Genomic DNA, 71,782 nt, shown 5'->3' with positions numbered 1-71,782 from the left:
GGGGCGGTCGGAAGCAGGGGGCGGGGCTTCGTCATGTGCCCCGCCCCCCGTACCTCACCCCGGGGAACTGCGATCCCCCACGATCCCCCACGAAATGACCTCTGGCTAGATCCAAAAAGAAATTCCAGATTATGAATACCTTACCTTGGATAGACCAAGGTGGCTATCAGTGGTGACAGAAGGGGCCAGATAATATTTGATGTCCGCTGCCTAACCCAGCAGTGAAAGTGACAGCTTTAAAAATCTGTGGCAGCGGCTTGGGATGGGGAGGAGATAAACATGTCAGTCAGTCAGTCATAGTTTATTGTGTGAGGCCCTTGGCTTTTACAATATAAAATATGTACAAGCAATCCAAATTTAAAATTCCTAAAATTACAACTCTCTGTCTATCACATTATATACTATACATATTCAATAGCTTTCTTGGTGGTAACATTGACTCTAATTTTCCTCACGGCCAAAGGATACGGAGCCATCCTGTAAGAGATGAAAGGGTCAACATCTGAAAGCAAGAAAGCTAGTTTGTCAGAATCAGAGGTAAGCTGTGTGCAGTGCTCCCTCTAAGCTGAGTTAGTGTGAGCTAGCTCACAGCTTTTTAGCCCCCGGCTCACATTTTTTTCTCTCAGCTCAGGAAGGATGGCTCCAGAGCAAACTAATTTATGCAGTAGCCAAATCACTCGCTCACAACTTTAATGCCAGTAGCTTACAAAGTAGAATTTTTGCTCACAAGACTCCACAGCTTAGAGGGAACATTGGCTGTGTGTTAGCTAAAATTTGATTAAGGAATTTATTCCTGGGTCCCACATACAACGGGAAGGCAGATTAAAACATAATGGGCGAGATCTTCCACTGAACTCACCGGCCAGCGCTTTCTGATCCAGGCTTCTGGCAAATACATATAGCAAACACAAACCTGATTCTTTCTCCAGAGCTAAAATGACATTCAGCATTGGTTGAAACAATATTTTATACCAATTGATTCTCATTTTCCATTGTCACCCGCGGGCCTTCTTGCAGAATACTGCTCGCACACATCACCTGTTCCAAAGGTAACCATGCAGGACTTCAAAGCCGCGAGACCATCCTGTTTCCGTTACAACAAGGTAGGAAAAAAACCCCAGACATGGTCACAACTCTTTAAAGATGCAAATTGAGAATCAGCCATCATAACAAGAGAGTTCTGTTAATTCTCTTATGAGTATGCAGATTTCGGCACTGACTTTTGCTAGGCTTATTTGTTTTATTTAGCAATAAATTTAATACAGGCTCCCTGAAGCAAAGAGACAGATGGACTATAAACTTTGCATTTTTAGTAGCTTTAGTTACTAGGTTAGTGTAAAAAAATGTTTATCCCTGCTTAAATTATATCTATGCAAGTTTTTATTTGACTGAATTCTGGCTTTTTTTTTATTTTAAGGTAGCCTCCGGGGTTACTGTGTGCCTTTGCATTAGAATCTGCAGGAGTTTGTGTGATTATGTGCAAGGATTTATTATGATAGTCCATTTCCAGTTTTTCTTTTCTTTGCAGAAAAGATCCAAAGAGGTAACGACTTAGTGTGTTAGAGCGGCTCCTCAGTGGAACCGGCTTCCTCCTCTGGAGGTGTTGGGCTCTCCTTCTGTGGAGGTTTTTAAACAGAAGCTAGATGGCCATCTGACAGCAACGCTGATTCTATGACTCACTATTAGTTTAGGCAGATCGTGAGAGGGAGATCAGGAAGGGATGAGTCAGAGCTCAGCTCTTCTGGCTCTTTCTATATGCCCAGGGTAATGCTGATTGCCAGTCTGGGGTCAGGAAGGAATGTTCCCCCAGGCTACATTGGCCCAAGGGTCCTGAAGAGTTTTTGCCTTCGTCTGAGCATAGAGCGGGGGTCCCTGGCAGAGGTCATTTCGGGGGGGATCGCGGGGGATCGCAGTTCCCCCGGGTGAGGTACGGGGGGCGGGGCACATGACAAAGCCCCGCCCCCTGCTTCCGGCCGCCCCACTTCCGTCCCTCATTCAGCCAGGAGGAGGCAGGAGAAGAGGGAGGGTAAGTTGCTTCCTCCCTGCCTCTCCCCACCCCTGCCTGCCTGGGGCCAGGGAGGGCCTTCGCGGGGCTTCCTTGCACTCCCGCCGGCCTTGCAGGTCCACCGCCGGACCCCTCATGGGGCTCGGCAGTGGAGCTGCAAGGCCGGCGGCGGCCGGGACCGTTGGGGGCGGGGTGTGTGGCCTTATGACACATCCGGTGATGTCAGGGGGTGTGGCCTTATGACACACTTCCAGTGATGTCAGGGGGTGTGGCATATGCTAATGAGTTATGCTAATGAGTTCCCCTAGCTCTTTTTCTACGAAATGACCCCTGGGGGGAGTGGGGGGTTGAATTTCCTAAGCTGTGCAGGGGGTTGGGCTAGATGACCCTTGGGGTCCCTTCCAGCTCTATGTTACTATGTTCTGTGTTTCTATATCATTGCAACATTATGGAGTGCCTTGAAATGGTGATGCATTGCCCCAAACTGTGAGTATCAAAATACCTCAGCTCTGATCCTATGTACTCTTTTATGAAGGCCTACCTGTAGGATTGGGCTATAAATACCCATCTCCCATCATCTCCCATCATTTGGGGAAACATGATTCCCCCCCCATCTTTATCCAGATCTGATTCATAAGCTTTATTATAAAAATGGACTTATGAAACATTGCGAACACTTTCCAATAAGTGGGCATTAGCTACCGCTGAACTGCAATAGAATTACTATGGATTAACATATTACAGGCCTATTAAAATCTAATGAGTATGCCATGATTAATATCATTATGAGGAATACCAAAGGAACTAATGATGATTACCCACTTTACAGTTAAGTACGAGAGTTTCATTATCAATGACCGGATGGTTTCTCTTGGAACTCTCAGTGTGGATCTGACAACATTTGCCATGTGTGTGGGGGGCACGACGACATTGCTACTTACTCAGTTGCTCGTTGGAATATGTATTTCCTTTATCACAGCCTGTATGACCAAGAGAAAGAACGTTTGCAATCCAGCTGTGCTGAAGCTGATTGAGCTCTGCCAGACTGAAAAAAACAAACAACGGAGTTACTTACTCTCAAAAGTGTATTTATAAAAGCTGGAAAACAGCAACTCTGATAAGCTGTGTATGTAGCTGATGCAGTCGTATACATGTGAAGACCCTCCGGGCCATATTCAGTACACCTGCTTTTCCCTATCAGGGAACCTCAGAACTGGGATGAAAGGGGGTGCTTTATCTGGTCCCTTCTCTTCCTGGCTAGCACATCTTGGCAACCTAGAGAGATCTGAACTCCTTCATCCCTATCCCAGATGTCAGCCCCCCTTTATCCCTTCCCTTTCTACCTATGCACCCTCCATGCGTGGTCCAGAGGCCATCTGGCCAATGGGGTCTTCCGAGGATTTCTGCAAGCCCCTCCCACTCCTGGACTCGGCCTTCTCCTCCTCCATGTTTGTCCCCACCTCTCAGGGCCACACAGGAGGCTCTCCTGCTTCTCCATCCTACCTCCATGCTGCCAGCTGGTCAGCAAGATTTGCCCAGGCTCCCCATTATGATGGCAGCCATCCAATGGCCGTGTGGGGACCCTGTTTCCCACCTGCTGGCCATCCAGGGGCTGTCTGCTGTGCCCTCTCCATTAGCTGGGTCAGCCTGAGGGCTCTGCCCATTCCATTGGCTGCTGGAGCAGGCAGGAGTGGCCCAGACATCAACAAGGTTGGGGGTGCCTCCAAGACTGGCCTGGAAGCCAGTGTAAACAGTGGCCACGGGGGAACCAAATCCAGAGTGTCTGGAGCCAGACAATAACCTAGTTTATTTGTCACAAAATCTATTCCGTGTTTAGAACTCGCAAGGGGAACAATTACTTAGACGAAGAAACATACTAAATAAGAGCAGTAGTCCACTTTTTTAGGGGGAGGTCATGTCACAGTCGATATATGGCAACTCCATAGGGTTTTCAAGGGGAGGGACTTTCAGGGGTCACTTGCCTGGACTTCCTTGGTGGCCTCCTTAGCATCCTATCTCTGACAAGACCTGGCTACTCTGGGCTATTCAGGTCAAGGCAGATAGTCCGCCTAGCTAGATTATAATTGGATATCCACTGGTAAACTGAGATTTGCACCTTTCACCAGTTATGTGCTGCTATGCATTTTAAAAAAATTCAAAGGTGCATTCAGATCGATTCCTCTATTAAAGCTGCCTCTTCCGTGTGAAAAAAATGCACTTAAAAGAGCTTTGTGTATATAGTTGCTACACTAAGCAGCAGATTTATTTTTCTCATTGCGGTCACTCAGTCAAGACTCCAGAAGTGGTAGCTGGTGAATTCCAGTGCCGGTGGGCAGTCATGGGGCTACATTGTGCGCTTGTAGGCAATGCTCCCTCTAAGCTGTAGAGTCCTGTGAGCAAAAATTCTGCTATGTGAGCGACTGGCATTAAAGCTGTGAGCGAGCGATTTGGCTATTGCATAAAGTAGTTTGCTCTGGAGGCCTCCTTCCTGAGCGAAGACAAAAATGTGTGAGCTGGAGGCTAAAAAACTGTGAGCTGGGTAACACTAACTCAGCTTAGAGGGAACATTGCCTGTAGGTACAGGCCTGCATGTGCCAAGGCTTCACACAAAACAGTAATTGTGTATATCAGGAGGAATGTGGGTAGCATGATCTTGCCTTATGTTCAGTTTGAGCACCAAAGCCACAATCTTTCTCTCTGTTATGGGAGAACATAACCTTGTAAGCATAGCACAGGTTAGCCCAATCTCGTCAGATCTCAGAAGTTAACCAGGACTGGCCCTGGTCAGTATTTGGAAGGGAGACCAACCAAGTACTACCAGGGTCACTACGCAGAGGCAGGCAATGTCAAACCACCTCTGAACATCTCTTGCCTTGAAAACCCTACAGGGTCACCATAAGTCTGCTGCAACATGATGGCGTTTTCCACCACTAGAACCACACATTCTATTATATGACAGACAGTGCTATCCTATGGGTTTAAAAAGGTAAAGGTTCCCTTGCTCGAAAGCCAGTCGAATCCGACTCTAGGGTTGCGGTGCTCATCTCCGTTTCGAAGCCGAAGAGCCAGCGCTGTCCAAAGACATTTCCGTGGTCATGTGGCTGACATGACTAAACACCAAGGCGCACGGAAGGCTGTTACCTTCCCACTGAAGTGGTACCTATTTATCTACTTGCAATTTCTTGCTTTCGAACTGCTAGCTTGGCAGGAGCTGGAACTAGAGACGGGAGCTCACTCCGTCATGCGGCACCCGGGTCTTGAACTGCTGAGCTACCGAGCTTCCACAGCCTGCAGTTCAGCGTCTTAACCACTTGAGCCACCGCAGCTCCCCTATGGGTTTAGACTGGAGTAAATTTCCCTGGGATTGATTCAGGTGGGGTAGCCATGTTGGTCTGAAGCAGCAGAACAAAGTCTGAGTCCAGTGGCACCTTAAGACCAATAAAGTTCTATTCACAGTATAAGCTTTTGTCTGAGGAAGTGTGCTTGGAAACAAAAGCTTATACCATGAATAAAACTTTGTTGGTCTTAACGATGCCACTGGACTCAGACTTTGTTCTTCTGCCTGGGATTGTCCATGACTCAAAAAAGAGAATAATGGATCCAGTTGTACTACCTCTTACATATTTCCCCACAATGGAGAATTATTGCCTATGGGATATAAAGATGCTTCCAACGTTATTTATATCCTTAAACTTCAACAATTCACATTTTTTAAAGCTCTGCTTTGTAGGAGGATATCAAATCCACTAAACCATTTGAGAGGTTGCTATTGCAGTGGCGTTCTGCTCTTTCTAGAAAATATCAGATTTTTAAAAAAAACTTTAAAAATGCCTTCATATCTCATTTTATTATTTCTGAACCTTGCAGGATTTGTTCTGTTTGAAGTTTTACATCCTCATTTCCTGTCAGTTCTATTAAAATTGATTTCCGCCATGAGCAAGAGAAAGATAATACAAAATGGGTTCCTGCAAAGGGGTGGAAAAAAAACTTTATCCCCAAAGGAGTCATCAAAACCCCTTATTTTATTTGAACTTTCTTTTCTGTGTTGTTTTCCTCAGAAAAGGGCAACTTATTCTTTGGCTGATTATAGAACAAACATGTCTCTCAATAAACCTGGAGAAAACCACTTAGCTGTGCCTGTGACAGGCTGTTACTATCAACTGAGGGGATCCACACAGCCTCCTATGATTTGGGGGGGGGGGACCAGGTTTATTTTAAACTAGGAAAAAGGCCCATTGTGGAAATAAATACAACGGCCTCTAGAAAGAGGCTCTGGGCGGGTTCCCCGGCCTTGGACACTCAGTGTCAATTTGCTGTGGCAACCTCAGCAGGGTATAATGACACTGAGTCCATCATTTTCTCCAGAGGAACTGATCTCTGCTACCTAAAGAACAGTTGTAATTTTGAGTGATCTTCAGCCCTCACCTGGAGATTGGCAACGATGGTTCCCCAGAGGGAATGTTGGTTTGGAGGGTGGAGTCTATGGCTTTGTACCTGTCCGAGGTCCCACGCCTCCTGAAACCTCACCCTCTCCAGGCTCCATCCCTCACATCTCCAGGAATTTCCCACCTGGAGTTGGCAACCCTATCTCCTTCCCAGCCAATCATCAACGTACCTTTATTTCCCCCTCACTCTTCAGCTTTCCACCCCCCACACACCTACAGCCTCTCCCGTGCTCTGAAGCCCTGACTGCTACGTCACATTGGCTGTCATACGGGGGCCACCTCAGCAGCATATAAGGACACAGAGCCCACCATTTTCTCCAGGGGAACTGATCTCTGCCATCTGGAAAGCAGTTGTAGTTCTGAGTGATCTCCAGCCCTCACCTGGAGATTGGACACATTTTACCTCAGAAGAGCAAACTGTTTAGAATGTTAGAGGCAAAAGCCAATCAAGTCGCATATGCAAACGACCTCCGTGTTCCGAGGCAAAGGCCAATGAGGCTGGATATGCAAATAACCTCTGTGTTCTGACTGGCTATGGGGGGGAGAGGAACAGCAAAATGTTTAGAATGTAGGAGGCAGGACTCAGTCAAAACAGCCAGTGGATAGGGAGACCCTCTGAATGACAGATCAGAGAGTGAATTGATTTTGGAGCGTGTGGAATGTTCTAGAGAAGTGCCACCACCATTCGGCTTTTATTTATAAGGGAGATGATAAACCTTCCCCTTGGTTACTAGTTGTTCTAAAGGTATAGGCTTTGAGTTCATTGTCCTGAGGTAAGTTTGAAGGTGAAGGTGAAGGTTCCCTTGCTCGAAAGCCAGTCGAATCCGACTCTAGGGTTGCGGTGCTCATCTCCGAGCCAGTGCTGTCCGAAGACGTTTCCGTGGTCATGTGGCTGGCATGACTAAACACCAAGGCGCACGGAACGCTGTTACCTTCCCACCGAAGTGGTACCTATTTATCTACTTGCAATTTCTTGCTTTCGAACTGCTAGGTTGGCAGGAGCTGGAACTAGAGACAGGAGCTCACTCCATCATGCGGCACCCGGATCTCGAACTGCTAAACTACCTACCTTCCACAGCCTGCAGTTCAGCGTCTTAACCACTTGAGCCACCGCAGCTCCGAGGTAAGTTTAGTGGTGAGCAAATAGAATATAGAGATCACTGAAGCAGGAATTGTATAGTAACAACAAAGAAGATTTATTTATGTATGAGTTGGGTTCAAGAAATAGATAAGCAGCACAGGTCTCTAGGGAGGCAAACGAGAAACCTGACTGAGGCACATTAATTTAAACTAGTTATGGCTTCAGAGAATACTTTGAATTTTTTTAAATACTTTCTGGCACAAACGGGCTTTTATTGATAGCCATTAGGGTGGATCCTAACACATTCACAGGATTCCACCCACATCAGCCATTTCCATTGCAAAAAATAAATATGGTAGACTCCTTGGTCTGTCATAAGCTCCCTCTAAGCTGTGGAGTCCTATGAACAAAAATTCTACTTGGTGAGCTACTGGCATTAAAGTTGTGAGCGAGTTATTTGGCTACTCCATAAATTAGTTTGCTCTGAAGCCGTCCTTCCCAAGCTAAGACAAAAATGTGTGAGCTGGAGGCTAAAAACTGTGAGCTAGCTCACACTAACTCAGCTTAGAGGGAACACTGATTAACTCTGGCCCCAGTCACACGGGCCGGATATCGCGGGGGGGAGGCATGGCTAATTGCCCCAGAGGAAACTAACGCTCGGCTGCCCGAGCACACGTCCCGGTTGAGGTCCCATGGTTCGGGGAAAATGCCGATCAGACGGGTATCCTGCAGCGCGGCACAGAAGCCGCGCCACGCGATCGCACTAGCAATAGCTCTTTGTGCGCATGTGCTGTTGGGCACTGTTGCGCAACCTGCGGAGACGAACAGCCGCGGGCACCAGATGCCACATAAGTCCACCGGGAACGCGATCAGACGCCCGCCCTTGGCCCGTGGTTTCAGGAAACTAGTACCTCGTAGGTACTAGTTTTTAACTCCGCAACTTCAGCGGGGAGCCACGGGTTTGCCACGGGAGCACTGCGCTTCCCAGATGTTGGGGTGAGATCATGCCTGGAAAATCCACGGGACTCCCATGCCTCTCCCGCGGCAACTTTGCCGTGTGACCGGGGCCTCTGTTTACCTATCAGGTTTGAGCATTAGATCATCATGGGTTATTGTATCATTTGCCATTTTAAAATGCAAAGACCGTTATGGAATGGTACCATGTCTCTTACAGCAGCAATGGAACTGAGGTGACCTGTCTTACCATTTATGTTAGCTGGAACCATGATGTTCTAAGACAGGTGTCTCCAACCTTTTTGAGCCACGGGCACCTTTGGGATTCTGACACAGGGGGGTGGGTGCAACCACAAATTGGCAGCCGCAGGAGCAGAGCCCCACAAACACAGAGGAACCCCTGAGTGCAGAGGACAAGGAGTAATTTTTTAAAAAACACACTGAGAAAGAGGAGTGAGAGAGAATAAAATGAACACTGTAAGGGCAGCTGTCACAGAAACATTATTTTAGTCTGCATACCCAATCAGATTTCCAATGGCTAATCAGAGTTCCACCTGGCCCCAGCCACTTTCTACAAGCACTTGCGGGGCTCCAGGAAAGGTGTCAGCGGTTGCCATGGCACCCATGGGCACCATGTTAGGGACCCCTGTTCTAAGGTGCCTCCATTCACAAGAAGCATAAGGCTGCTCAATGAAGCAAGAACAGCGCAAAGAAGTGGACAAATGTATCTTCCAGGACAAACTATAGCGGCTTAAAAGTAATGGTAATGATTATTGCTTTTGGACTGTTATGGAGGGTGTCTGAGGACTTAGCTCTGCCACCCCAACCCCCGATTTATCTCAGAAATATTTCTATAAGAATCAACTCTACATTGGCCCCGGTCACACGGGAGACTTTGGCCTGGGAGAGGGACGGATCGGGGGCGCAGCAAACGGGCACGATCTCACCGCAACATCTGGGAAGCGGCGCGCACCCGTCCCCGATCCGTCCCTAAACCCGGAAATCTCGCTGCAAAAAAGAACCTCCTACAGAGGAGGACTTACCTGAAGCACCGCTGCAAGCGCGGCCATGGGATCGCCGCCGCACCCGTCGTCCAGATCAATCCAGGCTCCCCGCTGAACTGCGCATGTGCACACATGTGCAGTTTGGCTGTCGCACTCTTTCTTCAGTGGCTTCCCCCCAGCATCTGATCGTGCCGGGGAGGACGTGCGCGGTGGCTCAGGGGATCCATGTGATCCCGCCGCCGTGTCTCCCGCCGCCGTGTCTCCCGCCGCCGTGTCTCCCGTGCTATTCCTCCCCCTGTGTGGCAGGGGCCATTCTCTGGCATTGGTAAGATGGGAGAAATCAAATATAAGCCTTCTCAGCCCGACTCTAAATTAAACAATGTGCTACTTGCTTCAGCTAAACAGAAAAAGGCGGGAGAGTCGGTCCTCACAAATAACCCCAAAATGGCTGCCAGTCTGTCAGAAGAGTCACCGGTCACCAGAAGAGAATGCCATAACTCACTCCCTTGCCACTCAAAAACTGGAAATTCTAGAAAGTATATCTGAATTTCTCCGCCCCCTGAATGATAGACTTAATAAGATCCAACTAGCCTTACAGCTAGTTGATAAAACAGCAGAAGGTGCTATGGAAATAAGCATTACTAACCAAAATGAAATCTGCACACTGCAAGAGAGAGAGACTCAAATGGGGGAGCAGATTTTAAAGCTTGAGATGGCGGCCCACTGACTGACTCTCAGAGGCATTAAAGAGAAATCTGAGGGGGTCTACCTTATTGTCTTCATATATATCTGGCTGGTTAGCATCTATGATTACTCTAAAGGAGGGGGGCTGCCAGTGGTGGCTAATGCCTATTGGAGAGGTCCCATTAGAAAAAAACCTGCCTTGAGTACAAGAGACATTATAATCACATTTGTAGATCATAATACTCGCAAACAAATGTTAGAAGAGGTTTCTTACGTTATCAAGGGGACTGGATTTCAGTATTCCCAGATCTTCCCTAAGAAGCCCTGGCAATTCATAAAGAACTACTAGTTTTTTACTCCGTATCTTCGGCACGAAGCTACGGGTTAGCCACGGGTGCACTACACTTCCCAGATGTTGCAGTGTGATCGCGTCCGGAAAATCCGCCTATCATCCATATCTTTAGCGTGGCAAATGCTCCGTGTGAACGGGGCCTAAGATAAGCTTTTGAGAAACACAGCTCTCTTTGTCAGATGCAGAAAAGAGCTGTGTTTCTTGAAAGCTTATGCTACAATAAAGTTTAAAGGTGCTACTGGGCTTTTTGCTATTTTGCAGCAACGCACTAACATGGCTAACTCCTCTGGATCTATTACTTTGTAAGGGGACTCAAAATGCCTTTTAATGTTTGCTAGCACAACAATCTTTTGGAAATTTGACAATGAAGAAAAGAAGAAGAGGAAGAGATTGGATTTATACCCCGCCCTTCACTTGGAGTCTCAGAGCGGCTTACAAACTCCTTTCCCTTCCGCTCCCCACAACAGACACCCTATGAGGTAGGTGGGGCTGAGAGAGCTCTGACACAAACTGCTCTTTCAGGAACAGCTGTGCCAGAGCTTGTGACTGACCCAAGGTCACATCAGCAGGTGCAAGTGGAGGAGTGGGGAATCAAACCCAGTTCTCCCAGATTAGAGTCCGTGCACTTAACCACTACACCAAACTGGCAATGTGGGAACTGGCAGATGTATTTTGGAAAGGAAAAGACCGAAGGAACTTGTCCCTGAATATATAGGAAAAATAGAGAGGGATGGAATTTGTAAAAGATTAAAGGCTTCACTTGCAGGAAGGGGGACTCCGTCTTCCTTCCTCTCTGAATGTACTAGAGCCTTTCCCTTCAACTCTGAGCTTCCCAGACAGATGGCATAATGCAGAAAGATGTCTTCAGCTCTCTCTTTGAGAGAGGTCCCTGCCACCTAGTGGTGTCTTGTGGCCCCCAAGCTTTTGCCTGCCTTTTACAAGAGAATAATTTAACGCCACTTCTCACTTCCGCACCATATCTACAGGGCGTGAAATTAGTTCCAGCAAGCAGCTAATAAAAATATTTAGCAATTCGCTAGTCCTTAAATCAGCGGCAGAATGTATTTTTTTCATTTGCATCAGTGCTTGTTTCTTCTACTTCTAATATTTGATAATCAAGCCAAAACTGCTCTGCTAAATCTGTAAATCTCTAGGGTATATTTCTGTGCAAAATGTTAAGGATTGATTCCCACACCTGTCGTGTACTTCTTTTCCACACTGTAGGTACAGCACAGAGCTTTGGGTTCCAGAATACATACCTGGGAGTGCTTGTTTCCTTCTCGTTTCTAAGATGTGAGGGGGTTTTGTGAGCACATGTGCCCAAGTTATCACTATTTCAACAGACAGTATTTTTCTGGTACCCCCTCCCTGTAAATCACTGTTCCTAGTTTATCTTTTCAAAGTTGTCTTGTTAAGAGTGCAACTATGCACTCAAATGGTTGTTAGTGTGCAGACATGAGTTTGCCATCCTTCAAACTCCCTCCCTAAGTCCTCAAAGTTAAAATCCCAAGCCCAGTTTTGTACTTTTACAGAGCAACCCTAAACAGATCTTCTTGGAAGTAAGTCCCATTTTATTCAATGGAACTTAATCCCATGAAAGTGGTTTTAGGATTGCATCCTTAGCCATAGCAGCCCTGCAGTGATGTGTCAAAGGAGCAATGGGAAGCCTTCCTTTTGCATTGCACAAATAGCACGTTATATGCATGGATCTCTCCGTACAAATGGCTGACTGTGCAAATATTCTGTTTGCTAGAAGGGCACTTGTCACGGTTCAGGTGGGGTGTCACCTGACACTGCCACCACTCTGGATTTAGGTTCCCTTGAGAAGGCCCAGAGCACCCTCCCAAGACCTTCAGACCTCCCTTTTGGCAGAATAATAGGCGTGAGGACCAGACAGAGTACAACAAGGAAAATAGTTTATTTTATAAGAGGTCAAACAAACAAGGTGCAGAATAACAGTAAGTGGGTGAAAAGAAATCAAATGCCCTTACACATCTAAATATACTGTCCCTAGTTCACTATCTGCAGTGACCTTAGACTTAGGGCTGCCAAGTCCCCCTGGGGGGTGGAACTAGGGTTGCCAAATGTTAATTTCTTACCGGCGGGGGATCTTCTTCCCTGTCCGGGAGCCGTTCGCGGATGTTTTCCCCTCAAACGGCGTGGCCCCACCCCCAGCGTGCGACATCACTTCCGGGTGACGTGCACACGGGGGTGGGGTTTCCCCCGGGCCCCGATTCCGGCGCGCCGGGAATCGGGGCTCCAAAACGGGGGATTGCCCGCCCCCCGGCTGCATTTGGCAGCCCTAGGTGGAAACACACACCCCCCGCCCCAGAGGCCTGTTCCACGATGCTGGGGAATTGGGCCCCGGGGGGAACCCCGCCCCAGCGTGCACGTCACAGGGAAGTGACGTCATGACACCAGGCACGCTGGGGGCGGGGCCACGGCCATACAAGGGAAAACTCTATGGTTTTCCCTTGTATGGCCGTGGCCCCGCCCCCAGCGTGCCCGGCGTCATGACGTCACTTCCCTGTGATGTGCATGTGGCGCACGCGCCCCGGAATCCGAACGGGAGTCTCCCGCCGGCAAGGTAGGTGCCACTTGGGAACCCTACTTAGACTACTCACCCTTCCCTCAGGATGAAGGTTTCTTCCTTGCAGCAGCCTTCCTTCTGGCTCTGCCCTCTGGGAAGAAGAACAGCTTTTCTTGCTGCTCCAGATCTTTTATTCCAAGCCCTTCTCTTTTCCTATTGGTCAATTTTGGCTCCAAAACCTCTCAAGGGCTTCTGGGAGTTGTAGGCCCTTCCTCACCTACTGCTAGCCAGTCTCCCTGGGCCTAGTAGGCCTCTGGTGGCACAGCCCAGATCATGACAGCACTTTTCAAAGGGAGAAAATCTAATGAACTGAATCTCTGCCCTGCTTTGGAGGGTGGCGTCTATGGCATTATACCCAGATGAGCCCCCCCCAAAACTCTATCGCCAAATCTCCGGGAATTCCCCAGCTTTCAGTTGGCAACTCTAGCTTGTATTCACAGGGTGCGTTCAGACGGGGCGTTTCTGCCGGCATAAACTGCACCGGTTGGAACCGGTGCAGTTTATGCCGGCAGAAACGCGATCACACTTACCTCCATCTTCCGGATCCCTCCGTTGGACGCCCGCTCACACGCTGTGGGCGTCGGCGTTTTTTTTTTTTTAAAGCACAGTTTGAGCATGTGCATAGGCAGCCATTCAGAGAATGGCGATCTTTGCGCATGCTCAAACTCCCCATTACATTTAAACTTTAAAGGTAAGCACTTACCTTTAAAGTTTAAAGCCCAACCTGGCCTCCCTCCTCCGGGAAGTTAAACTAAGGGCTTTTTTTTTTTTTTTAAACAAACGTTCAGGGCGAAGCTTCGCCCGAGCGCATATTGCTTCCTTTTTTAAAAAAAATGGCGGGGGGAAGCCGGAAGCCTCAGGCTTCCGACGGAAGTGTCTCTGCAACGTTGGAGAGCGATCAGACGCCGGGATAAACCAGAAGCCACCGTTGCACTCAGTATACCACCACTTGTGACCTGGTGGCAGAGTGCAACGGTGTAGAGGGCTTTACACCGGTTAGGGAGAGGAGGCAGATGTGCCCCGTCTGAACGCCGGTGAGTACAACGGTTGGAACTGGCACCCTAACCGGTATAAAGCCCCCGTCTGAACGCACCCACAGCTTCCCCTCCATTCTACACCCTTATAACTGCTTGTCAGTGCTGTTGAACAAGTTTGAGTTGCTGCTGTTCTGTAAATAAGCTTAAGGGCCGGGGGATTGGAAACTGTCCTGGTTACCTGACTAATATAGTCCACCTATTACAGATAAGAGCTGAAGGAACCACCCGCAATCTTTGGGGAGGTGAGGAGAGTCACTTACACCTGGGTTCTCTGTCCCAACTTTGATGCTATTGAGAAGTGGATTTTTTTATTGCTTCCCCACAGCAATATGGTGCTTCCATCCACCTTTGTTGCAGAAATACATCACATAAACCTTCTTCCTTATCTCCAGCTCTGGGTTGGGAAATACTTGGATATTTGGGGGTGGAGCCTGGGAAGGTGGGGTTTGGAGAGGGGCGGGGCCTCAGCAGGGTATAATGGCATAGAGTCCACCCTCCAAAGCAGCCATATTCTCCAGGGAACTGATCTTGGTCGTCTGGAGATCAATTGTAATAGCCAAAGATCTCCAGGTGCTCCCTGGAGGGTGGCAATCCTAGCTGCAAGCATGATTCTTCCTCCCCTATTTTGTCTTCACAACAACCCTGTGAGGCAAGTTAGGGCTGCAGGAGAGCAAACAGTGCAAAGGGACCCAGTGAATTTTACAACAGAGCGAAAATTTGAACCCAGATCTTCCAGGTCTTAGTCAGGGCCGGCTCACTCACTAGGCGAACTAGGCAATTGCCTAGAGTGGGACAGCACTTAGGGGCACCAAACTGCACCCGGCCCCGTACTCTGGGAGTTTCTTGATCATTTGTGTTTTTCATTCTTCCTAAAATTCATTTATTTTTTTAAATCGGTGGGCGCAGGGGGGGGGGATCCTCGCCTAGGGTGCAAAATAAGCTGGAGCCGGCCCTGGTCTTAGTCTAACATCTGCTGTATCACGATGGCTTTTATAATGGTTCAAGCAATGATTTTTGGTGCGACTACAAGAGTGTTACAAGTATGAAAGCATTTTCCTGTTTCCATCAGTGAAATATTTCAGGTTATGTGTTGACAAACCACACATGCATTTCAGACTCTCTTCATTGCTATTGTACTTAGCTCTGCTGCTGAAATTAGATTTTCTGGGCTCAAGCTCCTGGGTTCGTATTTAGTCCTGCATTAGGGGCTGATTTACCCCATCATCTTCAGACCATAAGATTATTTCCAAACAGTCACCTTCTAGCAACCTGCTATGCGCAATCCGCTCCTGTGAAAGAATTCTGCACATGCCTTTTCTTTGCCATATTCCTAAGCCAAGCTCAGAGCAAGATTTACCAGTCGCCTTTGCAAAAAACATTGCAAAACTCTGTGCAAGGAATGATCTTGTAATGGTTCCCCCCCACACAACCATTTCACAAAGAAAAGATCCCTGTGGATGTATGGCATAAATTGTCTGCCTGTGTGAGAGAATGGAGCGTGTGTGCGTGTGAGTATGTGTAAATTTAATTGTTTTTCTTCACCGTAAATTACAAGGAAATCAGAAGCTTTCTGTTGGCACATGATACAAATCATCGTTCAAGAAGTATAGCCTCATTCTAAGGGAAGGAATTAGGTTATGTCTGCAAAAACATCTCTTTGCAGGTCCATGATAATGCTGTGTTTCAGGACATAGCAGTTTAACCTAGGTGGACCCTTTCAAATGGTGTGAGATCTGGTTGCTTGTGGCTTTTCTCCACATCACTGTTCAAACATTTAATATGTAGCAAGATAAAACAGAAATCCAGGAGCACCTTAAGCACTAACAAAAATAAATTCCAGCATGAGCATTTGTGAGTCAAAGAGCTCATTTCACCAGACGCCCATTTAGTATCAGGGCTATTTTTGGGCGGGAACGCACAGGAATGGAGTTCCGGCTGGCTCCCGAGTTGGCCACGCCCAGCAGGAACTCATTAGCATAATAGGCCACACCCAACAGCAGAAACTCATTAGGATTGGCTACATTAGGGGTGTGTGGCCTAACATGCAAAGGAGTTCCTGCTACAAAAAAAGCCCTGGGTTTGGACAACAAACAAGGTAAACAGAATAACAAGCAAAAGGTGGGTGTGGCTGGATAACCACACTTCTGGTAGCATGGGGGTGCGGCCTAATATGCTAATGAGCTGTGCTGTCAGGGGTGTGGCCCTATATGCTAATGAGTTCCTGCTGTTGGGTGTGGCCTGTTATGCTAATGAGTTCCTGCTGGGCTTTTTCTACAAAAAGAGCCCTGTTAGTATTATTACTGTTGTATGTGTACCTCACTTTTCTCCCCAAAGGGGGCTCAAAGCAGCTTAAAATATTGTTCCCCTCTCCTCCATTTTATCTTCACAACCCTGTGAGGTATGGTAGGCTAACACAAAGTGGCTGGCCCAATGTCCCTCAGTGAGCTTTCGTAGCAGAGTCGGGATTTGAACCTGGGTCTTCTAGTTCTTAGCCCAACACACTAACCGTTATACTATGTCGTTCCCCCCATCACCTTTCTGTTATTTGCAGCTTTTAGTATAAATGAATTGTGTATATATTCTGACTGGCCACAGCTCTCCAGAGTCTTTCTCAGCCCGATTTACCCAGGATATTTTTCACTGGCGGTTACTGAAAAAGGAGAGTCCTTCTGTTGGGTTTCCTGGCCAGCTGGCCCTTCCCAACCAGCCTCCATCAATGGTCAGCCACCCTCCAGAAAGGGGAGGAGAGAGAACATGGTCCTTTTTATCAGGTTGCAGACAGAGAAGCAGTTGAACCCTGTGGATCCTACCTTATCAGGTTTTTAAGGTGTAGCTTACTTCACTTGTTGCTGTGAGCTGCCTGGTCACCCTGGTGAGTTTTTCAAAAACTAGGATAGAGATCATCTTCAAAAAATAAATAATAAGCGAGCAATCATTGCTAGAGGTAAAGACAACCCAGAGCTTTCTAGGCCTGAATGGCAAAGTTGTCCATAGCTTCTGGACAGAAGTAAAACAAGGAAGCAGCCTAACTCTACAGTATGTTAAATGAAAGATCCCACTGGCTTATTTAGAAAATTTCTATGCTGCTTGTCCACAGAACTTGCTTAAGGCAACTTTGAAAAGTTGCATAACACCAAATATCGACGACAAGGTTACAGATCTTTTGATATTTAGCAACTAATCAACTAGTGCGTTGACACACATATCCATAAATGCATTGCCACATGGAATTTTTTCTTGCAGTTTCTGATGACCCTTAGTGCTTCTCAGAAATAATGAGGTTTGATCCGTCTCCTCAGCCACTTAATCTATGCTGCAGATGCTCACTTTTCCTCCTCTTCCCTCCAACTGTTAGGTTTTGTTTTGTTTTGTTTTCTTCAGTCTAGGCATAATTCTAAGCAGGTCTACACAGAAGCAAGTCCCATGTTATTAAGCTGGGTTTATTTCCAGAAAAGCGTCCTTAGGATTTCACTGTTAGTCTCTTCTGGATTGCCATATGTTAAAAATCATTTTAAAATATTTAACAACAAACAAACTGGAGATACTAAGCATTGAATGTTGGAACCTCCTGGAAGCCTGTGCTCCATCACTGACCTATGGAAGACAAAAGAAGTTCTGGAGGTGAGCCCAGGACATAACCCAAAAGAAACAAGCAGATACACAGAGACTGACTGTAGGTATCCATAACACTGACACAATTAGGTAAACAACCTATTGCATATTGAGGGTTAAATTTGTTGGAGGTATTCATGGGTTTTCTCCCATGCTTTTTATTGGGTAGCAGCCAATATTATATTTAGAGAGTCTGCTTTGTTAGATGCAAGGGCTATTTCATATGCTGTGAACTAATGCAGCTAAAAAAATAAAATGATTATTTGTGTTCTCTGAATTATTTCCCTGAATTATTTCATGGTATATAAAATCTGCAACTGAAAAACGTGGAACATGAAGAGCTTAAGGTACAATAATGTATTAGTCACTAAGGACCAAAATACACATTATCTTGGGGATCTGTGGTTGGTCCTCCAAATGTGTAATTTAGCTGTAAAATGCCGTCACAGGAGGATCCGATATGGATCGGGGGTGGGGGTGGGGCTAATGGAAACGACTGGGAAAGACTCTTCTTCCTGTGCTGTTTCCCAGATCAAAACTACTCCTCTTCCCAAAGGTGGCTTTGGGTGGGGGGGATAGAGACAGTATTACTGATAAGTAGTAGTATTATTGACTCGGGTCTAATTGTGCATATGATCGCAGCCCATGAGATTTTACTTTTGCCTCTAGAGACCCTGGAAAGGAATCAGAAACCCTTGAAACTTCAGGTCAGATCCTGAGAAGAGGCAACCCTTTGTCTTTAGGATGCTTGATCAATAGGATGCTTGGTTGGTCGTGTGTGTGTGTGTGTGTGTATAAACTTCAGGGAGGCTGCTAAAAACAAGGGGATTAGCAAGCTCCTGCAGCTGCTGTGGGACTTGTGGATGGCCTGGGGTTGCATATTATGCAGGTCTGACCATTCTTGGGGACTTAAATTATCCTGCCTCTCTGGGGGGGGGGGGAATGAACAGATCACCCGTATTATTTTATCCTTCTATGATAAATGGTTAATGTTTTCTCTTTCTTAAAGAAAAGGAATCGAGTATCCAACCTCAGATATGCAGACGATACCACTCTAATGGCAGAAAGTGAAGAGGACCTTAAGAGCCTCTTGCTCAGGGTAAAAGAGGAGAGCACAAAAGTGGGCTTGAAGCTCAACATCAAAAAAAACTAAGATCATGGCATCCGGTCCCATCACTCCTTGGCAAATAGAAGGGGAAGTCGTGGAAGTAGTGACAGACTTCACATTCCTGGGATCCCAGATCACCGCAGACTGTGACTGCAGCCATGAAATTAAAAGACGCCTGCTACTTGGGAGGAAAGCGATGGCGAACCTAAACAGCATGATAAAAAGTAGAGACATCACCCTGCCAACAAAAGTCCGCATGGTCAAAGCAGTGGTATTCCCAGTAGTCATGTATGGCTGCGAGAGTTGGACTATAAGGAAGGCCGAGCGCCGAAGAATAGATTCTTTTGAACTATGTTGCTGGAGAAGACTCTTGAGAGTCCCTTGGACTGCAAGAAGATCAAATCAGTCAATCCTAAAAGAAATCAACCCTGACTGTTCCCTGGAAGGCCAGATAATGAAACTGAAGCTCAAATACTTTGGCCACCAAATGAGAAGGGAGCACTCACTGGAGAAGACCCTGATGCTGGGAAAGATTGAAGGTCAAAGAAGACAGGGACGGCAAAGAATGAGATGGTTGGACAGTGTCATAGATGCAATGAATATGAAGTTGAGCAAACTTCAGAGGACAGCGGAAGACAGGAGGGCCTGGCGGGATCTGGTCCATGGGGTCGCGAAGAGTCGGACTCGACTGTGCGACTGAACAACAACAACAACATCTAAGAAATGGCAACACACTTTTTGGCTAGACTTTGAACTATCAAAACAAACCCCCTCCTCCAAAATTAAACAATATATATGTATATATTAAGTTTGTGGAGACTGGCCTGCTTTCATAAAAGCACAATAAGGGCCAGGGGAAGGCTCAAAGGTTTGATTTCCGGCCGTCCTGCCTCATTTTGTCAGCCCCACATCACAGACAAAAATCCTGCCTATGGGAAAACATCTAGTAAGTGGAAAGTAGCAAGAACAGAGCCTTCCAGCCTCACACAATGGCATTTCCCCCTCCCCCCCACACCTTCCTGTTGGGCATGAGAAGCCACTCTCCTGAATGCAGGCTGCTCAGACAGTAACAATGCAATTTGCTATTTTTGTCCAACCCACTTTCTTTCTATACAATTCTTGTTAATTAAAGCATCCTTCGCCGAGTGTCAAACCAGCACTCTGATCACCTTGCACTGATTGTGATTACATGTTTGTATGCTGTGGCAGATCTGGAGGCAGAAACAAAATGGAGGCAGGTGGGTGTTTGAGACTCAGCACCTGAGAGCTTCCCCGGCATCCCAAGACCTTCTGCTAGCCTTTGATATGTGGGAAGGTAAAATAATTCCTCCTTGTGTGGGTTGGATGCGGAAAGCAGCTCAATGTTCTCCCTTTCTTAGCATTCTCTGCCCCCTAATAGCATGGTTGCCAGGTTGCAACCCAGCAGTGGAAGGTGTTGCAACACCCACCATATTCTTCCACTGGTCCCTTTGCACATGGTGCCCTCCTACCTCCCCCAGCAAGTAAGAGCAGTGGTTCCGTGGCAAGCCACATGCTTTTCTTCTAGTTAGGCTTGCCAGTCTCCGGGTGGCACCTGGTGATGTCCTACTATTACAATTGATCTTCAGATGACCAGGATCAGTTCCACTGGAGAAAATGGCTACTTTGGATGGTGGACTTTATGGCATCCTACCTTGCTGAGGTTCCTCCCCTTCCCAACCCCACCCTCCCTAGGCTCCACCCCCCAAATCTCCAGGTGTTTGCCAACCAAGAGCTGGCAACCCTGCTTCTAGTAGGTTCTAGGTTCAGTCCTCAACATTGCCACTTGAAGGATCCCAAATAACAGGCTTGGGAAAGGCCCTTTGTGAAGTCATCTTGGAGAGTTACTACCAAGCTGGGTAGATCAAGGGTTTGCTTTGGTGTAAAATGTCGAAAATACGTGTGCTGCAAGGTCTAAATTCAGTCATTATAGGGTTAATGTGTTTACCTGGTATGCTGTTGTTTAGACTGACCTGGAAGGTAACCTGGCACAAAGCCAATGGGGAGAAAGCCCAGGAAATTGGAGCTTATTTACTACCAATTATTGATTAATATATTTAGGTGATTTCCTTCTAGAGTCAAGAAGAAAGAAGAATCTCCATTACCAACCGAGTGGTCAGTTAGTCTGTTGTTGTACTTGTAACAGTAAGGATGTAGTCTTAAGTGTTTGTTTTTTGTAGATTTCCCGTGTATCTTTCCCTTTAGGAATAAAGATTTTTACATAGAAAGAATATGCCTCCTCTCCAGTGAACAAAGATCCATTGCAAGCTCTGAATATTAGGAGCGGTGGCGCAGGTAGTTCGATGCCTGCAATAACAACACTAGTGAACAGCTACTATGGCTGATCGAGACCCACCGCGGCTGGGGTGAGCTCCCGGCCCTAGTCCCAGCTCCCACCCACCCAGCGGCTCAAAAGTGTACTCACGAGTAGACAAATGGGTACCTGCTCTAGGTGGCAGGGGGTACCCTCCTCCTGATGGTGTGTGCCAGGAGTGCGGCAGCGGCAGTAATGGCGGCAGAGCAGTGGCGATCTGAGGATGCGGCGACGACGGATGGAGGCGGAGCTGTGACGGCACGACGGCGCGAAGCTGCAGCGCGGTGGAGCCTAAGGGATGTTAGCCGGAGCTGCAGTTGGAGCAGCGGCGCGCCAGAGGAACTCCATCTGAAGCCTGCCGAGGATGCCGTCGGCCCATCCGAGGCACCAGAAGCAACACCAGAAGCCCACCCGGAAACAACAACAGAATGCGCCGCTGGGTGCCGGTAGGTAGCCCCTTCCCATATGAATTGTGGCCCTAGATTAGGAACAATTAGTATATTCTCTGTAAACTGCTCTGAGACCCTTCGGGGTCAAGGGTGGTATATAAATCGTGTATTTTTTAAGTAGATTTTTAATGTCTTTTTAACTGTTCACCCTAAGAGTCTGAACTGAGTGGACAGGTGGGATAAAACTGTGAAATAAACAAATATAATGTAATAAATCTTTAGGTGGGATCACAGGTGGCATAGACTGGAAAGCAAAGTTTAAAAAAATATACATTTTTTTTCCTTCTGCCATGAAGACATCTCAGCCTCTGATGGTGTCACTGTGGCTTGTGCGTAGTTGAAGGTGCTCCACTTGTTTTGGTGAGGTTCTCATGTATAAACAGTCTCAATGGAATAGACCTGTGGAATGCCATTTTAAGAAGCAAGTATGTGCAGGGCTTTTTTTGTAGAAAAAGCCCAGCAGGAACTCATTAGCATAATAGGCCACACCCAACAGCAGACACTCATTAGCGTATTAGGCCACACCCTTGACAGCACAGCACATTAGCATATTAGGCCGCACCCCCATGTTACCAGAAGTGTGGTCATCCAGCCACACCCACCTTTTGCTTCTTATTCTGTTTACTTTGTTGTCAAAACCCAGAGGGTTTTTTTTGTAGCAGGAACTCCTTTGCATGTTAGGCCATACACCCCTAATGTAACCAATTCTAATGGGTTTCTGCTGTTGGGTGTGGCCTATTATGCTAATGAGTTCCTGCTGGGTGTGGCCAACTCAGGAGCCAGCCGGAACTCCATTCCTGTGCGTTCCTGCCCAAAAATAGCCTTGAGTATGTGTACTGAGGGAATGGTATATTTGTTTTGTTAGGACTGGTTTTTCTATTTTCTGTCGCCACGATACTTCTAACTAGATGTGACATCAGTTGCTGTTATTTCTGGGAAAGATGCTTAATTTTACACCCTTTAATATATATAAGTGCTCTGATGTACCTCACAGCTCCATTGCTTGATCGTGACTGCAAGATAAGTAGATACACAAGGATATCGCCATAATGGAGGAGTGAGTTTTCATTGCTTATTGCGGATCAACAGATTCCCATGCGGCTTTGACGTTTTGTATCTACAATATAGAAGTAAAATAACAGATGAAAATAACGATTAAAAAAAACCCTTTAAAAACCATCAACATTTAGGCAAACTATTGAATAGCTTAGCAGAGAAGACTTTATGAAAAAGACGATGGGAAACTTTTACTCACTGTTCAGTAGGGATAAATGAGATGTCATTTCAACGGCTATGAGGTTCTGGGCCTCAGCAAGCTCCAGAAAACGGGACCAATTAGGCAACCAGAGATGCTTAATTTTGGGAACATGTGTTAAACAAAAAGGACAGTGAGGAAGACAGTGTGCCTGACAGGTAAATTCACTGCCTGTATAAACTTGAAAAAGGTCAAAATAATCTTTCATTTCCACAAAGTGAAACCTTATTCTGGAAGCTGTTGTAACATTAGCATTTACCGGGAACTGGTTACCTCAGGGCATTTCTTATGAAGTTCTGGCAGATCCACCCAGTAGGAGCTATAAATTGTTCCCAGATAATGGATGCTTGGCAGCTTTAGATGAAATGAATTTCATAGGGCTGGAAGGCTGCCTGGGGTGGCCTGTTCCAACCCCACTGCAATGAGGCAGGATCCAGGGCAAGGTCTGAAGGCGCATGATGCTCTAACCTTAATGAAGTTAAGTAGGTCTGGAATTAGTCAGTGCCTAGGTCAGAGACAGTTGAGGAACCCTATATACATCGCCTTAGCTCCAGGGCAGTAGGCTGCCAACCTCCAGGTGTTTCCTGGAGATCTCTTGGGATTACAACTGATCCCCAAACAACAGAGATCAGTTCCCCTGGATAAAATGGCTGCTTTGCAGGGTGGACTCTATGGTGTTGTGCTGAGGGAGGGCCATCAAGAGTGGGGGACAGGGTACGATGAACTGAGACTGAGGCAGCTTCTTGAACAAGTGATTTCATTTTTTTTCAGCTCATAACAACACAAGGCAAAACAGCATAGAACAAGGCTGACTTATATATGATTTGAACGGGCAAAACCACACCCAACAAACAGATAACAACCAATAGCAACAGGGAGCTTGGAACCAATGAGAGTGGTTCCCGCCGAAGGAGGTATAGGCTTCTCTGATTGGCCCATTAGGTAAATCCTTGCAATGCTCTGTTAATATAGAACTAAGCATAAGCTCACTCATGTCTTTATTAAATTAAGACATAACACAGGGGTACAACATTTTCAGGGCCCAAGTCAGCTTGAGGGGCCATGAAGCCAGAATCATGCTGCACTCAACCAATGCCATTCAGGGTTTGAGATTTTGGGGGTTTTTTTTGCTTTTAGCACAGTTCTGTGCTGCAGCCACGAGGGGGGCAGGCAAGACAGCAAACAGAAAGAAGCTCTGCGACTTCCTGATGCTATTTGCGGCTGTTTCTTACAAGTGATTTTTATTTTAGGAAGTGCTCCATGCTTGCAAACGTTTTAAGCTACAAGGCTGAGGAAACCAGTTGTTAATAAACTCAGTAACCTACCTGGCATGCCTTCATTTCCCACCCCACCCCTTTCCAGCCTCATTTCTTCTCACCTCTACCCTGCCTGGGGAGTTATACTGAATAGTAACAGAAAACCTCTGTGTCAAGTTAATATTTCCTCCCCCCCACACACACACACGAATCATAGAATTACAGAGTTGGAAAGGGCCATACAGGCTATCTAGTCCAACCCCCTGCTCAATGCAGGATCAGCCTAGAGCATCCCTGGCAAGTGTTTGTCCAGCCGCTGCTTAAAGACTGCCAGTGAGGGGGAGCTCACCACCTCCCTAAGTAGCTGATCGCACTGTTGCACAACTCTTGCTATAAAAACGTTTTCCCTCATATTCAGCTGGTACCTTCCTGCCCTCAATTTAAACCCATTATTGCGAGTCCTATCCTCTGCTGCCAACTTGAACACCTCCCTGCCCTCCTCTGGCAGCCCTTCATATACTTAAAGAGAGCAATCAAGTCCCCCCTCAACCTCGTCTTCTCCAGAGTGAACATTTCCAAGTCCCTCAGCCTTTCCTCATAGGGATCATCCTCATCACTCTCCTCTGCACCTGCTCCATTCTATCCACATCCTTTTTGAAGTGAGGCCTCCAGAACTGCACACAATACTCCAGGTGCAGCCTGACCAGTGCAGTGGGATTATCACATCTTGCAATTTGGATGTTATGCCTCTGTTGATACACCCCAAGATCGCATTAGCCTTTTTTGTTGCTGCATCACACTGGCTGCTCATATTTAACTTACAGTCCACCCATATCCCAAGATCTTGTTCACACACACTGCTACTCAGAAGTATATCCCCCATCCAGTATGCGTGTTCCTCATTTTTATTATCCAGATGTAGAACTTGGCACTTATCCTTGTTAAATTGCATCTTGTTCACATCCGCCCACTTTTCCAGTGTGTTCAGATCTCGTTGAATTCTATAGCTTCTGTTGTGTTCGCTGCTCCTCCCAATTTGGTGTGATCCGCAAATTGAATGAATAGCCTCTTCACACCCTCATCCAGATCATTTATAAAATATTGAAAATTACCAGGCCCAGAACTGAGCCCTGTGGCACACCACTGGACACCTCCCTCCATTCAGATGAAATGCCATTGACAATTGCTCTTTGAGTGCAGTTCTCCATCCAGACCCCTATCCACCTAACTATCCTAGTGTCCAGTCTTTACATACATTGCGATTTATATTTATCTGCATTAGAGATTTATAAATGTGGAATAGTGGATGTCTTAGGTGAATACCTTAGTTTCAGTTTATATCACATGCTACATAGTTAATTCATTGAATAAACTACTATGAGGTGACATCCACTGGTTTAGAATTCTTTAAAAGGGGATTAGACAGGTTCATGGAGGTGGAAAAGTCTATGAGTGGTCATTAGTTATGATGACCAAATAGAACCTCCATGTGCAGGGGCAGTATACTCTTGAACAAGAGTTGGGGGGCAACTTTTTGGGGTGGCTGTTGGATGTATTTCCTGCTGGTGGGATTCCCAGAAGCATCTCTTTGGCAAGCTAGTGTGGAAACAGGACATTGGACTGAAGAAGCATCTGCTGTGATCCCTGAAGCCTCTAATTTTATTGCAATGAAAGGCACAGGGCACGTAGTTATCCTATGCTCATTTTTACAATATTTTAAAAATATTATTCAGTGATCCCACTGCTCTTTCTCTGCATCTTTAAGTATTCTACTGAATTATTAAAGTGTGTGGGAAGAAAGGAGACTGCAATTCTTGAATGCTGAGGAAAAGGCATTCTGTGCATGCGCTGAAGTATTTTTCTTCCAGAATTTAGCCCATGTTGAAAACAAATTCCTAGGCTAAGTTGTAACGAGATTGTTGCACAGACTGAGTAACTAGAAAGGATGGATCCTAGGGTAGCCAATGTTAGTGTGTTGTAGCAAAACCAAAAAGGAATCTTAACGCGTAACCAGCTTTCATGGTTAGAATCTATTTCATTAGATGCATGAACCGAACTTCAGTCTGCAGATATTGCTATACACGTGGGGAAAATGTTTGTTAGTATTTTATATGCTGTTAGCCACCCCGAGTTCCATTCAGGGGAGGGGGGGCAGGTTATAAATTTGATAAATAAAATAGTAAAGAAGAGCAGCAGTTGTAATTCCCATTAAAATGCATTCTATGGAGCTATGATACATTGTAATTAATATTATATGTTAAATTTTAAAAAGCTCATATGCAAGGAAAACAGAAAAATCAGGATAAGCCCCATTGAGTAAAATGGAACTGACTTACATCTAAGGATACCTGCTTAGGATAGTTAGTTTTGTACCCTTTGATCTACTAAGGATCTGTACCTAGGAGTGTAGACTGGACCCTTATAGAAATTATTTTCAGCATAATTTCAGTTGCCCAGTCTGCCCTGCTCTCCTGCTTTCTTTCCTCCTCTTTAAAGAGGCAGCAGCAGGAAAGGTGAGAACGGAATGGGAGAGCTGGAACTAGCAAGATTTTAGCATCTGGGGGCTAGAATAACTTTCTCAAGCTAGTGTAGGTAAAGTAAGACAACACCATCTGAAGATTTGGTTCACCTGCCTCCTCTCCCTGGACAAAGAAACAAACTTCTAGTTGGAAGGGTACTGGTTCTAGTGGTCCAGATCCTTCTTAACTTAGCAGAGTGCACTCATCTTTAATGAAGCAGTGCTTTGTCCCAAGCCTACCATGTGCTTGCAAGTTTACAAAGTCACACAGAGCCATGTTTCAAGTTGAAACCAAATCATAACTACCTTTATTCTTGAAATACATACTTAATAGTGCAGAGCAGAGCAGAGACAGTTCCTATACTATCTAGCTAGCAGATGGATGCAGATGCTTAGAGGAGCATCTTCATCTTGTGGGCATGGAAGACAGAAAAGAGAGAAGGAAGTTGTTTTTCCAGATGGATGCAGATGCTTAGAGGAGCATCTTGCATCTCCATCTTGTGGGCATGGAAGACAGGAAAGAGAGAAGGAAGTTGTTTTTCCCTAAAGAGTGTTGACCTACATTTCAAAAGGAGTCAGTGACAGTAAACAGGAAGATGCTTAGTGTTTGCCAATCTTCCTGCAACTCTCTGTGGTCACTTGTCTTCTGGAGGCTGAGATGCTGGGATATTGCATCTGATACTTCCAACGCTTCTCACATCTCTCCAATTTTCCTTCCCCCATTAATGATCCCGTGAGTCTGCTTTCTTCATGTTAATAGAAATATTTTAAAAGTATTTTTGTAGTTTAATACAGTTTGAGAGAGTCTGATGTCTCACGTCACTCAGTGGAGCTTATTCCCAGTTCACAATTACTCTGTTCACAGAAACAGAAAGCCAAGTGGTTCTGTTTTGAAATTTGCTTTGGATCAGGGTGTGGGGGGGTGATGGTGGCTTTCAGCAGCCCTGTGCTGAGGTCCTGCTCTGCCCCAAACTCTGCCCTTCCCAGGCTCCACCCCCCCAAATCTCCAGGAATTTCCCAATCTGGAGCTGGCAACCCTAATATACATGGAATAACTATTTTGTACCTGATCAGCGCACACAATATATTCTAACAGGAGTACTGTGTTCCACATAGTCTGTTAATCTGCATATTTAAAGGGCTCATTGCTATTTCTCTTTAAATAGCAGTGCCGTGTGAAGCTTCTTTATTCCAAGTCGAACTGAGTCAAACCATGTATCCACCTCACTAAAACTGTATATTCTGAATAGCTGATACTCTGAACAGGGACAGAAAGCTCTTCTATAACTGGAGACACCAAGGATTCAACATGGGACCTTCTGTATGTCCAAGATGTGTTTCACCACAAAGTTATGACTCTTCCAGTAATAGCCCAAGATTGCTGGGATCTGTTCATCCTTCAAGCAGATCTGTCCAGATTCCTCCCTCTTTGCGTGCTCCTGCATGTGTGTGAACAAATTTAAATGACAAAAAAGAGAGAAAGAACTATGTGGAAGCCATTGAGAACCAAGCTACCCTATCTGCCTATCACCCACTGTATAATTTGTTTCTTGGTGAGGTGTGTGATGGAAGTGGCTTACATAGATATTGATGATTTGTGTAAGAACATCTGTGAGCAATAAAAAGAGAACTAATAGACAAAGCAAGTTTATCACCACAAAGTTATGACTCTTCCAGTAATAGCCCAAGATTGCTGGGATCTGTTCATCCTTCAAGCAGATCTGTCCAGATTCCTCCCTCTTTGCGTGCTCCTGCATGTGTGTGAACAAATTTAAATGACAAAAAAGAGAGAAAGAACTATGTGGAAGCCATTGAGAACCAAGCTACCCTATCTGCCTATCACCCACTGTATAATTTGTTTCTTGGTGAGGTGCTAGAGTGTGTGATGGAAGTGGCTTACATAGATATTGATGATTTGTGCAATGAAAAGAGAACTAATAGACAAAGCAAGTTTTATATATAGTTTAGCTTTCTATTCTAACCATGGTTTTAAGCAAGAGAAAACAGAGACATGGTAGGGTCTACCAGTAGGCAATCCTCAAAGGAATCAATCATTCTGGCCATGGCAACAGACTATTCTTAAAGGAAGGTCCATTTGGGGAAAAGGTGCTCCATGGAATTCTGCCACTTCTAAGCGATCAGTCAGGAAGGAATTTACAAATCTTGAGTTTGTGATTATTTATGGGTCATGGGTGAGATGCTCCCACAAATTTCTAAGATGCCTTTCTTCAGCCTTTATTGTCACTTGGTTGAGAGGTCAAATGTTTCAGATTGTAAAAAAAAAAAGACATTTGGGTCATGGAGAGGTCGTTTTAAGGCAGGGTTCCTAAGCTTTATATTTCCTCCCCTGCTACAGTGCCTCTCGTACTGGAGAATGGAATCTATAGACCTCCCTTGCTGTGGTACACCTGCTGGCACAGCATGATTTGGATAGCATACATTGATTTATGGAAGGGGTGGGTCTGAATCTATTATTCACATTCCCTCCTTCCATCTCTGGGTTATCATGACCTTTCCCATCTGTACACTATCATCAAGTTATTGGTGTTTCAGAAAGGTCAGGGAGCTGTAATTTGCCCTAACCTCCTTCTCCATTTAATTCCCCTCACCCACTGTTGCTCACCTTCCACCTCTTCTGAATGCCTATTTTGAATCTGAAAACCTTATTTCCCTGTTTTGGGAAACTGTGTTATGGATCGCTGGCCCTCTTTGAAGCCGTGTTCCCTCTGTGTCTGAATTATTTTAAAGAAGCTTATTTTAAAACTCCCCATATTGCAAGGTATGACATGCTTTGGTTGTTCATCATGGGGGGGGGGGGAGCATACTAGAATGAATGTAGAGAATCTCCTTTCCTTAGCAATGCTGGATGTTAAAAACACATGAAATAAAAGTCCCTCATTAGCCAATCTGAAGGAAAGGGAAATGGACAGATGGTAATTTCTTGCACGTTGATATTACAAGTGTTTCTATTTTAGATCTTTCCTTAAAGTTTTAAATGCTGAAAGCATAACAACCGTGGGAAGGTTTTCCTCTAATGAAAAATGACTGTTTAGCTAAAGGGGAGGGGGAAGAGATTATTCTAGAATGATCCAAACATATTAGAAAGGTTCATCTTAAAAATGCACATCCCTGATTATCATTTATGACTGTTTATTAGACATATTAGTTTAGTAAAATATGATCCAGGAGGCACGTCCCCCTTTCATTATGGTGGCTTCTTTTGTCCAGCAAAGCTTTGTCTTGTGTTGCAATCAGCTTTAAGTCTATATTAAATAAAGTGTGTGTCATAGAGGGAACATTCAGCAGCCTATTTTTCCTGGGGTACCAACTTGAGCTTCCAGGGTCTAGGGAGATGGCTGATGCTTTCTGGTGCTGGAGGCTTGCTTCTTTGTTTTCCTTTTTTCCCATTGATCTGTTTATTTTTAACTCAACCCCACTGCTAGCGATTGGCAATTTAAAGTTTGCATATATTTAAATAAATTAGCATACACTTCACCCTCCTTCCTCGCAGGAGGTGGCAAAAAACTACTAAACAGGGAAGGGCAAATGGCCTGATTCGAGATCACTCTTCTGATAAAGGAATGGAAACACCGCCCGCTGGTACCCAGGAGGTGTTAACATTTATATGAGCCGGACTGGACATCAGTAACGCCGAGCAACCTTGGCTGATGGAGAGGGCAGGTTGATAATAATAAATACAGAGTGGCCGACAGTGATTGGATGGCAGCTTTCCGAGCCAATCAGTTGGGTACATTCCTCCGAAGTACATTCTGCCTCTTGTAGGCTTTGGGTTGCCCACAGCAACCGCCAATGAAAAGGAGGGAAGGCGATGGAACGTAAGCGCTGATTGGCGACGCCAGGGAATGCTTGACTAAAACTTTGCTGTGATTGGCTACGTTGACAGTGGCAGCGGGGCGAAGATTAAAAACTGGTAGCCGGGAAGCAGGCTTTTGTAGCCTGGCTGGGCCTGCCTGGGTTCAGGTACGAGGTAAGGAACGGCTCATTGAATCGTTTTGGGTTCCAGGGGGAGCGTTGCTGTCCCCAGATCGCCCTAACCCGCGGAGGCTTTGCTATTCATTGCAGATTTCACTTTTGTTTACAAAGTGCTTTCCAGTTAATTTGTATTGTGTTCGCAATCATGCAGAACAACACTGTGAGATTCGGTTGTCAGTGTCACCTTCACCCCCACCTACCCCGTATTCCTGGCAGGACTCCTCCCGTGTCTTTAAGAACTGTGTGGCAGGGAGGAATTCAACATGCGAGCTTTAATTTTCATTTAAAAAAAAAAAAAAACCTGAAGCATTTACAACTACAGATAGCATCCAGGACCTTGCCGGCTTCTTCCACAATTGAGGTATCTCGGTTTAGAGAAGTTGCCTGTGTAACTTTAATTGTCTCTTTCGTATGTTGCTGTTCAATAGGATCAGAATACCGAAGTAAGGTTCCTGGCTTCCAAGTGGAGCCTGGAGATCTCCTGGAATTACAACTGACCTTCAGGCAATAGAGATCAGCTCCCCTGGAGAAAGTAGCTGCTTTGGAGGGTGGGCTTTATGGCATTATACCCTGCTGAGATCCCTTCTTTCTCCAAACCCCACCCTCCCCAGGCTCCACCCCCAAAATCTCCAGGTATTGCCCAACCCAAAGTTGGCAGCCCTATGGACAGTTGCTTCCCCTGCAGGGCTTTTTTTCTGGGGGAACGCGCCGGAACAGAGTTCTGGAACCTCTTTGACAAAATTCTTTTTAAAATGAAACTTCATTTCCCTCTTGAGAGTTCCAGCACCTGTTTCCAAAAAAGAAAAAGGGGGGGGAAAGCAGCCCTGGCTTGAACAATTATGCAGTGCATTAGGCAGGCAAACAAAACTTCTTTTTATCCATTTAGCTCTTCCTCCGTGCCTTTCTGTTCAAGAACCAGTGCACACAGTGAAGTAGCATACCAGCCAGTATACAGAATGAACACTAACATTTGATTCAATAATCAAATCCTTTTGTAAAAATGGAAACCTGCTGAATTTCTGCCTGACACACTGCTCTTGAAAGTGCAGGGACCCTGCCAGAAAACTGCTGAGAAGCAAGCCACAGTGATTTCTATTTAGAACCAGCATTGGTATGGTGGTTAGAGTGTGTGGACTAAGATCTGGGAGATCCATGTTCAATTCCCCAGCCATGAATGCTTGCTGGATGATTTTGGGCTAGTCATACACTCTCTGCCTAACTTACCTCACAGCCTTGTTGTGAGGATAAAATGGACAAGAGGTGAACAATGTAAGCTGCTTTTGGTCTCCACTCAGGAGAAATATGGGGTATAAATGAAGTAAATAAATAAATTTTGACACAAGCAGAGGTCTGCAGAATCAAACCAAAGTTCCACATACTCAGCACCCTGTTTTCCACAGTGACCAGCAAAATGCTTCTGAGAAATGCAGAAGCAGGTTATGAAGGCAACATCCTTCCACGGATGTTTACTCCTCCCTTGGCTGGTATACTGTCTCTAAACATGGAGGTTCCATTAGCTATCATAGCCACTGGGGCCCAAGACATCTTCTCCAGGAATTTGCTGAATACCCCTTTTAAGGGTATATAAACCAGGGGCTTATCATCTGGTGGTAGCAAATTCCATAAGTTATTAATGTTTTTCATTCTAGGAAGAAGTCTTTCGTCTGCCTTGGATCTGCTGCTATCAATTTGGCTGGTTGAACTTGAGTCCTAGTATTATAGGGGAAGCAAAAATACATTCACCCATTGATCTATTTATTTAGGTGATTTCTATGCTGCCTCTGCTGCTCAACTCAGTTTATACTTTCTCTGCTAATAATTTTATATATACCTGTCACTTATATATAGGAGCTGCGGTGGCTCAAGTGGTTAAGACGCTGAACTGCAGGCTGTGGAAGGTCGGTAGTTCAGCAGTTCGAGACCCGGGTGCCGCAAGACGGGGTGAGCTCCTGTCTCTAGTTCCAGCTCCTGCCAACCTAGCAGTTCGAAAGCAAGAAATTGCAAGTAGATAAATAGGTACCACTTCGGTGGGAAGGTAACAGCGTTCCGTGCGCCTTGGTGTTTAGTCATGCCGGCCACATGACCACGGAAACGTCTTTGGACAGCGCTGGCTCTTCGGCTTTGAAACAGAGATGAGCATCGCAACCTTAGAGTCAGATTCGACTGGCTTTCGAGCAAGGGAACCTTTACCTTTACCTTATATATACCTGTTAGGGAGGGGATGTGGCTCAGCAGCAGAGCATCTGCTTGGCATGTGGAAGGTCCCAGGCTCAATCCCCGGTATCTCTAGTTAAAAGATCTGGCAGTAGGTGATGTGAAAGACAATACTGACTTTGATGGACCAAGGGTCTGATTCAGTATAAGGCAGTTTCGTGTGTTCATCACCTTTCCCGCTCATCTGAAGGCCCCAAATCCTTTCTTTGGAGGGAAGATATTCCAAGCATTTGAGGTCATTTTGGCTGCCTTTTCCTGCCCCGTTTCCAGTTTTGAGGTAGATGTTCAAGCCAGAAAGTGAACTGATAGCAGCTTTGCGACTGGAATCCATGTCTTCCTGATTGAATTCGAAGTTTCTATTGACTGTACTGTACTGTGAACTCTCAAGGGTAACGCTAGCCTTTTAATTGCAGATTGCCCATAGGGTTGGCTGTGGCATCTATATATAGTTAAATGGGGGAGTCTAGATCAGTCATGATGCAAAATGGTGTAAGTGTTTTAACTCTGTGTTGGACTATGGCTTATCTTTTTTGCTGTAGGTTTAAAACATCTTCTTGTGTGCCTAAAAACTAAGAGGCATTAAGAGGTAAAATTGCTATTTCTGAGCTTCTGCAAAACAGGAAAAACAATGGGATAGATTATGTTAAAGCTAAAAATTTGTAACAGTAAAGGCACTCGAATATGAAATTGGAATGTGCTCGGTCTCCCTCCTCCCCATAAAATTCTGCACTGGAATTTGATTATTATTTCAGAAAATTCCAACCTTTTCATGCATCGTGTGTGGTTTTGATATCTGATTGGTGGTGAGGAGGAGGAGGAGGAGAAGAAATTGGATTTATACCCTGCCCTTAACTTGGAGTCTCAGAGCGATTTACAATCTCCTTTCCCTTCCCCTATTGGCCAATAGATTCCTTTCCCTTCCCCACAACAGGCACCCTGTGAGGTAGGTGTGGCTGAGAAAGCTCTTTCCAGAACTGACCTTGAGAGGACAGCTTTGACAGAACTATGGCTTGCCCAAGGTCATCCAGCAGCTGCAAGTGGAGAAGTGGGGAATCAAACCTGGTTCTCCCAGATTAGAGTCCGCGCACTTACCCACTACACCAAATTGGCTCTCAGAGTGCCATCAAGTTGCAGCCTGCTTATGGCGACACTGTAGGGTTTTCAGGGCAAGAGATGTTCAGAGGTAGTTTGCCTTTGCCTTTCTCTGCATAGCAACCCTGGACTTTCTTGGTGGTTTCCCATCCAAGTATTAACCAGGGCTGTTCTGGCTTAACTTTGGAGATCTGACAAGTTGGGGCTAGCCTGGGCCATCCAGGTCAGGGCTGATATCTCATTAGAAACCAAGATTTAAGGAGTTACATGGGTGGGGGGAGGTGTAATTGATCGATGGGCAACCGGCACAAGCCAATAGATTCTCAACCATCATCTATTTCTTATTCGTATTTAGGGTCCTTTTTTCCCAAGAAAGAAAAAAAGACTGACAAAAGAAAGTGTGCCTTCGCACAATGCATAATGAATTGACTATCACAGTCAGGGCAATCATCAGTGGCTCACATAGTTTTAAAAGAGGACTGGACAAATTCATGGTACGCCAAGCTATTAACTGCTGTTAACCTCTTTATTGAGCCACTGAATTCCACTGAGGGATAAAAGCAGGGAAAGGGTGTTGCCATAATGCTCTCCCTGTGGGCTTCTCTAGGGCATCCCATACATCCCTGCCTGGGAATTAAGATCACAGAAAGAGGTCCTCTTGACTGTCCTGCCACTGAAAGAAGCAAACAAGACAAGGCCTTTTTAGTGGCAGCCCCAAGGAGGTGCCGCTGGCCCCCTCACTCTCCATCTGTAGGAGGCAGCTGAAGACAGTTTTATTCATGACGGCATTTGATTGGTTCTTCTGCCTACTGGCAGTTTTAAATTGTTGATTTTAACAAGTGGTTTTTGTGTATTTTATTGTCTTCTGTTATTATGTGCATTGTAAGCCGCCTTGAGTTCCTGTAAGGTAGAAAGGTGGCTAATAAATGTTTTAAATAAATAAAAACATTAGACTAGCATGCTGGACGAAATGTTCCAACTCTCTTAACCCCAAGGAACATCATGATGATCCAGTTATGATAGCACAGGCCTGAGCTCCACAGACACCAAAATGCCACATACAGATGAGTGAAATGCTCCAGTGCTCAAGTTTATTGATGCTTCTTCTTTATTCCCAGGATGCCCGGCACAGTGCTTGGAGTGGGGCCAGGAGTATTCATCTTAGCACTGCTCTGGGTATTGGCCTTGTTGCTCTGCATGTTGTTATCCAGAGCGTCTGGACTCGCTAGGTAAAGTGATCTCTCCTGCTGGGAAATTAATTGGAGGAGAAGCTGCAGACTTGCCTAAATCGTGGGCATCTCAGGCAGATATTTCAGCAATTCTTGCCTCACCAGGCAGGCAGGCAGGCTGCATTTTAAAGTCCATTTATTATTGTACATTTGTTTGTGTCATTTCTGGCCACCCTTTCTTCTAAGGAGCTCGGTGGCAGTTTTAATGCCTTGTCCCAGGAGACTCCCACGTTTGATTTTGGTTGGACATTCAAAGGAGTGCATAGGCTCTGCCTTCCAGTGTGTTCTGAGTATTGCATCCTCTGTTGTAGAGCAGCTACACTGAAAGGTTGGGGGACAGGGAATAAGGATGCATTTTTTAAAATCTAGCAGTGAAAAATATGGAATGTGAAGTTACATGGATACTAATTTCAAACTTGAAAAGAAAGCCAGTACAATAAAAAAGCACAAAAGCAAGTGGCGGCAAGCAGGTAAACAAGCATGAGTCACAAAAGAACAAACCACAATGACTATGATATTATACAACAGCAGGACATTCAAGCCCCAAGTACCCTCCCCAACAGCCCTGTCTAAACTTTACAAAGAAATACTGATGGGGGGGGGGGGTTGTCAGTGCAAACATTTCTTAGCAGGGCATTCTTTAAACAGAAACACAGCAACAGAAAGTGCCCTTGTCTAAAGCATTTTGGACTGTTGAGGGCCTCCAATGGTGATGGAAGTGCCAGGGGACATTCGCAGAGAAGATATTAGAACCTAAAAGGATAAGTAGAGTTTGCTGGATGAGACCTGTGGTCCATCTAGTGCAAAGAACAAGCAACAAACTGAGGAAAAATGGTAGAAAACCCACTAAAACACTTCGATATGTACACAAATACAGTCACTTATATATTTAGATACTATATCAAAATTTACAAAATTTATATGCAAGGCATATTCGTGTCAAAACTTCATAAGAAGCAGAACAACTTATATTGTGTCATAATATTTGATAGTTTGAAATTGCACCTTTCTGATTTCTAGAAGCACCTTCTTCTCAAGGGTTGCTACAATTAGTATTGGGACTAGCCCTCAGTTCCCATGAAGACTTCTCATATTGGACCTGTCTGTATACTGCTAAGCTTTGAAGCCAAGAATGTCTCTCTATTCTGCCCAATAGACACGAAACCAAGCGAAAGCCGGCTGCTTTGTAAACTTGAAACTTGAACTTGTAAAAAACTTACCTGTAATGGATTAGCAATATTCTAATGATTGTTCTGGCTACCCAACATTGCAATTTGTATTGTTCTGTTACATAGCACTGAGATATTGTATTGTTTTGGCTAATATGCCTTGCATATGAATTTTGTAAATTTTGATATAGTATCTAAATATATGTGACTATATTTGCATACATATCTAAGTGTTTTAGTGGGTTTTCTACCATTTTCCCCCAGTTTGTTGCTTATTCTTTGTCTTAGTACTGGGAGGTCTATTTTTCTTGTTTGGGTCCATCTAGTGCAGCCACCTGTTTCACATAGCAGCCAACCAGTGACCCGGAGGAACGAACAAACAGGGCAAAGAGATCAAGGCCTTCACCAGATGCTGCTGGCTAGCACTGGGTTTCAGAGGTTTGCCAGTTCTGTAAGTGGAGGTTTTCTTTAGTCACTGTGGCCAGTTGCCACTGATGGACCTCTACTCCATGAACTGAACTCCCTTTTAAAACTTTCTGTCCTTGTGACCATCACTACATCTACTGGCACATCCCCAGTCCCAATTCGTCGAGAGCTTTAAATATCAAATAGAGCACTTTGCCCTGACCTGGATAGGCCGGGCAAGCCCAATCTTGTTGATCTGGGCAGCTAAGCAGGGTCGACTCTGGCAAGTACTTGGATGGGAGACTTCGGGAGGACAGAGGCAGGCTTTATTCAGCCGCCTCTCTGAATATCCTCCAGGCCGCCAGTAGGGGTTGGTCACCAGAGGTCAATATGACTTCTAGGTAGAGACACACGCACACAATACCAAAAAAATACCAAACCCCTCCCCAACCACAGCCCTTTGAATAGGCCCTTAAACTAACCTGACGTTAGTGGGTATTACAACTGAACTCCAGACAACAGCCCCCCCCCCCCCCCCCCCCCGGCTTCCACTCACATAGTGGTCCTGTTGCAGTTGCAGAACACTTTTCAAAGGCACCTCTCTGTAGAGCCTGTTGCAGTAATCCAAGTTGGATCCAAAGGTGCCCCTCCATGAGACCGAAGAGCATCGTTGCATCCAATCCCACAGAACATTTTGACATTTTTTCTGAAGTTTTTAAAAAACAGTCAAATTGTCTTTATAGTTTATTTTTTGCAATAGACAATATAGTCAGAAGGGTTCCCCCCCCCTTATTTAATGTACTTTTCTGTTTGGCGAAGACTGTGAATAATAAACTATCAAATAAAAGTTGGCAGTTGGATATCCAACATTTAATCTGAGAAGAACTTTTAAGTGCATTCTTTGGCTTCTCAATACAGTGCATATTTTTGCCATTATTAAGCAATATTATTTTTGGGGGGAGAAACTGGCATCCAAGGAATGCGGACTGCAGAATGCACTATTCTAGAAATTGTCACTTCCCTTGAAGCCTCTTTCCTGCCATAGTAATGAGTACACCATTGCAAGGATACGTAATTTTTCACTGATGGAATTGCATTAAGTTCTGTATACCGCATCCTAAAGTTGCACCCCTGAAACACTGCCTCCTTTACAGAGCATCCTCTTTGAAGTCAAGGAGGGATCCCCAAGGATTTAGGATTTCCAAATTGTTTGGTCTTGGTTTGCAGAGCAGAACCAGTGCCTTGAGAATCAATGATACTTCTGTTTTGATTTCTGGACTTGGGAGAGCCTGCTGCAACGTGCAGTTTGCCACAGCTTAAAATGTCCTCCTGTTAATTCTCACCTTTCTTTGCAAGCTCTTTTGCTTAATAAAGCACAGCTCAAAAAAGGAATCTGGATATGTCTGTGAGCTTAGCTGTCAGTTGTGCATGTGATCACATGTGCTGTGCTTTATCAGTGATGGGCATATACATCAGTAAGGTAGAATGGAAAAAGAATATGAGAACAAATGGAAGGAAATGAAACCGCCACTAGTTCCAAAGTTGTTATTAGGAATTCTCAATGTTAAATTGGAAAGAAGGTGAAGTGCAAGTCTAGATTATTCATGAACAAAACAGTGAAACAGAACCAAAGAGATCTGCTCATCTCCCCGCTTACTTAAAAATTCCCCCATGAAAGCAGAGAGGAGTCATACAGCACAAACCTACGCATGTTTAGTCAGAAGTTCACGCCAGCGTTTAATAGCATTTGCACCCATCTAAGTGTGCATAGGACGGCAGCATTAGTGATTGTTCCTGTTAATTTTTCCAGGTTTTCTGTTATTCTGGTTTTCTTGGCTGCTGTGATCATCACATTGGTTCTACTGCTTTTTCCACGTGCTGGTGAGTTCCCCGAACCCGCTGCAGAAGTGAAGGTAAAGGAAACAAGGTTTTGTTTCCATGTGTCTCATATTGCTGTGTTCCAACTTTAATCAGGTACACGCCACACTAGTAGGCACTAATATACTCCTAGTGAAATACATTATTGGAAGTCAGTTCCCAAGGGAAAGCAAGTGTGTGCTTCAGCAAGAAAGTTACAGTTAAAAGGAAAGGAGTTGGAGGCTGCCACCAAAGGTTATTAGAAGTCCAGAATCATTTGGCAGTGGGCAACTCACTTGTACCTTGGAGACAGGTGGGCTGAAGGCAGGCTGTCTGTTTAGCTGTTTCTCTGTAAGGCAGGAGGTAGCAAAGCAAGCAGGAAGCTGTAGCAGTGCAGTGGGAGAATCAAGTAGCCTCCCCCACCAATGAGTTCCCCAAACTGAGAGGAATGAACAGGTTTGTGAGTCTTTATATCCCTTAGGAGCATTTGATTGGCCCTCCAACATCACGTGATTTCCCTGGCCAAGAGGCTCATGGGCAGATTCTTCGTTGGAATGACTAGTCCCACCTCCAGCCAGCAACCCTGATGGCTCAGGGAGAAGAGAGCCAGTAGCTAATCTGTCTGTTGGACAGTTTTCAGTCACAATGCAAGAAATCCCTTTAAGAGAAACTACGATCCATGGGATATTCCAGCAGTTTAATAGCCTTGGGTTATTCCAAAGCTAAATCTGAAATCAATCAAAAGAATTCGGGACACTGAACTTCAACACCATTTAAGTTCTGCTGCAAAATGCCATAACTTTGGGAACGAGAAATTGATGTTGACAAACTATTTAGCTAATTTATTGATTCCCAAACACAGGATAGCCTTCACTCTGGCCTGTCTCAATATTCTTCCATCTGCTGTTTTAGAAGGGAGATACCACAATGTGCCACTTAAGAACATAAGAGACGCCAATGTTGGATCAGGCCAAAGGCCCATCCAGTCCAACACTCTGTGTCACACAGTGGCCAGAAATACCAGTGCCATCAGGAGGTCCAGCAGTGGGGCTTCATGAACGTTCATGCCCTGGCACTTCTGGGGAAATTGAAACATCTGGCCATGCGCTGCTGCATTGCTCTTCTATAACGATCTTAGACAGAGGTCATTTCGGAGGGGATCGCAGTTCCCCCGGGTGAGGTGCGGGGGGCGGGGCACACGATGAAGCCCCGCCCCCTGCTTCTGGCCGCCCCGCTTCCAGCCCTCATTCAGCCAGGAGGAGGCAGGAGAAGAGGGAGGGTAAGTTGCTTCCTCCCCGCCTCTCCCCACCCCTGCCTGCCTGGGGCCAGGGAGGGCCTTGGCGGGGCTTCCTCGCACTCCCGCCGGCCTTGCAGGTTCACCGCCGGGCCCCTGATGTCAGGGGGTGTGGCATATGCTAATGAGTTATGCTAATGAGTTCCCCTAGCTCTTTTTCTACGAAATGACCCCTGATCTTAGATATATACTTATCACGCCCATGCTCCCCAAAATCCCAGGAAGATTGGAGGAAGGGTATACCTCTTTTCTTCTTGCACACCTTGAATATAAAACATCAGAGTTGCCAGATTCTGTGCAGCTGTCCGAGTCTATTGAGGGGCTCAGGATTGATTTATTTCATTTTTTAAAAATTTCATTAGACTTTTAGCCCGCCCTCCCCACATTTGTGGGCTCAGGGTGGGTAACAGCGTATATATTTAGTGGCACACATTTGCTTCTTTTATATCTCTTAATAGAAGGTTGTATATATATTCTTATAATCATCCTTATGTTTTATTCTGCCAGTCTATGAATGTAATAAATTGTTGATAGGTTGAGTTTTAGTTTCTGGGGTAGGTGAGGACTCCTCCTTTCTCCTGTAGATTTATACAAGCAGATAATGGGGTTCTGTTTATTTTATCAAAAACATTTATATCCTGCTTTCCTCCCAGAAAAGGAGGGCTTAAAGCAGCCCACAAAAAGAGTAAGTACTAAGGTACACGACCTTAACCTGCAGCATTTTTTAAACAAGAAATATCATAAAGCAGTTTCCTAGGTCACAAGTGCTACTGCAAACAGCCCAGGTGTGAACTGACCACAACTCCTCCCCGGGGGGGGGAAGGGATCCTGAGAGTGAGATGGAACCAGCAGGTTGCATGGAGAGGAGGTTTTCAGCCTGGCCCTGCTTACATTGCCCCTGAACATTTTTGCTGAAATTTAGTGGGATATATTTGTTGTTCAGTCGCACAGTCGAGTCCGACTCTTCGCGACCCCATGGACCAGATCACGCCAGGCCTTCCGGTCTTCCGCCATCCTCTGAAGTTTGCTCAATTTCATGTTCGTTGCATCTATGACACTGTCTAACCATCTCATCCTTTGCCGTCCCCGTCTTCTTTGACCTTCAATCTTTCTCAGCATCAGGGTCTTCTTCTCTAGTGAGTGCTCCCTTCTCATTTGGAGGCCAGAGTATTTGAGCTTCATTTTCATTATCTGGCCTTCCAGGGAACAGTCAGGGTTGATTTCTTTGAGGATTGACTGATTTGATCTTCTTGCAGTCCAAGGGACTCTCAAGAGTCTTCTCAAGCACCATAGTTCAAAAGAATCTATTCTTCGGCGCTCGGCCTTCCTTACAGAGTGGGATATATTGTGATATGTATATTCCCTGTCATCTTTGTCACTGTGATTCATTCGTGTTTTGTGATACCACAGGACAAAATTGACAGGGGCTGTAGCTTGAAGGGACCTCGGCTGCTTACATCCAGACCTTTTTCTCTGCCTTTCCTTATAAACAGGAACGCTGTTTATTCAATAACAACAATACTAGCACCTGTTATGTTGTTGTTAATTGGTTTTAAGCATTTGTTTTAGATGTCTTAATTGTTTTACTGTAAATATATGCTGATTTTATGTAAGCCGCCTGAGCCGGCCTTGGCTGGGAGGGCGGGGTAGAAATCTGAGAAACAAAAAAACAAACACTGTTTTAGGGAGCATCTGCCTGCCCTCCTTCTCTGTCCATTTACCAGGTTTTTCCCATCCTCAGTACACTTGTTCTCAAACATGCTTTACTGTTATGTTTCTGGAAAAACACGGTCCAAGCAAGTTAACATGGCATCTGGACAGGAAAGCTTGCAGTAGGTGCATGCATTCAGAACATGCGGTCTGTCTGGCACAAGAACGGTATGGGTGGATCATGCAGAGAGGGTCAACACGTGTCCTCGGTTGTGTGTTCGAGAGTTGCCTCAGTTCGTCACCTTGTATAGATTCTGCAGCCTCCCAAGAACTGCATGAACTCGTCCCTGTCAAGATTTGCATCTCCCTGGCAAGAACACAACTTCTGCAAGGAAACAACCGAGGACTGAGCAAGATAACAGTGACCTTTTAAGGGTTATAATTACCGTTATGCGTAATGGAGATAAATTAAAGATCATAAAATACGTTCCAGTAATATTTTGTAGAAAGTAGGGCCAGAGCACTGATGCGTCACATGATGCAACAGTATAATGTGCAATGTAATAATACACAGCAGGGAAAATCACTCTGTATCTGGTTGGCTAAGATTGATCATCCAAACCTGTCACCTCCCTATTACCCCGATGTTCATTCTCTTCCAGTTTTTTTTTCTTTCCCATTCTATACTTTGCTTCCTTTTCACCCTGCTGGATTTCTTTTTCTGCAGTGAAATCTTCAGGTAGCATTTGGTACCTAAATTATAACCTCTTCAATACTGGAAAAATCATGTTTGCAGCTAATTCCAAACAAGCTGTCTTGTGTTGGGGAGTGGGGAAGGGTGCGGATAGGCCAAATCCGAAGTATTTTTAAAAGGTAGAGTAAAAGTTAGTTGCCTCTCCAGGGAGGCAACAGAGCAAAAAAGATGATAAAAAAATATGAGTCTGAGCTGAAAGGAAGGGGATTGAAAGGAATTTTTAAACTCCCCACAAAAGTCACTGTATTAAGGCACCTTGTAAGAGTCTTTGAGGGGAAATGCTTTTGCGCTGAGGTTTGTTTGAAAAGTGATTCTCCTTCCACGTTGGGTTGTTCATAAGGGAAATATTTTGGTCTTTTGGAAGACAAACAGGAGGCGCCTGGCTCGCTTTCACTGATGTGTGTGCAATCCAGCTGGGGATTTGGGAGTTTATCACATTTTAGCAAGAAACTTGGGTTGAGAAACCACTTGTTAAATATCTTCCAGACTATAACTGCATCTCATTCCTCTTTTAGCGCGCTCACGTTTGTGATGTCTGGATCCAGCTGTAGCTCCAGCAAGCTTAGATCCGAATTCACACAGCTTTCCTGGTTCCTTTCTCTGTGCATTCCATGTCAAGTTGGAGTCCTTTGTGTTTATAGTTGAAGAGTTAGCTACATACAAGTCTTGGATAGCAGCCAGTGTGGTTTGCACTGGACTAAGTTCTGGGAAACCCGAGTTCAACCAGGGCTCTTTTTGTAGCAGGAACTCCTTTGCATATTAGGCCACACACCCCTAATGTAGCCAATCCTCCAAGAGCTTACAGTAGCTCCTCTAAGAAGAGCTCTGTAAGCTCTTGGAGGATTGGCTACATTAGGGGTGTGTGGCCTAATATGCAAAGGAGTTCCTGCTACAAAAAGAGCCAAATCCCCACTCTCTTGTGAAGCTTTTTGCACACACACTAGGCCCAGCCTACCTCACAGGGTTTCTGTGAGGAGAAAATGGGGAAGGGAGAACAGTGTTTGCTGCCCTAAGTGCCTTGGAGAAAGGGTCGGATAGAAATTTACTGGATAGATTGTTTTACTAAAGTCCAGTGGCACTTTAAAATGTTTACCTCCTTGTCCTGTATGCTTCTGAAGCAAAGCCAGCCTATCCTAGGGGAATATAACTGGGGCTCTTGATAATCTTCCAGTCCAGAGGATCTCTCCATGTTTTCCCTCATTTCCCTCTCTGTGTTAGATGTGGTCCGGCTATTCTTTTTTTTTTAACCCTCTTTTCTCCGCTTCTCCTAAATGGGGAAAAAAAATCTGTGTCAGTTAGCACTGCTTCTTCCCTGCCTCCCAAATGTTTTAAAAGTTGCTGGTGGTGAGCCACATTGCTCATTGTTAGCAATCAGTTTCTTATCTGTACTAGAGACCAAATAATGGAATACAGTTTTTAGCAAGTCAAGTTGTGATTCCTTTGGCACAGTGAGTTCACTTTCCCGGGGCCATTTCATCTGGGGAAAATGGTGCGGGTATGAAGGCAGAGGACCACCTCTCCCAGCCTCATGGACGTGATTGAAATCGGGCCCTGTGGCGCTTGGGGAAGCAAGTTTCCCACAGCTACCATTTAGCCATGGGGGAAAACGACTCTTTAAAAATCATGCCATGTAATTTGGCCCTAACTGGCCAAAGACCATGTGTCAGTTGAAAATTCAGCAGCCATTTTATTGCACCTCCAAGATCCAGTCCTGGGGTGGCGGGGTGAACATATGACCACCCTTCTTGCCAAAGCTAAGCGGGTCTGGGCTTTGTCAGGACCCAGAGGGAGACCAGGAATTCTTACACATGTTGCTGTGTTCCCTGATGGATAATTAATAACAATACATTTGTTGAGTGGTCGTAGTCCATGTCTCTTGACACCTTCCCCAGTACTTCCATTTTGATCCTCTCTCCTGCCCGCGTCTTTGCTGGGTTTTGCCATGGTTTGCATCCAGTGTTTCCTCTAAGCTGAGTTAGTGTGAGCTAGCTCACAGTTTTTTAGCCTCCAGCTCACACATTTTTGTCTTCGTTCAGGAAGGACGGCTCCAGAGCAAACTAATTTATGCAGTAGCCAAATCGCTCGCTCACCACTTTGATGCCAGTAGCATTAAGAATTTTTGCTCACAAGACTCCACAGCTTAGAGGGAGCATCGCATCCCACCTGTCTGCCCTCACCCCCCACAACAGCTGTTCAATGCTGCAGTGGGGTGTCCAAGCCTATCCTCTGCCATGCTACGTACAGAAAGCCCACCTCTTCGATGGCAGCAGTTCCTGGGTTCTTCTCCACTTTCCTGTTTAGAAAGCCGCCTTAAACCGGCAGCCTCTTTTCCCTACTTTGACCTCATTATTTCTTTTAAGAAACCCAACCCACCACACTGTTAGGTTTTCTTTGCCTCGGATTAAAATCTTTTTTTGAGGCAGTAATTTATCAGTCCGCTAAGAGTGTCATTATATAGATTAATATAATAAAGATAAATTTTAATTGCAACGATCACATCTTCTCTGATCCAGGGGAACTTCTTTTTATTTCTCTTGGTACTGACACTTGGCTGCTGTTACCTTGTTAGAATGCTCCCCCCACTCCCACGCCCTTTCTCCAGGGGCAAGAGGGTACTCCTTCTCTGGTCCAAAAAGTACAGTTTCACTAGCACAGCTGCTGCCTCCAGCAGATTTCACTGATAATGAAAGGTTCTCCCTCAAGGCTTTCCCCTGCTGCTAGATTAACCCTCCAAAACTTTCTAAGTTTCCATTACCAACAGTTTGGCTCCCTTATAAGTCAGGTTCAGAGGAAAATCTGTTTCTTCCCAAAGATTTTCCCAGTTGTAATTATTTAAACTTGGCATTCCTTCCAGAATCTGTCCCCTGCCCCCAGGTTTTGCTGTCCTCACCTCTGGGACTGCAAATGTTTCAAGCCCCCGCCTCAGCTTGAGGCGCCTTCCTGTCTTCCTTCTTCCATATAACCCCAGTGTTTCAGTTCCAGCTGGAAGAGTACCGGCTCTAGACTTAGGACAATTTGGACTGCTTCCAGATGGTGACAATTACCCACTCTGTATTCACTGGTGTTGCCAATGTAGAATGGGGTAAGTTCAGATGGGAGTTGATGGTCCCTAAGGTATGCTGGTCCCAAGCCATACAGGGCTTTAAAGGTCAATACCGACACCTTGAATTGGACCCAGAAACAAACTGGAGCTGGTGTAGATTGGAGTGATATGGTCCCTGCGACACGTGCCAGTCAACATTCTCGCTGCAGAGTGCGCACAGAGTACATTGCAGCAATTCCTCTAAATGTTACCAGAGAATGCACCTGCAGTTTATTAGCTCTCCTCCGTTCCATAACTGCCTCCATACACTTTTTTTCAAGGTTTCCGTAACCTTCCTGGGATCTGCTGAAAGTGCAAGATATAGCAGAATATCATCAACGGATTGATGCAGATGACCTCATCCAGTGGTTTCACAGAGATATTAAAAAGTCATGGGGGGAAAGGGGCCAAGCAACAGCGTGCCCCCCCAGCACCACCTTCTAAAACCTACTTTCCAGGGAGGGCTGAAATTGTTCCAAAACGGTGCTGAAATGAGGTCCAGAAGGAGACCACGGTTGATGGGATCAAAAGCCACTGAAAAGTCCAGAGGAATCATAAGAACATAAGAGATGCCAATGTTGGATCAGGCCAAAGGCCCATCCAGTCCAACACTCTGTATCACACAGTGGCCAGAAATACCAGTGCCATCAGGAGGTCCACCAGTGGGGCCAGGACATTAGAAGCCCTCCTACTGTTGACCCCCCCAAGCACCAAGATGAGAGAGCATCACTTGCCCCAGAGTCCCTATCTATACCTTGTGGCTAATAGCCACTGATGGACCTCTGCTCCATATGCTTATCTAATTCCCTTTTGAAGCCGTCCATGCTTGTAGCCACCACCACTTCCTGTGGCAGTGAATTCCAAGTGTTAATCACTCTTTGGGTGAAGAAGTACTTCCTTTTATCCAGCAGTGGAATCAACAGTGTTGCCTTCCCTCCATCCATCTGTTTCAAGGCTGAGGCAACCTACCTCTCTCTCAGGGAGGCATTCATCATCTACTGGATAAGTGAACCAGTCCCTGCCAAGAAGATCTTGAGGGACCAGGAGGGACAAGTAGTCATACAAGCAGGTGGTAGGTCTCAGAGGTCTAAGAACCCTACCCACATCCCCATACCAAAAAACAGAAAAGTATGCCACACAACTGGACAATCTGGCACCATCTGACCTTATCACTGCTAGTGTAGAGTCCAAATTGTGAGAGATTTTACCCGCAAAGTGTTGGTCAAACTGGTCACAGTGGGCCACCGAGCAGTCCACCTCCTCCCACAGGTCAGATCCCAGTGGGCCTCTGACCACCTGGAGAAGTACCACTGGCCTGCACTGTGGAAAACATGGGTGGTGGAGAAGTATTGATTCTTTTACTACCATCACCACTGCAGAGGAGGCTTTAAAATGGGCTCCAGCCTGTGTCTTGTTGGATTCATCGCAAGTCTTTCTCCGCTGTCTCTCTAGCTGTTTCCCTTATCTTTTCATAGCCCACAGCCCCTCAGTAAACACCGGGGCTACTTGAGCTCTAAGACCCGAGAGAGGGCACCGAGGAACCATTGTGTCAACAGGCTCAGGCCATTTCTTCAAACCAGAGACCAGTCAGGGCATCGACAGGAGCTCCAACCATATCGACAGGAAAAATCTCCTAAAACCATCAGGAAACTACTTGGATCCATCTGGTTCTGGCAGTGGATCATCTTAATCAAACCCCCACCCCTGCTGAGTCTTGGTATTCCTGTAAACCTAAACTCCTGCAAGAAGGGATCCGTCCATGACGAGGGAACTGTCCTCGATTTTAGTACTGTGGGAAGGGGAGAAAAAGCTCTCTCCATTCCACAAATAATTTTATATACCCCTTATCATGTCCCTCCCACCCCTTCATCTTTTGTTCTAAACCGAAAATCATAGACTCCTTAGCCTTTCTTTGTAGGAAAGGTTGACCAGCCCCTTAATCATCTTGGTTGCCTTGTGTTACCCACAAGAAACTTGGTCTGGATCAGAGCTGAGGACATCAGACTTGCAAAGCGCAGAACGCAGGGACAAGTTAATGACCTGGGCAGGTTCAAAGAGTCAGAACCTAACAAAGGTTAGTAAAATGCGAAAAAGAGGGCCAATATTAAAAACTAAATGTAAAAGATATATAGGAAAAGCTACATGTATTTATTAAGTACAAATTTAAAACATATATAAGGGCCCATTCATATCAAATATATAAATAACATAGCAATACACACGGGCTTTAAAAACCTGACCTGACGCGTTTCGGCCTGCATAGGCCTTCCTCAGAGGTCAAGCAACTGAGTGGCAAGATGGCTATAAAAATATAATACAATCATGTAGACACAATCAGAATGGATACAAAATATAAATTCAGTATGGACCAGAAAAAAAGTTTTTCCAGAATAAAACCACCAGGCACAGAATAAATATGCAAATGAGATATTTAAAAGTGCAATCACTCGCCCAGTGGTTCTAAAGTATAGACTTTTGGTCCAAGAATTGCCTTCTTTGATTGTGTTGCCACAGTGTTCTTCATATATGTTTTAAATTTGTACTTAATAAATACATGTAGCTTTCTCTATATATCTTTTACATTTAGTTTTTAATATTGGCCCTCTTTTTCACATTTTGCTAACCTTTGTTAGGTTCTGAATTTTAGTGTTAAGGTTCAGTTTTTTGCCCTTTCTGTCCCGGCCTGGTTCAAAGAGTGGCAGTAAAATAACAGGTCCAGGGGAAAGAAGGTACAGAGGACCAGAGGATCCGGGAATGGACTGCAGGCTGTCAGAGAAGCATCGCTGACTCAGCTGACGTCAGCAAGAGCCAATCGTCTTGCTTTGAGGTGGAGTCATGCAAAGTAGTCCTGCTGCAGTGTGGAAACCAACGCCAACCAGCCAACAGGCCAGGGTTCAAGTCCTCGTATTTCCACAATTCAGATTTCGCCCCTCTCCTCTTTCTTCAGCCCTCTCTTTATGTCTGCCTTTTTGTTTTGCTCCACATTGCAGAATCAAAGCAGGGCGATGCAAGGCGGAGGCGTTGTGCATGCTTGAGGCAGGCCCATGCAACAACAAAAAGTTCCTTTCCGAGGCTCTCTAGCCCCCAACTGCACCTGCCGCCCAGCATAATCCGGTATCAATAATACATGCCCTGAGCTTTCAGCACCCAAAGTCTGCTAATTGGCTAATTAAAAAGTGAAGCGTGTTGAACGAGCAAACATGTCGCCCTCGGGAGACTTGTTCCGTAGCAGAGCCGAGGTCAAGCTTGTGTTAATGCTGTTTCATGAAACTCACCTTTGCTGTAAGCAGAGTGTCGAACAGTCCTGGGAGCTGGGATGACGGTTTTGGAATCCATGTCTTATTTGGAGGAGGGGGGAGATGGGGGTCTCACACTATCAAACTCTTCCTTTTTTCCTAACTGGTAATCCAGAGCTTCGTTCCCTGTAACCGCATGGCAGTTTCAAGCCCACTCCTCTCCACTGTCCCATCATGCATCCCTGTTCATACCGGCAGGGCAGACGGATGGCTTCCAGAGGAACTGGCTGGCCCCTGTTTGAGACAGGATGCTGGACGAGATGGAATGTTGGTGTGATCCAGCAGGGCTCTTCTTGTGGCCATAGCAGCAGTGTTAACTCTAAGGGGAGGGGGTGTGTCTCGAGGGCAGGTGGGAGTGCATCTGATATGCAAACCAGGCTTGCTGCTTTTCGCAAATAATCCAAGCACTAATGAGCATGGATGGAAACTTTAAAAGTTAATTGTGCATTTATTAATTACAGAAGTCTCTACTATAAACAAGAACTGGAAACCCTCTTGGGTGGGAGCGAGCTTTGTACAGGCTACTGCTGACTTGCTTCGGTGGGTTGTATGAGTGGAGACTAATGATCTTGCTAGAGCTGCTAATGGAGAGTAACTTTCCAGGCCTCCGATGAAGTGGGCTGTGGCTCAGGGGACCTTCGGCCACAACAAGCTACTGATCTTTTAAGATGCCACAGGACTCTCGGTGTTTTTTGTTTCAACGTATTAATGTGGCTTCCCCTCTGGAATCTAAAGCTGAATGGTTACCAAGAGGGCACTTAAGAATTAGAATGGCAAAATATAGTTGATTAATAAGTAAGAATTAATCTCTCCAACCATTTTGGATTGTGTCCGAATTTATCAGGAAGCATTTTTTTAAAAAATCTAACTAATTTTAATACAGAGTTCTTACAAAAACTATAGTAGGATCTATCTTAAAAGAGTTGTTCTTCTTCCTCCATCACATAGGACAGAAAGCTGAGGAGTTATCTCCTGTGGAATGTCCATATATTATCTAAAAGCCAAGAAAGAATGCTGGTTCCTCCAGAGTCAGCATGTGCAAATTAATTGGCTTTTAACTGACTGATTTAAAAGGTGCTTTTCAGTGTAAAAACTTACAAAAACTGCAGGTGGCCAGCACTGTTCTCTATAGGTCTCTGCGAGACAGGTGGAATATAAACAAAATAAAGATCTCAGAAGAGGCATTCCCTCTTGTGTGTGAGAGAGCTGGGAATCCCTCTTCCAAGACGAGGCCTGCCGCAACATGCATCATGTCATCATCTGAATTAGTTTTTCCTTAGAATGATGTTCTCCTGTGAAAGAGTATGCAGATTTAATTGATTGATTGATTGATTAAGCAAGTCACTCACAACCCTAACTTAGATTTTTTTATTTGCTTTTAGCCAGTTCTGAAGACTAGTAGACAGAAGAGAAGGGGGTGTGTGTCTGGGGAGAAGTGGGTGACTGGAACAAATAATAATATGTTTCCTATGGATGGCATTGTGTGTAGAATAGGCAGGAGATCCTAAGATTGTCTAGCAGCCAGAAGTTTTGGCTCTTTTAGTGTTATGCACCCTAGGTGGCAAGCTAGACTTGTTTGGGGTTTTTTAAGGCAAGAGATGTATCGGAGGGGTTTTGCTGTAGCCTGCCTCTGTGTCATGACCCTGCTATTCCTTGGAGGTCTCCCATCCAAATACTAGCCAGGGCTGGCCCTGCTTAGCTTCCGAGATCTGACGGGATCAGGCTAGCCTGGGCTGTCCAGGTCAGGGCATACTGGGACAGACCGAGAGCTAATCAAGACATTGTTGCACACCAGATGGTTGTTGTTGTTCAGTTGCACAGTCGAGTCCGACTCTTCGCGACCCCATGGACCAGATCACGCCAGGCCCTCCTGTCTTCCGCCGTCCTCTGAAGTTGGCTCAATTTCATGTTCGTTGCATCAGTGACACTGTCTAACCATCTCTTCCTTTGCCGTCCCCGTCTTCTTTGACCTTCAATCTTTCCCAGCATCAGGGTCTTCTCCAATGAGTGCTCTCTTCTCATTTGGTGGCCAAAGTATTTGAGCTTCAGTTTCATTATCTGGCCTTCCATGGAACAGTCAGGGTTGATTTCTTTTAGGATTGACTGATTTGTTCTTCTTGCAGTCCAGGGGTCTCTCAAGAGTCTGCTCCAGCACCATAGTTCAAAAGAATCTATTCTTCGGCGCTCGGCCTTCCTTATAGTCCAACTCTCACAGCCATACATGACTACTGGGAATACCATTGCTTTGACCATGCGGACTTTTGTTGGCAGAGTGATGTCTCTACTTTTTATCATGCTGTTTAGGTTCGCCATTGCTTTCCTCCCAAAGAGCAGGCGTCTTTTAATTTCATGGCTGCTGTCACAGTCTGCGGTGATCTGGGATCCCAGGAACGTGAAGTCTGTCACTACTTCCACGATGGTAGAAAACACATAAGAAGAACATAAGAAGACGAAGGGCCCGTGTAGTCCGGCATTCCGTTCACAGAGCATAGCTGCTGGTGTTGATCTGAGTGGGGCTGTGGCTCAGCACTGGAGCACGTGCTTTGCCTGCAGGAGGCCCTGGGTTTAATCTGTAGCTTCTCAGATTAAAAGCACCTGGTAGTAGGTAATGTGAAAGACCTCGGTCTGAGAGCCTGGAACTACTTCCCGTCAGAGTAGGCAGCACTGACTTTCATAGACTGGTTCTCTGGCACAGCTTAAGGCAGCTTCGTATGTGTTCGTGAGCGCAAGGGCACATCCGTGTGGGAGGAGGAGATCCTTAAGGCATACAGATCCCTGATGACCGAGGGCTTTAAACTGAGAACAAGCACTTCGAATTGGGCCTGGAAAGAAACTGGCAATCCATAAAGATGGCCCTTCGCAACATGTGACTGTGGGCACTAGGTCAGTTCACACTGAGATTATGTTCAAGTGGGGTAGCCGTGTTGGTCTGAAGTAGTAGAACAAAGTTCGGGTCCAGTGGCACCTTTAAGACCCACAAAGTTTTATTCATATTGTGTGCTTTCATGTGCACGCACACTTCCTCAGACACTATTATGCAGGGGTCATTTCGTAGAAAAAGAGCTAGGGGAACTCATTAGCATAACTCATTAGCATATGCCACACCCCCTGACATCAGGGGCTCGGCGGTGGACCTGCAAGGCCAGCGGGAGTGCGAGGAAGCCCCGTCAAGGCCCTCCCTGGCCCCAGGCAGGCAGGGGTGGGGAGAGGCGGGGAGGAAGCAACTTACCCTCCCTCTTCTCCTGCCTCCTCCTGGCTGAATGAGGGCTGGAAGCGGGGTGGCTGGAAGCAGGGGGCGGGGCTTTGTCATGTGCCCTGCACCTCACCCAGAGGAACTGTGTTCCCCCGCGTTCCCCCCCGAAATGGCCTCTGCTATTATGTCTTGAAGTGCAGTTTGTTTATTTGAGGCTGACACTCCAGATTTTCGTGCCCCACAGTAACACACGAACTATCTTTCCTTCTCAGATCGTGGACACCTTCTACGTCGGCCGTTACGTTCTGCTCGCCATTTTAAGCGTGATTTTCCTGGGATCTTTGTTCTTGGTTTTGGTTCACCATATCATGCAACCAGTGTATGCCAAACCAATGCGTTCCGGCTTGTGAGAGGACAGGCAAGCAATTCGGCAATGTTGCCCTGGCCTGGCGGAGACTGGAACAGGAAAGTCCTCAGCAAGAGTCATGCCCTTCTAAGCCGATTGAAGTCAGATGAACTTATAAAAAGGATAGCACTCCTTAGAACTGCATTGTAAATTATATAGAAAATTAAATAGCTTACAAATGAAATACTGTTAATATTGTTGGTTTTATTTTTAAAAAATCACTTTTTATGTCACACTGTTATCTGCCCTGCATTTTCAGGAAAGGAAGGGTGGGTTGCAAATTAAACTTAATACATACAATTAAGTGTACTGTGGGTGAGCTTCAAGGCTGCTTTTTCACGCTGAGATTTTCCCTTCATCTCTGAAAATACATTTATAGGAAGGTGTGTTTGCAGAACATGATCGGCAGAGGGTATTGATTCTGGTGCCTCGTCATCTGTACTGTTGAAAGCTGGTATGCCAAAGCCCCCTGAGCAACTGAGCTATCAATCAGGAAACCCTTGGTTCAGATCTCAGTTCTGCCCCCAACTTAAGGGGGGGTGGCGTGGGCAAACTACCCTCTGTCTTCTCCTTAGCCCTCCGTCTGCATTGGGGGGATAACAACACTAGTCCTCTGTGCAGGGCTGTTGTAACAATATCAACAAGATAAGTTACGTCACACGCACTGAATCCTTGAATGTCCTGTGCAGGTGTTAATTATTGTTGCCACAGTGTAAGCACCTGAGAATGCTGGGTCAGGTTCCTGGGCCAGTGAGTGCCCCAGGGTCGTCCCCTGCAAGATCCCCTGACCTCAGAACAGAGAGGAGGGGTTAAGTTTCACCTTGGATCCTCCTCCTCTTCCTCAGGCTTCTTTACAGCACTCTAGACAGCCAGAGCCCATCCTCCCTGATGACTCTGCTAGAACGGCCCAAGTGTGTGTGTGGGGGATTCTAGTGAACTTCATGGGAGTCCAGACAGGGATGTGGCTAGTTCCCCAGCCAGGACACCCCTGGCCATCTTCCAGGTCTTCTGCCCAGCTAGTAGGAAGTGCAGATGTTAGGTGTAGCTCTTTAAAGGCGATGCTCTGGACCCATCTGGTATCTTCCTGGGCTGCAGTTGCAAGGGCAGAGCTGAACCATTGCTAGCCTTGAGTTAGGGTAGTTTTTACTTAATAAATGGAAGATTTTTCATGTTGAATGTGTCTGATCTCAGGTCCAGCTCAAACACCTCTTCCCTGCCTTCAAAGCCTTCTGTGGCCTAATTAGTGTTTTATATCTCTTTAAGCCATTACTATAGTATTAAGCCTTCTAGAACTGTTTTGGCTTTTTACTAAATATCGATGTCATCGTAGTGATTAGAATTTAAGATGCAAAATTTAGGAGACCCAAAAACCACCCTAAAATATGCTTTGTATTTTAGTTGAATATTATATTATTTGATATCTTCTGTTATATTGTTTCCTTTTTTTCCTTTCAGTTTTATAAATTTTATGTGCATACTGGACAGCCTTTATTGTGATATCACCGAAAGTTCTTGTTATGCTTTAAAAATGTAATGTGCATTTTTTGTGTGCATTTTCTTTTCTGTATCTTTAATATTTCTGAAAAAATAAAAAATTAATAGAAAAAAGCCTTCCGTGGCCTTGCCCCCCGCCGCTCTAAAATCAGATTCTGAAGGACCACTACACCCCCAAATTACTTTGCCTCTTGATGCCCCTTATGCCCATAAATGCCTCCATGAGCACCTCCAACCCACCTGTTCTGCGAAGGCCTGGGCACAGACATCCTAAATTCCCCTCTCCACTGAAACTAAGTACCAGTTTGGTGTAGTGGTTAAGAGCAGCAGACTCTAATCTGGAGAACTGGGTTTGATTCCTCACTCCTCCACATGCAGCTGCTGGGTGACCTTGGGACTGTCAATGTTCTTTCAGAGCTGTTGTCTCAAGAGCAGTCCTCAAAAGAGCTCTCTCAGCCCCACCTACCTCACAGGGTGTCTGTTGTGGGGAGAGGAAGGGAAGGAGATTGTAAGCTGCTCTGAGACTCCGAGTGAAGGGCCGGGTATAAATCCAATCTCTTCTTCTCTCTTCTCTGCTCACCATAAAGTTTAGTTTGGCCTTCAAAGTACAAGAGGTGTGGTACAGATGGCACTGTGGCGGGTGTACTGAGCTGCAGCCCGCTCTGAGACTCCAAGTGAAGGGCGGGGTATAAATCCAATCTCCTTCTACCTTCAGCTGAACGGAATAAACACCCTTTTCTTGGTCATTCCTTCTTTCACCTCTTGTTGTCTCCCTTATGGTAAAATTTATATTGTAAGCTGCTTGGGTGCATGGTCTTGTATTATGCAAAGCACTATACACATTGACAGTGCTCTATAAATAACAATAAATGCTGGTTTCAATTCTAACCAGTTTCACTTCTCCACTCAGTACCGAGAAACGCAGTCTGTGTATTTCTTTGTAGCACCTCCCGTATTTAGTGGATTTAATTTAATGGATCCCCAAGGGCTTATTTATCGTCTCCCTCTCCTTCCTGACACAGGTGAGAGATGCTAATGAGTCCCTCTGAGTAGTCACTTGGTTGAATTGTTCCAGGAGGACAAAATAGAACCAGAGATCATTTCTCTGAGTCAGCAGGTGATCTTTGCCCACTATACAGCAACCCATGTCTGATTAGATTTTTCTCTCGGGGCTGAATCTCACGTTGCATTTGCACAGATCAGGGAGTCACATACACAGCAGCGCATGTAGGAAAGATGTAATCTCTGAATGGGTAAGACCTGGATCTCACCTGTGCAACCTGTGTATGCGCACAGACACCCTCTCTCTCTCCGGGATGTGCTCTCTCTGCCTCTCCTTCAGATGCACACAGAGAGTGTCTGTCTGTCTAGTTCCCACGTTCAGCTCTGGATTTCACAGCTCACTGATTGGATGAGATTAATATATTACCAGTTTTCAGGTAACTACTTTCCCCGTTCATGGCTGGGATTGTAACTCTTCCTCACAAATGAAATGCCTGAACTATATCGGGATAAGATTATTGTAGTACCCTCTACACAGTAACACCTTTGAAGAGCGCCAGGAAACTTTGACTCGTTCAGAATGTTCCAGCAATGTTGCTGACACAGGAACATGATGCAACGAACATATTATTACACCCCTGCGCTGCAAGAACTACAGTTCCAGTTATTCCAGGCACAATTCTTTGCTTTTGGCTTGCTAAGCCCTAAACAACTGGGTTCTGAAGGGTGACCTGCCTCCCATATGAACAGGCCCCTTCATTCATTGGTCTCAGAGGCCCGTCTCTGGGTATCTCTGCCACTGGAAGCAAAGTGAGCAATGAACAGGAATAGAGTCTTCTTGGTTGTGGTACTGCTTAGAGTAAATTGTATGTAGAAAAACGAGATGGGAGTACTTTAAATAAATACGTGCACGCTTAAACACATTTAGCAGTGGACCTAAATTGCTTATCCCATACCAAATTCTACATTGGCATGGTGCAATTCCAAAAGGGTGGAATGGACATGGTCCTAACAATGACATGATATTGAAACCTGACAAAATAGGTTAGAAATATCCAAATTGACTTTTACAGGGTACCACAGTGGTGGTGTTAATGTATGCTTTCCTGTGTGCCATCAACACTCTATATATTTTTAGAATGGAGTGACCACAAGACAGATCTTTATTCCATTCCTAGGTTTTTGGGCTTACCAGCTCCGTAACTTATGGATATTAAATATAGTTTTGACTTAGCATCTTCGTTCTTGCTTATCCATCCTCTGTTGGCTATTCCATTTTCTCTCCTAGATTGAAACTTTGCAGGCATTCACTGCAGAATCATTTTAATTTGGCCTATAAAATTAAACTTGAAAAACCCCTTTCTCCCCCCCCCCAACGGAAGAACTGTAAGGTGGCAAAGGGTTCTTTCTAACGAGGTTGTAGATACATTTTCTAACTTCATTAAAGGTACTTGCCCCGAGAGTGAATAAAAAAACCCTATAGAATAATTCTAAAATAGCTGAACCTCCTTTTTAACAAGAGGAATAAGTAGGAAAGTAATTGGCTAGCTAAGGAATACTTAAATCCTATAAAATAGCGGGGAGAACTTCCTGAAATAGATTGTCAGTGTTTCCATATCACATATTAATTGGCAACAGTCATTTGGAAAGCTGTAAAAACTTGGGGAGGTGGCCAGAAATTATGGAATATAGGATTGTTGGGTCTCTGATTTCATTTTTGAAAGATACTTATAGATTGAAATCATGATGCTTATGGCAATGAAGTAGTCAGACTGTGATTTCCTTCCCCTGAGGAAAAATGAAAAAGCATGAGTTCAGCTCAGAAATGAAAAAGAAGGTGGTTCATAAAATATTTAAATAAAAACACATTACTATCAATTTTGGGAAACTTTAAACGACACTAAAATCAATAGGTGGAACAATGCAATCCTGTGTGTGTGTACTCAAAAGTAAGTTCACTACACTCTATGGCCCTTACTACCAAGTAGGTAGGCATAGGACTGCATCCTTAGAGCCTAACTAGATGTTACAGAATACACAAGTTCAGTATGGGGACTAGCAGCTATACTGTAGCTGCTAGTTCCTGGAGGCAACTTGTGAGTAAAGGCACTGTAGGGTCCAGTTTGGATCAGGACTGCTGCACAGGAGAAGGAGAAATTCCTGCCTTCTTCCCTGTGCTGTTTTCAGCAGCTGAAACAGCCCAGAGGGTGCTGCAGGGGGAAGGGATTTGCTGTGTTGGGAGCCAGCAACTGCACTGAATGCTTGCATGTGCTCTGGCTCTCCACAGTTAAAATTAGGCTCCCATCTCCAGCCCCTGGGCTGTTTCAGAACAGGGGAGAAGGTAGGAATTCCTCCTTCTCCTGTGCAGCAGTCCTGATCCAAACCGAGCCCTGCGCTTGGTTACGCATACATTTCTGCTGGAAACTAGCAGATACCTTACAGCTGCAAGTCCCCATGGAGAACTTGGTGCAGTATGTAATATCTAGTTAGGCTCTTAGGCCACAATCCTAAGGACACTTTCCTGGGACTAAGCCTCATGGAATAAAATAGCACTTACTTCTGAGTAGCCCTACTTAGGACTGCTCCCATTGCATGCTTAATTCAGTGGGATCTCGGCCATTGGCTACAATCCAGCAAGGTGCTTTATACGTATATGCAAACAACAGCACACATAAAGGTTTATAAAGCTTTGTAATGTGCACGTGATGCCAGCTGAACTCTAGATATTTATGGGATGATGTGAAAGATAGTCATAAAATTTAGGGTGAATGGTATGGCAAGAGTGAAGAGTTTTTTGTTTTTTCGAATCACAGAGGTCATTTCGGGGGGGATCGCGGGGGATCGCAGTTCCCCCGGGTGAGGTACGGGGGGGCAGGGCACATGACGAAGCCCCACCCCCTGCTTCCGGCCGCCCCGCTTCCGGCCCTCATTCAGCCAGGAGGAGGCAGGAGAAGAGGGAGGGTAAGTTGCTTCCTCCCTGCCTCTCCCCACCCCTGCCTGCCTGGGGCCAGGGAGGGCCTTCGTGGGGCTTCCTTGCACTACCGCCAACCTTGCAGGTCCATTCCCCTAGCTCTTTTTCTACGAAACGACCCCTGTCGAATCATATTACTAAAACTCAGTGAGCGGCATCCTAACACAGGCTAGAGGGAGTTCCTCCAGCCCAAGGAGAATTCTTTTGGACGAAGAGTCATTTGAGCTGAGAGTTAGTGACTTGAGGGCCAGCGTGAAGTGGTGGACAGAGTGCTGGAAAAGGATTGGGAGACCTGGGTTTGAATCAGGCCTGTAGCTACAGTGGGGTATCTTAGGGCTAGCCCCCCCCCCCAACTTACCGGCAAGGCCCCAAAGGCCCCATGATTTCTCATCCAACCCAGGGCCCCCAAACAGTGGCAGGTGCAGGGAAGGAGCCAGGTGTTCCTTTAATTCGACTAGCCAGTGCCCCCTGAGACATTTAAATGCCCCCTGACTTTAAAAATTCCTGGCTACGGGCCTGGTTTGAATCCTTAGCCACCCACAGAAGCTTGCTGGGGTCCTAACCTTGGGTGGCCTAGCCTCTCACAGGATTGCAGCGAGACTAAAATGGAGACTGCTGTAAGCTGCTTTGGGTTCCCCGTTGGGGAGGAAAGTGGGATATAAATGCAGTAAGTGAAATTTTAAAAATGAGTAAGTTGGAGGAAGGCCTCAGTGTTTAATTAGCGGACTGGTAGGATACGGGCCACTATCGCCCAGCCAGACTGATCAGCAAAAAAAAGAGAGTGCTATTTCACACAGCCTATTGTCAGCTTTTGGAGTTCACGGCCACGTGGTGTGGTGATAGGGCTGCCAGGGCCCTCCTGGCCACTGATGGGGGGTGGGGGTAGGGGGACGAGGTCCGGATGTACCCAGAAAATTTTGGTTGGTGGGGCGTGGGGTAATCGGGGGGGTGTGTGTCCCGGCCGTGCCTGCTGCTCCTCTTGCAGCAACAGAAGCAGCAGCTCCGGCTCCGCTGCACCCTCTAGTCCTCCTCTAGTCCTCTTGACTGGGGAGACTCAGTTCCAGGCTGCTTTTCTGTGTAAGCTGGGGTGCAATCTCTGAATCTCTCTCTTGCATTTTGAAATTTTCTTTTTTTCTTTTTTGCAATTTTCTTTTATTTTATTTGCATTTTTAAAAAAACTATTTATTTTTCAGCCTGGACAAAGAAAAGGAGACCAAAGCTTTCCTGACTGTGCCCAAGGTCATTTTGGAAACTCCATGCACATCTTACATTTAAATTTTTTTCTTTAAAAAAATCTGTACATGGGGCAGCGCTCATCTGTGGGGGGCATTGCCCCCAAATGCCCCCTGTAGCTACGGGCCTAGTTGGGAAACTTCTGGAGATTTGGGGCTGGAACCTGGGGAAGACAGGGACCACAGTGGGGTCCAGTGTCATAGAGTCCACCCTCCAAAGCATCCATTTTCTCCAGAGCCAGTTTGTTGTGGTGGTTAGGAGCCGCGGACTCTAATCTGGAGAACCAGGTTTGATTCCCCACATCTCCACATGCAGTCAGCTGGGTGACCTTGGGTCAGTCACAGTTCTCTCAGAGCTGTTCTCTCAAGAGCAGTTCTGGGAAGAGCTCTCTCAGCCCCACCTACCGCACAGGGTGTATGATGTGGGGAGAGCAAGGGAAAGGAGATTGCAAGCCGCTCTGAGACTCTAAGTGACGGGTGGGGTATAAATCTAACTCTTCTTCTTCTTCTCCATAGAAACTGATCTCTGTAGTCTGGAGGTGAGCTGTAATTCTGGGGGATCCCTAGGTCCCACTTGGAGGCTGGCATCCCTATGTGGTGATGGGCAGGGGTGGACTAGCCGTTAAGGCCACCAGGAAAAGTCATGGTAGGTTGATTGCCGGGGGGGGGCATTCACCTGTCGGGGTCACCTCAGCCCCAAGCAAGGAATGAATCTCACCCCCTGTGGGCATAAGCAGCTGGCCTGAACTGTGCTAGAGCATCCATCGCTTGTCCTCTTTCCCTCACCTCCAAGGGGAGGGGGGCTTCCTAGGGCCATTTTTGCCTCCTAGTCCACCTCTGGTGATGGGCACTGTCTTAGAATGGAACTACCAGTTGTGTGCATAGCCGGTTGAAAAGACGGTGCCTATGTATATGTTGAACAATACTGGAGAGTCAGTGAATAAATTAAGGACAGGAGAAGCAAGTTGTATGCTGATCAAAGAATACCCAAACTACTATTTTTATTAATTTTTTGTAATAACCGCTTAAGTGGAGGGTCAGGATGCACCTGGCAGGGTGGAATGAGATAGGGAAAGGAGCTGAGGATACCGGGGTCTGCCTAGCTGGCGTCAGAAATGCCTGGGCACGCTGCCATTATATGTGCCTCGCAATGGCGCTGACGTTCACTGAGGCCTCCTACTTGTGTGACTGCTCGGATCTTTAATAAATTTGTGGCCTATTTCCATCCCAAATGTCAGCTTTCTTTCTTCCTCTCCCCTTACACTGCGGGCGCAAGTGTGAGAACCGCCTATAATTCTTGCTCAAGCCCTGAGAGACTTAATTAAATGTGTTAATTCTGCAGCCTCCTGCTGTAATTTGTCAAGTCGCTCTGTTTAAGTTTCACAACCCTAAGGTCAGAGATGGAGCCTTCAGGGAAACGGAAACGCTCCACTGCTTGATTTTGGTGCGTTTCCATCTGAACCTCCACTTAGTTTCCCTTTATTTTCTTCCTTAAGGGCTGGTCCACTTGGCCCCTATAAAGAATCGTTGGACCTTCCCGGCAAGTGGTGGCATACACAGCATTCTCAGGCATCCTGGTGAACAAGGTCTTAACAGTATGGTAGATATTATTCCGTTCAGTCATGCTGCATTAGGGGGTGGTTTCTTGATTTACATCTCTGCCAGGGGCTATGAGGCTTTTAGGTTTCTAACAGTGCAGTGAAAAAGAGGAAGTTTGCACAGTTCCAAACTGTATATTGTCATACTTGGCAACCAGTTTTACTGGCGGGCTGCACTGAATGAGGGATAGCAGGTGCCTTCCTTCTAGGTGGGGGAGAGGAATGTGCCAATTAGAGTTATGCATGCCCCACTTTTTCCAGAGGTAGCACTTAGCAGCGTTGGTCCCCTTTGGAAGAGAGCGCACTGGCAACTTACAGCATTTTTGTAGTATCTTCTTTATTTAGAAACATCTAGGCAGAGCACAGGTGGACACAAAGACATGCTGCTATGCAACACCACATCCACTATCCCACATCAGGTTCCCAGAGAGGAGCAGAGGTCCATCAGTGGCTATTAGCCACAAGGTATAGCTAGGGGCTCTGGGGCAAGTGATGCTCTGTCTTCTTGGTGCTTGGGGGGGGTCAACAGTGGGAGGGCTTCTAATGTCCTGGCCCCACTGGTGGACCTCCTGATGGCACTGGTATTTCTGGCCACTGTGTGACACAGAGTGTTGGACTGGATGGGCCTTTGGCCTGGTCCAACATTGGCATCTCTTATGAAAAAACAAAACAAAAACTCAAAAGTGGCACGGAGTGTGGAAGCCTCCATAAAACCCGATGATCAAAGGAAGTTAAACCAGCGTGCCATGCAGAGGGGAATTTCTGTTCCAACGTGGGTTTCGTAAAACAACAAAGGGAATGCAGGATCAGCCTGTGTGAACGGTCAAAATCCAATTAAAAAGTGCATCGCAAGTGGATTATTTAGTGTGTGTGATCACAGCCAGAGAGAGATCCTCAAGGTGATTCATTCAGCCAACTTGCAGCAATGGCAGCCAGCTCCTCAGTCTCTGCCAGAATCTGCAGTGCCCTTCCTTTCTTCTAGTTATTTATTTGCTTCATTTGTACCCCCACCTTCCTCCCCAGTGGGGACCTAAAGTGGCTTACAGCATCCTCTCTTACTTTTTATCCTCACAGCAACCCACTTTTTTTTTAGAATAAGCCCAGCAGGAACTCATTAGCATAATAGGCCACACCCAACAGCAGAAACTAATTAGCATATTAGACAGCACCCTGACAGCACCACTAATTAGCATATTAGGCCACACCCCCATGCCTTCCCTTGGCATGCCCGGGCGCCTTGCGGCTGTGGGGAGCACGGGCAAGCCAACCCTTGAAGGGAAGGTAGTTTAAACTGCCTTCCCGTAGCTTGCCTGGGCTGGGCGCCCCGCGGCTTGTTATTCTGTTTACCTTGTCTGTTGTCAAAACCCAGGGCTTTTTTTTGTAGCAGGAACTCCTCTGCATGTTAGGCCACACACCCCTAATGTAGCCAATCCTAATGAGTTTCTGCTGTTGGGTGTGGCCTATTATGCTAATAAGTTCCTGCTGGGAGTGGCCAACTCGGGAGCCAGCCGGAACTCCGTTCCTGTGCGTTCCTGCCCAAAAATAGCCCTGAGGTTGAGGGTGTGTGACTGGCCCAAGGTCCCCCAGCCAGCTTCCCTCCTGGAACAGTGGGGATTCAAATCTGGGGGGGGGGCAATCCTAGTCTGACATTGACTACTAGCCCACAGTGGCTCTTTGCTTTTCACACACACGTGTACCTTCCTCCTCCTTTCAGCTGGTGGGGGGATTATCTCCAGTGTGCCCTTGAACAAACCATAAAGGGGTATCGTGCCGTTGTTACGGCGCACGGCGGTTCTCTTTGTCGTGGGGGACAGGCTGAGTCAGAGGGATCGGAGGCCATCCTAGGAGCCATTTCCCCTTTGAGGATGGGGAGCAAAGACAAACCACAGAATGCGGACAAAACTAATCTTCTTTGCCTCTTGCTTTATCCGAGCTGTTTTCTCTTCTTGGGAAGAAGAGGAGGAAAAAACCTGCCAGACACGTAAGAGGGGGAAACATTCTGTTAAACCACCCACCTCCTTGTTTCTAGGTCCTCCAATCCCACTAAACACTCTCAAGAAGTTTGGAAAGCCAGGAAGGGCAGAGAAGGTGGCAACCCTCCGTGGGGCAGACTCAGCTTAATAGCTGCCAGCACCTGACCCTGAGTATTCTGAATGTTCCCACGTTCCTGGTTTTTTCACACTGAAGCCAAATTTTCTTTCATTGCTTTTTTTTTTTTAAGGGGGGGAAGCAAAAATATAAACAAGTGGGAATTCTGCAGGAAGAGAGAACAGCAGAACAGAAGGTGATTTCTCTGTGTTTGTCCCTACTCTGGCTCCATCTAGTGACAAATCCGAGTGGAAGAAATGCACAACACTGTATATTTTGCCGGTTCTGTCTAAAAGATCTTCTACGCACCTCAGTGTTGCTGCTGTTTCCCGGCAAATTGAACTCTTAGCTGATGCTCTGATTTTGCGGCATCCCTTCCACAAAAGGGCATTTATTTGGGGGGGGGGTGTCTTCTTGAATTCAGATCTGACCTTCCCCATGTGTTCCACGCTTCCTTTGAAAAGCCATATTGCCATGGACTTCATCAGTGACAGAATCTCCTTTTTTCTTTTGCACATGTGTAGCGATATTATAACATAACATTGCAAAAAAAAAAGGCTGGATGTATTGTGGGGAACCAAACCCAGTTCTCCCAGATTAGAGTCCGCACACTTAACCACTACACCAAACTGGCTCTCAGAGAGAATGCAAAGTCAATTTTTGCTGCATAATAAAAATTGATGGATTAACCATCCCAGCTCAGAACCATGCAAGAGGAACACCCAAGGATAATAAAAGAATAAATAGGTTATAATGCAGGTTTGATTGGCTAAGAATTGGGGGGTGGGATTTCTTTTTTCACATTAATTTATACGCTGTGGGGTATTTCTTCTTTACGCAAGTGAGGAAACTAACAAACCAGGAAGTTATGTAGGGTAGCTCTAGGAGTCGCCAGAAACTCTGTGGTAAAACCATAGAAACACTTTTAGTGACTCATATCCAAACTGAGTCTTCACTTCTGGGGGAACAACAGGAGCATTGCTAGCTACCTCAGGATGCTGCTAAGCTTATTAACTTTCCTGTACAGCCATCTATGTTAAGAGCATGGATTCTAATCTGGGAGAACTGGGTTTGATTCCCTACTCCTCCACTTGCAGCTGCTGGATGACCTTGGGCAAGCCATAGTTCTGGCACAGATGTTCTTGAAAAGAGTAGTTTCTGTCAGATCTCTCTCAGCCCCACCTACCTCACAGGGTGTTGTCTGTTATGGGGAGGGGAAGGGAAAGGAGTTTGTAAGCCGCTCTGAGTCACCTTTGGGTAGTGAAGGGATGGGTATAAATCCAATTTCTTCTCTTCTCTTCTTCTTCTTGAAACCCTAAACACCTTTAGAACTGCCTTTCTATTTTCACACATGCATGCCAATACCAGGAGAGTTGCTGAAAACTACTCTAAGTGGCATGTGTATAAATCCAATTTCTTCTCTTCTCTTCTTCTTCTTGAAACCCTAAACACCTTTAGAACTGCCTTTCTATTTTCACACATGCATGGCAATACCAGGAGAGTTGCTGAAAACTACTCTAAGTGGCATGTGTGAACTGGAGCTGATTCTGCATTGGCTTTTCCCTCCGTTGTTTTACGAAGCCCATGTTGGAACAGAAATTCCTCTCTGCATTACATGCTGCTCATCGGATTTTATGGTACCCTCCACACTCCATGCCTCTTTCACTTCTTTTGTTCATCAGATTTTATGGTACCTTCTGCATAGATTTATGGCCATTTTATGATTGTTCAGGGATGACTTTGCAGTCAGTACGGCATTGCCCCAAGGCATTTGAATGTGGTTTTGAGCTGCACTTTTCCTTCCCAGTTGAGAAAATGTGCAGCGAATGCTAGATGCAGAATCACCCTGGGTCTTGACTCCTGGGTTTGCTCTGGTTTGACCCAGACTTGAATCTGCAACAAGGGTGTGAACTTCTCCTCTTTCCTAACTCTGCTTTGCCTTTGCAACCCCTTCTGGATTTTTAAAACCACTTTCCCCTCCTATTGATCTCTCTGCCTTGTGTATCAACCACTGCAGTTTCCTAACTGAAAATACAAAACTTCCCATCCAGCCGCTCCTTTTGACACATCCCTCTCCCTCCTTCAAGGTTTCCTGCCTTGTAACCCCACCCTTCCCTTTAACCCTTTCTTCCATTGATTTGGACTAATCCTTTTTCTAGCATTCCCAAGCTTCCTTTTCGACAACAGGGTTGCCATCGCCTCTCCCTCCACAGTGCCACTGTGCCTTTATCAGCTGCACGACAGTCAGAAATTTTAGTGGGTGAACATGTTCCTTGCCTCCACCCCTGCTCCATGCTTCCGTGAGAGGAGAAACCTCTCCAGTTGAGTTGCTTGCCTGGTATGCAACCGTCACAAGGCACAGTAGCCTGATAAACAAAAAGATACAATCCTGCTTGGATTTTCTCCTCTCCCCCAGAGAGAAGAGTACCCAGTTCTGCTGCTTATGGTGGGAAAGGGGTCCCTTTCAGTGGCTGGCACAGACACGCCCGCGGAGCCAGATGTTTCACCGGCGGGCGTCACGGTGTCCCTCTCTGCTGCGAAGACTGGGCCCTTCTATTTTCAGTATAAACTCCAGCTTTGTGCGCAAAGGGGATTAACATGTGCAGGAAACCCTGGCGGAAAACGCTGCGCTCTTGCCAGCTGAGGATTAGCATTGCCCGCGCAAAGCACCTGAAGTCATTAGTGCGAAAGTCAGCCAGGTCTTACTAATGCCATACAAGGTGTTAATCTGCTCAGGCTCTTTCCTTCCATCCAACATGGCTACAGGGCACGCCTAACGCGCCTAGAAGGCCGGCTATCCTCATTCCGGCCTCTGAAAGGAACCATGCCCAGTGAGGCGCTGCAAATAGCAGCTGGCAACGATGCCAGGGGGATGCAGAGCCTGCCAATCCAGGCAGCAGAGGAAATGGAGAGATTGACCTAACCTTGCAAGCGGCTCTACGGCTCCCTCTAATCCAATGTGGGACAACCCTTGCTCATTCGTTCTGGCACGCAGACCTTTTCTGCCATTTCACAGTTATTGAGATCAATCAGATCAAAATCCAGCAAAAGCTGAGCTTGCTATTTCTTGACGAAATAAAATAATTCACCAAGCAAACAGCGTCCGTTTCCTGCTACTGTTGTTCCAGGGTCTCTGTGGATACGATGGGTTCAAAGCAACCTGCCTGTATAAATACATCAAGACCCAAAGTTTGGTTAATTTGCCGCAGCGTCCTAAGCAGAGTGGCACCCAACTAGGACCATTGACTTCAATGCTTAGAATTCTGCTTAGGATGGCACTGTTAATGTTCCTGTGCTATGTGTAGACAGGATAAAGCATTTTCTATTCTATTTTCTGATGGCGATGGCGAACCTAAACAGCATGATAAAAAGTAGAGACATCACCCTGCCAACAAAAGTCCGCATGGTCAAAGCAATGGTATTCCCAGTAGTCATGTATGGCTGCGAGAGTTGGACTATAAGGAAGGCCGAGCGCAGAAGAATAGATTCTTTTGAACTATGGTGCTGGAGAAGCCTGCTGAAACTGAAGCCTACCACCTCAGTTCAGCCTGGATCAATAAGACCTCAGAGACCCAATGGCACCAGCTTGAAAATAATGTATATAGTGAAATAGTGCGACCTGTTTTGTGTTTTTTTTCTTTTTAAAATCTATGCTTCTTTTAAATTGTTTTTAATTATTCTGTAAAATTCTATTTATCTGTTTTAGAATCCTACTGTGACCCTACTGAGCCCGCTTGCGGGGAGGGTGGAAAATAAATTGAATGGAAGGGAGGGAGGGAGGATAGTTCCATAAGAGTGTTGGGAGTAACTGGTATATAGTTAATCCAGTATTCCGTCACAATGTAGCGGAGTGCACCTTGTTGGCTACGCGCAACAGAAGCTCTTTGTTCTCAGTGTGCTGGCAGAGTTACAAGGTTACACAGAGCCACTTGTCAGTTTAAGACTAATAATAATTGTTTTATTTAGGAACTACAATCTAGATAGTAAAGCTTGGAGATGGAGACAGAGTCTAATCTAACTGCCTTGGATGGCTATGGGGGCTGAGGGGCACCCTGCATCCATCGTGCCAAAGATGGAGAAAACGTGCTCCCTCTTTGGTGTGTGCATGCGAGAGAGAGAGAGTGGCGACTGGTAAGTTAGTGAGTGAGAGAGAGAGAGCAGAACAGAACAGAGGAAGGAAGTTGTTTTCCCCGCGATCTATCAGTCTACATCTCAAAGAGACAATGACAGAAGAGTAAACAGGAAGAAAGCTCAGTGTTTATCTGTCTATCTGTCCTAACTCTATTGTCACATCTCCTGAAGACTGAGGCACGGGACGACAAAGAGGAGAGCCCATGCTAGTATTTATTTTAGATACTTGTACCCACCTCTTCTCTGCAAAGGGCACTCAAGGCAGCTTACAACATCATTCACTTCTCCTCCACTTTATCCTCACAGCCAGCACCCAGTGAAGTAGGTCAGCTGAGACAGTGTGACTGGGCTGACGTTACCCAGCCAGCTTCCACAGGAGGACAGTTTTTGGGATCTGGGTGTCGCAGACCCTAGTTTGACTCTTGAACCACTACCTCACGCTGGCTCTCTGGCTACCACCAATAAGGAACGTTTTTGGGATTTGGATGCAGAGTCTGTGAATGAGCATAACGATGGAGATATTCAGCCCCCTTGGTTACAGCTTACAGGACAGCCACATGCCGACAGAAAAATGTCCTGTCCTAGCAAGACTTAATGCGTGGGAAAGGGCCTTTGAAACCTTTAATGGTATGGAGGTAAGGTAAATCACATCACCTGGTAAATAACATCCTATTAATCACTTGGAGGGGAAAGCCAAACTTGGCACCTGGAAACACTTGGGAGGAACCTGTAACTTTCTGGTTAATTGAAGAAGATATGCTGGGCCCTTGTAAAGTCAGAGTTTGCTTGGCATTATTCTTCAAAACAAGATCATAATCAAAAGTTTACTGGAACTGTGACTTGAGATTTGTGAGAACGTGTTATTATGAGAAGTTTGTAGAATATCTTTGTATACAAACCTCTTAGGGTTGTACTGTACTGTCGATTCTATGGTTTTATATGTAGTAAGGCAGGAACAATATAAACTATGGATGCGTTGTTTTATTATTCTCTTAATTGATTACTTAAAGTTACCAGGATGCTCTTTGTCTAAAAATTACATTGGAATGCAAAGATCACTCCTACTTTAGGCATCTTTTAGGACTTCCTTTGGTCCAGGGAGATTGTTGACTTTTTCTGTAAACGTCTCTCCACCTCTGGCTGGCCACTGTGGGAAACAGGATACTGGACTTTGGTCTGATCCAGTCCGGATCTTCTTACATCCTTAACTGGAATCAGAAAGATGGAGACAAGAGCTGAAAAGAGTCCCTGCCGTTTGAGCTGTAACTCCAAATTCCTGCCTATCCAGGAAATTCTGTCAGATAGAACATGGATGTGGGATCTGATAAGAGCCCAAAGAAAGCAAGCAGGGATGAAAACAAACCTCCGAATGCCAACTGGACAGGAAAAGAAGGAATGAGGAAGCCAAAGTCAAGAGAGGGTGGGAGGGAGTTGCCCATTCCAGCGCTGTGTGCCGCCGCCAGCAGCTGAGAGCAGTGCTCTTCCATTTACCTGGCAAACTTAATCTGCAAAGATTTTAATTAAAGATTTTAAGAAATTGGTTTTATGCAAATGACAGTGTGGAAGCTTCTCTTCCCCTTGCTTTGAAGAGGGATGCAGAACTCCAGAGAGGAGGAAGCCTGGGGGGCCCTTCGCTCCTCAACGCAGCCAACATTAACGATTTTATCACAAGTCTCATGATATTCGATGGTATTTTTAAGCCCTCGCTGCTGGGGACAGAGTGATTAGATGGAAAATTCAGCTTTCTTTTCTTCTTCTTTTCCTTCCAAAAGTGGGGGGAGGATTTAAAGCTTTAGACACACAAGTGGAAGCGACTTTGCTAAAAATGGAAACCAATACAACAAAACAATAAAAAGGACATGGGGGGGGAGGGGGACAGACATTCAAAGAAGAACTTGTGGGTTTGGGTTTTGTTTGTTTTTTAAGAAGGCTGTCAAGGGGACTGCAGACAGCAGCCTATACTAAGTGAGGGAGGATCTGGCTTCTGAAGAGATAGTTTGAGAAAGAAGCTTAAAAAAATGGTTCTACAGGCCCAGTGTTCCCTCTAAGCTGTGGAGTCTTGTGAGCAAAAATTCTACTTTGTGAGCTACCGGCATTAAAGTTGTGAGCGAGCAATTTAGCTTGCTCTGGAGCCCTCCTTTGAGCTGGAGGCTAAAAAACTGTGAGCTAGCTCACACTAACTCAACTTGGGCCCCTACCACACGGCAGGGAAAACACCCGGCAAAGCGCGGCTAAATAGAGCCGCACCAAAAAAGAGACGCGTGGGCGGGATCCCATGGATCCCATGCACCGCGCGCCATTGCACCCCGGCCATTGCTCCCCGGCACGCAGTTCGGCTGGGGGCCGGGGATGCGCCGGCGGCAAGACGCGCCGCCGATCCCACGGCCAGCGATGATACGGACCAAACGGATGAACCATCAGTTTTGAAGCGATTCATCGGGGGAAGGGCCGGATCGGAGACGGGAGCGCAACGCCAGCCAGATGTTGACGTGGGATCGCGCCCGTTTGCTGCGCTTCCAATCCAGCCCACTCCCGGCCCAAAACGCCTCGTATGAACAGGGCCTTAGAGGGAACACTGACTACAGCTGAAGCAGAACTTTCCAGTTTCTGCCATCTTCATCCTCCGCTCACTCACTACCATGGACTATACCCAGCTCTCTGATGCCAGGTCCCCCCCTGACCACCAGCAGGGGATGGGGCCCTTAGGGTTGCCAGATCCAGGCTGGGAAACTCCTGGCTATTTGAGGGTGGAGCCTGGAGAGGACAGGGACCTCCCTGGGGTACAACGCCATACAGTCCACCCCCAAAAAACATCCATTTTCTCCAGGGGATCTGATCTCTGTAGTCTGGAAATGAACTGCAATTCCAGGTGATCCCCAGGTCCCACCTGGAGGCTGGCATCCCTTATTGGTATGTGACAAACTGAGGATCCAAGGGCTAGACTTCAAATTACTTGGCCAAAATTTTACCTTGGTTTGGGACTCACAGAGAAGCCCTGGACAGGTTTCCAGACATTCCTTTCCCTTTTGGCTACACATCCCAATAATCTGTAAAATGATCAGAATAATATGGTTATTGGATAAACTTCACATGTGTTTGTAATAGGACGCTAAAACTAAAATGTGTATCAAATAAGGGGTTTGCATTTGAAATCAGCGGGCTTGGCACCGCGGAACTCTGCCTAGGATTGCTCTGTTGGTTAAAGAATGCCATCTGCTTTGCACTGGGACGTCAAGATTTATGGCAGCAGGTTAAAATGTATTTCTTTTCCAAGATATTTTATCGTTTTAATCATTATATTATATTATTCTTTCCAAAGTTATTATTTCCCCCAGCTCTCAAAATAATAATAATAATAATAAAAATAATAATAGATCATTCAGAATTAAGAAATTACTTTTGTATTGTTTCATGCATTTATTGTATTTTGTGTTGCTTTAAGATGATGCTAAAGTTTTGGTCTTAATTTTAAGATTAAAATAAATATTGAGAAATATTCTAAATAAATATATATTGCCATAAGCAGTGGGTCTTGGTGGGTGCCTCCTCTTTCTATCTGCAGCTTCGTGAAAGAACTGTCATTCCACTGGTTTTGATGCCATTTTTCATGATTCGGAATTACCCTGGCCTCTTGGGATCCATTCCGAACCGATGTTCAAGGAAAACAGCGTGTGATGCAGAGAAGCTGATTGCATGGAGTTCAGCGCCCAGTTGCTCAGAAACTTGAACGGGAGCAAGGTAAGCAGGTGTTGACAGGGCTAAAAATCCACTCTGGGGAACCCCTAAGGAAGCACCTCACCAGTGCGATGAGCCCAGCAAACAGCCCAGAGGAAGAACCAAAGAGGCCAAAAAAGCTCCCGTGCAAACGTGCTTCAGAAGGCGGATAACAACATAATGGATTGTACAGAAGCTGACATAAAGCTGCCCATAAAGGACTACAGACAGAAGAGACCCCCTTGATACCTCAAACAGATGGCTCCATTCTTGTTAGCCAGTAAATCTAGGCCCCTTGAGGATCAGCCCATTTCATTTGCCTCAGAGTGTAAAGACTCCTCAGAAAGGACTGTAAATCAAAAGCAGCCAGAACGACTCGACAGACCAAGAAGCTTCTGAACAGCATCCCAAGACTTCTGCTGATCAGGTAGGGTTGCCAGCCACCAGGTGGGGCACAGAGACTTCCCAGAATTACAACGCCTCTCCAGATGACAGAGATCAGCTCCCCTGGAGAAAATAGCTGCCTTTGGAGGGTGCACTCTATGGCATTGAGGGCTGCCATTTCTCCCCACTGGGAGTGAGAATGGGAGCATCCTGCCCATATGGCTATTGCTGAAAGCAGTCAAAAAATATCAGCAGTCGCAGTGGTCCATAGTAAAATGGAAAAACAAAAGCCAAATGTTTCATTCAGAAGAAGAAGAAGAGAGGAAGAGATTGGATTTATACCCCGCCCTTCACTTGGAGTCTCAGAGCGGCTTACAAACTCCTTTCCCTTCCTCTCCCCACAACAGACACCCTGTGAGGTGGGTGGGGCTGAGAGAACTCTGACACAACCTGCTCTTTTTCAAGGACAGCTGTGCCAGAGCTTGTGACTGACCCAAGGTCACATCAGCAGGTGCAAGTGGAGGAGTGGGGAATCAAACCCGGTTCTCCCAGATTAGAGTCCGTGCACTTAACCACTACACCAAACTGGTGTAGAAGAATTCAGGTGGGTAGCCATGTTGGTCTGAAGCATACAACTGAAAGAAGTGTGTGGTTTGCCTGACTCACATTGCTGTCCACTGCTAAATGTTGCAAAGGGATCTAACAGTCACAGATTCCACCATGTACTTCAGTTTTAGGTTGATTAGTACAACAACTAATGGATCATGTGCAAGCTCATAACCCACAATATCTTGGATCACTTAAAGGATCTTATCCCTGTGTCTTTAAGAACAAAAACAGAAAACCAGCAGT

The 71,782-nt window shown here is 45.9% G+C and overlaps 1 protein-coding gene across 1 annotated transcript; it reads left to right on the top strand.

The window, feature by feature from the left end:
* The first annotated feature begins 30,602 nt into the window (after nucleotides 1-30,602).
* On the top strand, nucleotides 30,603-52,453 carry TMEM218 (transmembrane protein 218). Its single transcript, XM_015425646.1, has 4 exons — nucleotides 30,603-30,670; nucleotides 35,100-35,210; nucleotides 38,595-38,697; nucleotides 52,183-52,453. Exons 2-4 carry the CDS (start codon nucleotides 35,101-35,103, stop codon nucleotides 52,318-52,320), a joined length of 351 nt encoding a protein of 116 aa, XP_015281132.1. The 5' UTR covers nucleotides 30,603-30,670; nucleotide 35,100; the 3' UTR covers nucleotides 52,321-52,453.
* The last annotated feature ends 19,329 nt before the right edge of the window (nucleotides 52,454-71,782 follow it).

Source organism: Gekko japonicus, unplaced genomic scaffold (assembly GCF_001447785.1).
Source record: "Gekko japonicus isolate JY-2015 unplaced genomic scaffold, Gekko_japonicus_V1.1 scaffold1032, whole genome shotgun sequence".
NCBI classification, from domain to species: Eukaryota; Metazoa; Chordata; class Lepidosauria; order Squamata; family Gekkonidae; genus Gekko; species Gekko japonicus.
The sequence above is the reverse complement of the archived record's forward strand: the minus strand, read 5'-3'. Positions and strand labels throughout refer to the sequence as shown.

Coding starts and splice junctions, on each gene's coding strand:
- TMEM218 (XM_015425646.1), top strand. CDS start 35,101: ATGCCCGGCACAGTGCTTGGAGTGGGGCCAGGAGTATTCATCTTAGCA. Junction 35,211..38,594: donor AGAGCGTCTGGACTCGCTAG/GTAAAGTGATCT, acceptor TAATTTTTCCAG/GTTTTCTGTTATTCTGGTTT. Junction 38,698..52,182: donor AACCCGCTGCAGAAGTGAAG/GTAAAGGAAACA, acceptor TTTCCTTCTCAG/ATCGTGGACACCTTCTACGT.